Source organism: Mus musculus, chromosome 2 (genome assembly GCF_000001635.26).
Source record: "Mus musculus strain C57BL/6J chromosome 2, GRCm38.p6 C57BL/6J".
NCBI classification, from domain to species: domain Eukaryota; kingdom Metazoa; phylum Chordata; class Mammalia; order Rodentia; family Muridae; genus Mus; species Mus musculus.
Genome location: NC_000068.7, coordinates 172,082,280 through 172,154,368, shown reverse-complemented (window position 1 = coordinate 172,154,368; position 72,089 = coordinate 172,082,280). Strand labels below are relative to the sequence as shown.

Here is a 72,089-nt window from a genome sequence, read left to right as displayed (position 1 = left end):
AAGTCCTCCATAAAACTTAACGAACAAATGAAGAGCTAAGAGAATAGATTACCGTTGTCACTTGAGACATTATACCTCATAATTAGCCACGTTGATTTAGAAACAGAAAATTGGTTTAATATTTAGAGACGATGAGAGGCCTGAAGGCCAATTCCTACTTTCTCCTGGAGAAGAAATTAAGAGTCAGGAGGGGAATTTGCAACCCCCTCTATCAATAGATGGCAAAAAAATCAGCTGCATAACCTTAAAACCTTGGCAATTAACTTGGTTTGAAAAGGTCAGCCGTAGTTATGTTCCAATCCTTTGACAAGCGGAGCTGTCCAGCAGAACTCCACTGAAATTAGAAACACCCATGGCAAAGTCGATCAGAGCCGTGTTTATGATGTCACATTGCGGGGAGGAGTAGGTCACACTTTCAAACTTCTCTGCAATGCAGGTAAGGCTTCCTTTGCTATTCAGCACAGGCAATTGAAGCCTTACCTGTGAAGCATATCTGGAATGACCAGAGCATTCAGGAAGTAGAGGCAGGAGGAGTGGCTGTTCAAGGCCACTCTCTACCATATCAGTTTGGGACAAGCCTGGGCTCCATCCACAACACACTGCCTCAAAGCAAAAGCAAAGCCAACACCAAATGAATGTAGCCCGTGAGTTTTGCTACTGTTGTCTGGGAGCCTAACTGGCAAATTAGCTGCTAGCTGTCTGAACACCTGCTCTGTCGACGCCGTCAACACCTTTGCACACATGAACATCCGACTTTCTGTCACCTGTCAAGGTCATGAGCTTGTCAGTGTTTCTTACTCCAGGCAGAGGAACCCGAGGCCCAGGGAGTGTAAACAGTTGTCTGAAGTCAGCTGCAGGTTCTAGAAGAATCAAACCCATGCCCTGCTCTCTGGTGCCTCTCCTGCTTCCTTGTGAGGTGGCAGAGCTTCCTGGAACTAGCTCTGTAGACCATGCTGGCTTCAGACTTAGAGATTTACATGTCTTTGCCTCCCAAGGGCTGGGACTAAAGGGTCCGCCACTACCTACCACCCAGCTTGCAAGTGCAGTTTTTAATCTCAGAGACTGTGAGTGTGGAAGGCTTGCCCCAGGCTGTGCATGTGGATAAAGGGGCTGGGAGAGAAGGCGCATGTGTCCATGAAGACAACAAGCAGATCATATGATTAGCTGCCGCTTCTCGGCTCCCAGCACCAGTCTCCTCAGTACCTGCTCAGGGAGTCTCCTGTGAGTTTAGGGTTTGTGGATGAGGTGGCCCCTGTACACCCAGTCTTGGCAAAGAAGGCATTTGGAAGGAGCCCTGAAGAGGTGAGTGGTAGGAATAAAAGCCAGTCTCAATTGTCTTCATCTTCCCATGTTGCTCCAACAAAAGTACTCTGTGTGTGTGTGTGTGTATGTGTGTGTGTGTTTGTGTGTGTGTTTGTGTGTGTGTATGTGTGCGTGTGTATGTGTGTGTGTGTGTGTTTGTGTGTGTGTATGTGTGTGTTTGTGTGTATGTGTATGTGTGCGTGTGCGTGTGTGTGTATGTATGTGTGTGTGTATGTGTGTGTGCGTGTGTGTGTATGTGTTTGTGTGTGTGTGCATGCACACATGTATGACTTAACAGAACTTTATCATTTAGCATTCTGAAGCCTGGGAAGTCCAAGTCCAAAGCTATGAGACTCAGTGACTGGTGAGGACTTGTGGTTCTCATTCGAAGATGGTGCCTTAAAGCTGTCCTGCTGTGGTCAGATGGAGTGAGGGATATCCACAGGCTCCAACTCCTTTTGTGAGGGTCCATCCTCACTGACCTTAGGTCAGTGACACCCGCCCTTTCTGTGGAAATCTTGTTCTATGGGATCCTACCTGCTGTTTGGCCTCTGGCTCTCCCCAGCATGGGTGATGTTCCTTCAACATAAGGCATTAACAGGAATCCTCTGTCCAAACTGAGGGCTTTATCATTGCCTCTTGGGTCAGGGCCATCTTCCGACTCTTGCTTTCCTTGCTGATCTGGTGAATACCTCCCCATGCCCGCCCTCCGGCTGATCTCCCCAAGACACACTGGCTTCCCCTCCATTTCCCAAAGGCACTGACCAGGTTCCTGCTGTAGCCTGGCCTCATTGATCATGCTATTAGGTATATTTATCTTTCCAGATAGTCCAATGGGCTCACTCGGTCATTTTATGTAGGTCTTTCTCAAATGCCTGCTCTACCTAAAAGCCCATTTGGACTTCTTGCACAGGAAGGACCCTGTGTGCCTGTACAGTCTTCTTCCTTGTGACATCTTCGAGCACCTGCCGTAGCACGTCTTTGCCCGTTGTGTGTCTCTTCCAGTATACTCTCCAGGTTATAGGAAAGAGACTTACCTACATCATTCTCGCCTGGATCAGTAGAACCGAATAGGACTCTTGGCCTGGAGTAGGGACTTTACGGGGCAGGGGTGCAATGTACCTGTGAATGAGTTGTGTTACACAGATTACTTCAACTGATTGTGGGTCAGCGATGTTTTCCCCGGGATCAGTAGGATGGTTACCCTCATGTGCCAGCTCTTTGGATTCATCTGAGCCACCCCTGAGCCATGGCTGTCTCCCACAAGGCTGCTGAGTTTGAGTGGAGGTGATGCTCACCTGTTGAGTGCAGTGTACCGTGGGTGTGGTTTCCATCTGCAGCTTTTAGGAAAGATGAGGTTCCAGCTTCTTTTGCCAGAATTCTTGGAGGATGATTCTCCACCATTGTCCCTGCCATGGGGTTTCCCTGCTTCCAGCAACAGAGAGAATGGAACCCTGTCACCAGGATAAGACAGAGACTTCCAGGTGTCCCCCGCAGGAGGGAAGTCTGGCCCATCCTTGCAGCCCACAGCTACCTTCCCCAAGGACAGAATCCATGACCTGGGGAGCAAGGGGGTGGCTTATAAAAGACTCATTACAATATTTACTTATCTTACCGAGCCTCGGCTCCATAAGCCATGATTTATGGCTGTTCTCACCGAGTTAGGATAATAGTGCTGATGCCTGTGGTGTAGCTTTTTGGTAACCTGGGGAGAGCTGCAGACAGAGACCGTTACAGGGGCATTGCCTGATGATTTTAGCTTATGATAAAAATGGATACCACCATCAGGAGGTGGAAAGCTATTTTCCCTTAGTGTTTCTGATTCTAAGAGAAAGAAAGTCATTTGTGGTTTAAAAACCACAAAAATCGTTTTAAAAAACAGATTTATTTATTTTATTTTCCTTTTATGAGGGTTTATTTACATGCATGCAGTAGTGTACCATGTGCCTGCAGTACTTGCTAAGGCCAGAAGAGGGCACTAGATCCTCAGGCTCTGGAGTTAACAGATGGTTGTGAGCAACTTTGTTGGTGCTGGGACCTGAACCTGGGTCCTCTGTAAGAGCATCCAGTGCTATTAGCAGCTTAGCTATCTCTTCAGACCCAATTGCTAATTAAAAAAATTATTTCTCTGTTCCCAGGGACACAGCTTTAATAGTGAATTATATTAAGATGCAGTGCTTGCTAAATTGTAAAAACTGGTTAAAATAAGCTGATGCAATTATCTGCCACCACCCTCTGACCTACACCATCCACCCGCCTTTTAGAAAGCCAAAGGGATGATGAGACACAGGTCAGATTGTTCCCTGGACAATGGCTCTGGCAGTACTTCCCACTGTTGTCGAAGTTATTCAGTTGCTACTTTGTGTCATGGGTGAGCGATCCTGGTCTGCTACATAAAATCTCCACCCAGATCCATGCATTTATGCAAGACATTGAGTTGTCTAACAGTGAGCAGGTTAAATACATAGTAGAGAAGGGGCTGTTGATGGTGAGAACATCACGGTACTGGAACATGAGGGACGAGCACTAGAGAATTGCCCCGAGCTGATCAATTGCAGAGAGGGTAGGGACCCACCAGGGTAGCTGTGCTCTTGGTTGCCCTGTGCCTCCGGGTTAGTTCTGGCTCCTGGTTTCATTTGCAGCTCACCCTCAGCTTCCGGTGACTTTGAATTAGGTATGCTGGCCACTTGGATGTCAGCGACTTAGATACTTCAGCCCACCCACGACCCTGTGAGGTCATGGTGATCCACTCAGTCATGTCTAAATGGCCTTCCTCTCAGTACTCAGGTACTCATTAAAACAGCTGGAACGGTCATGAATGTGGCATACAGCGCTGCCCTTTCCAAGAACCAGGAATACAGTCAAAACACGTTCCCGGTAATGCCACAAAGCACACGTTTCTCCCCTCCCCTCCCGAGCGCTTTTGTGCATTCAAAAATCTGTCTGGGCAAAGGGAGGAAAAAAAAACCCAACATGACAGGAACCCGTGACCAGCCCCACTGTCTGACCCCACTGAGGTGCTGGACAACAGCTGTCCTTGACTGAGCCAAGTGGTTCTCTGGAACCACATGAATGCACACGGTGTGGGACTCAGGCCACTGGTTCTGCATAAAGACCAAGCTGTATGACATCTTTGGGGAGGCTTCCAGCATCCTACTGTGCTGATGGTGGCTGCTGTCACCCCTGGGGCTGCTGCTGACAGTACAAAGAAGCCTCTTTTTGGCTTAGTGCAAGGAGTTGTGTTGCTGCTACAGCAGAGGTGGTGAGTGCTGGCTGGGCTCTGAGTGGGCACTGTGTGTTCGCAGATGCCCCTGCGCTGAATTCTCAGGGCAGGCCGATGGAAAGGCTGATGGGCTCTCTCTCCATTTGCTGATGGATGAGGACTCAAAGGTCTTGATTCCTTTTCACTGTTTGTGAGTAGCAGGACTGGCTCTGATTGCAGTCTCCTCCCTCTCCCTCTCCCTCTCCCTCTCCCTCTCCCTCTCCCTCTCCCTCTCCCTCTCCCTCTCCCTCTCCCTCTCCCTCTCCCTCTCCCTCTCCCTCTCCCTCTCCCTCTCCCTCTCCCTCTCCCTCTCCCTCTCCCTCTCCCTCTCCCTCTCCCTCTCCCTCTCCCCCTGTGTGTGTGTGTTTCTTTGTATGTTATGCAGGTATGTGTCCATTCATCTGGATGTCATTCCTCAGGTGCTGACCACCACTTTATCTTTAGTTCATTTTTTCATTTATTTCTTCTCTGTCTTGTCTCTGTCTGTCTGTCTGTCTGTCTCCCTACCTCCTGCCTCTCTCTGTCTCTGTCTTTCTCTTCTCTGTCCATGTGCATAGGCCATGGCCTGCATATGGAGGTCAGGAGATGATTCATGGGAGTCCATTTTCTCCTTCTATCATGTAGGTCCCAGGGATTGAACTCAGATCTTCAGCTTGGAGGCAAGCACCTTTACCCACGGAGCCATCTTACCATTTCCACGGCTTTTTACATTTTGAGACAGGATCTGTAACTGGCCTGGAATTCCCACAGTAGCTTAGGCTAGTGGGATAGATAGGAAGCCCCAGGAGTCCACCTGTCTCTGCCTTATCGAGGAGGCTACAAGTTTGCCAGTTTTTTGTTAAGCAAGGGGTCTGGAGCTTCTATTTTGGTGTTACCATATGTTCTGGGGAGCTATGTTCTTTACTGACTAAGCTGTGTTTCCAGACCCAGATTTCTTTTCTTTTAACAGCAACATTTTTTCTTTGTTTGAAGATTTTGAAACTTAATGTCCAAGCGTCTCTACCCTCTGGGGAAGGATTCACTTTGTCTGCACATTGGGTGGAGTTTGGTGGATCTTGAAAGGTGTTGTTTTTCTGGAAGACAGAGAGACCTAAAGCTACTCAACAGGGCTGCTCCCAGGCAGCTGAAGATGGGTAGAGGCACAGAGCAGCGTCAGCCTGCATCTCAGGGGATAGCCGGGAACAGCCAACCACCGTGACCTGGACCTTCTCCTACTCTCTGACTTTTTCAAGAAGCTGCCCTTTGGCCACACCCAGAGAGCCAGAGAGTGAGGAGAGCTTAGTTGAGGAAGGGAACCCACAGAATTCACTTTCGAGGTAAAAACCATGGAAGACAGGGCTGGGGTCGGCCTGATGGGTCTGAGGGAATAACAACTGCTGACCCTTGGCCTTTCTGAAGCTCAGTGGCCCATCTTCCATTACAGCATCACAGATGACCACCTCTCTAGGGTTTCAAAACAATGGGACCATTAGCTTATCGTGTGGTTTACTTGGGCCAGGTATGGCATAGCCGAGTCCACAGCTTCACTGTGTCTTCCAGGCTGCCGTGAGAGAGGGGCTGAGTCACACCTAACCTCTGCATCAGCAAGGGAAGGGTGGGTGTCTATGCTCACACAGATGCTCACGGCATCCACTATCTCCTGATTGTTGGCCAGGGGCAGTGCTGGGCTTGCAGGCTCTTGCTGCGACTCCCTGCAGTCTTAGGGAGCATGCTTGACTTTGTCTCTAAGGTTTTCTCTCTTCTTGGCCTCCTTTGTAGTGTATCTTCTCTAGTTTTACAGTGGATGCTGTAGGGACCGAGCCGGATACCCTATGGCCCTGATGTATAGAGTTTGCAAGTGTCTACCTGGTAAGTATTTCTAGTTCCTCAAACTTGGCTCTTCTACTCAACTGCCATTTCAGTGGTCCCCTTTAGATCTTGCAAAGTCATTTCAGTCTCCACTTGTTCCCAGCTCACCTCTGACATTTCTCTGGAAAAGAGACTCCAGTGTCCCAGTTCTCTGGGCTTGTCCTTTCTCTTCGTTATGTAAGACAGAAACCTGTGGAGGAATCTTCCACGTTCCATCTCTCCCTCTGCTTATGTTTATCCGCCCCCTGGGCCTGTTGATTCCATTCCTAAGATGACTCAAATGCCTTCACTTTCCCCGAGTGCTTCACTTTGTACTTTGAGGTAATAGTAACTAAGTAGAAATCGTGGCAAGAGCAATGGCCTCACCTTGCTTTCCCACAGACCTAGCCCAGGCTACCAGGGGACCCAGGCAGCCCACACTGAAGGGGCAGTGGCAGCTAGCTCCTCTCTGGGTTCTGCTCAGAGTTGGACCATTCTCCACTGACATCCTCCTCCTGTTTAGGGTTCAATGTTGGTGCCACGTCTCCTTAATGTACTCAATCTGTGACATTTGTGGCAATGACCATCTGCAAAAGTGCCAAGAATATTGGGTAGCAAGTTTATGTGCTATCCCTTCATTTAAGATCTCTTCTTCTCCCCTTGCCTGCCTTCCTCCTTTCTCCTTACATCTTCTTTCTTTCTTTCTTTCCTTCCTTCCTTCCTTCCTTCCTTCCTTCCTTCCTTCCTTCCTCCCTCCCTCCCTCCCTCCCTTCCTCCCTTCCTTCCTTCTCCTTACACATTCTTTCTTTCCTTCCTTCCTTCCTTCCTTTCTTCCTCCCTCCCTCCCTCCCTCCCTCCCTCCCTCCCTCCCTCCCTCCCTCCCTCCCTTCCTTCCTTCTCCTTACACATTCTTTCCTTCCTTCCTTCCTTCCTTCTCCTTACATCTTCCTTCCTTCCTTCCTTCCTTCCTTCCTTCCTTCCTCCCTTCCTCCCTTCCTCCCTTCCTTCCTTCTCCTTACACCTTCCTTCCTTCCTTCCTTCCTTCCTTCCTTCCTTCCTTCCTTCCTTCCTTCTCCTTACATTTTCCTTCCTTCCTTCCTTCCTTCCTTCCTTCCTTCCTCCCTCCCTCCCTCCCTCCCTCCCTCCCTCCCTCCCTCCTCTTTCTCTCTCTCTTTTTCTTTGTTTTTTGACTTTTTAAGATTGGTTCTTGATCTACTGCCCAGGCTGACCTGGCATTATTCACCCACTCTCTTTCAGCCTCCCGAGCACTGGGCCGATAGTCATGAGCCAGCACACAGGGCTCAGTTTGGGGCCGTTTGATGTTTTCTCATGACTAGATCAAGGCAGTGCATTTTCAGCAGGAATTTGGGTTAGCACTGAGGTGGTGTCAGCCCCATGCCCAGCGCATCATGTCAGGGAACCACACGATGTCAGTGTGTCCCGTTACTGGGTTTGCTGCTGGTCTTTCATCACTGCAACAGTGATGCCTGCCAGGCGTCTCTGCTGTCAAGTCACAGCTTTGCTCTCTGTAAGGGCGTCTTGTGGATCATCCTTCTGAGAGGTCTCTGATATGTCACCACACCTTCACCCATTCATTTTAGCCCCTAAGTCCACGGAGGCTTCTGCCTGGTCACAAGCTCTACTTAGATGTTCAACTAATGACATTTTCCAACCTCCACCCTCTGTCTTAAGTTACTAACAGAAATGTGTTAGCGCATGGGTGTTTATTCTTTGGGTTACAGTCCATAGCTGTCACTATTTATTTTGCTACACTTGTCCTGGGTTTGGCTATGGCAGCTCAGCTGCCCTTGGCTGCTCTCCCTTCTCCCACAAGCCCTCATGTTGTGTTCTCAGCCTATCTTTCTTCTCTGCTACAAAACCAAGCATGTCATCATGTTGTGAGTTGAGTTGTGTTTCCTCAGACAAACGAGTTATGATTCCTGGCACTTGGGGATATAGCCTTATTAGGAGAGAGACTCTGGATGGTTGTGGGGCTAAGGTGGAGGTATTTGGATTAGAGATGCTCTTATACAGTGAAAGATATTTTGAGACATACAGGAGAAGAATGTCACAGGAAGATGGATGGATAGAAGAGGCATGATGAAGAAGGCCATGATAATGCAGGGATGAAAGCAGTGGGAAGCACAAACCAAGGACAGTCGGCAGTTCCCAGAAACTGACAGGATCATGGATGTTTCTATCATCTTCAGGGAGAGCAAGGCCCTGGTACACCGTGGCTTCTGGCTTTCTCAACTGTGAGAGGATATCTTTCTATTTGGTTTTAAGTCATCTCTCTTGTAGCATTTTTACAACATGAATTCAGAATCGTGTGTGTGTGTATGTGTGTATGTGTGTGTGTATGTGTGTGTGTGTTTAGCCTGGAGGCATCCTTGGAAGTCATCCCTCAGGAGTCATCCCTCAGGTGCTATTTTTATTTTTATTTTTATTTATTTTTATTTTTTATTTATTTATTTTTTTAGTGTTTTTGAGACCAGGCTTCTAATTGGCCTGGAATTCACCAAGCAGGCTAGACCAGCCAGCCAGTGAGTCTCAAAGATTCCACATCTCCAGCACTGGGGCTATCAGCCTGTGTCCCTATGCCTGATATATTTTATGCAGACCCTGGGCATCAGATTCAGATTCTAATGCTTACAAGATAAGCACTTTACTGACTGAGTCAACTTCCAAACCCAAACCCCACTCTTTCTTTTTAAATTGGAGAATAGTCTTTTGATAATGAGACCTGAGAGCCTGCATCGTCTCCATCTTTGTGCAGGCTCTAGATACCATCTGTATCCTTGCAAACTGCCATCTTGTCTCAGTGAGGGTTTCATTGCTGTCAGGGGACACCATGACCAAGGTAACTCTTATAAAGGAAAACATTTCATTGCGGCTGGCTTACACGTTCAGAGGTTTAGTCTGTCACCATCATGGTGGGACGTGGGCGTGGCAATATCCGGGAGACATGATTCTGGCAGAGCTGAGAGCTCTACATCTTGATCTCAAGGCAGACAGGTGGAGACTGTCTTCTACAGGCAGCCAAGAAGAGGCGCTGGATCTTACTGGGCAGACTTGGGCATATATATGAAACCTCAAAGCCCTGCCTCCACAGCGACACACTTCCTCTGACAAGGCTATAACCTCCTCCAATAAGGCCACACCTCCTCATAGTGCCACTTCCCACAGGCCAAGCAAATGCAGATCAGCACACATGTCCAGCTCCTGGACTGGGTACTCTTTTACCTTTACTTTAATATCCTTCTGCAGGATGCCGTCCTCTCCTTTCCCTTCAAGTTAGTTCAGAGTACTCAGAAACGCCATGTTTTCTTGCCTCGTCCTCTTTGGGTTTGTCATCCTAACCTTTTTAATATGCTAGAATGATCCTGTTTAAGGTAAGTTTTCTAAGGGCTAGAGAGATGGCTTAGTGATTAAGAGAACTTACTGCTCTTGCAGAGGACCCGGATTTGGCTCTCAGCACCCATATTGAATGATTAACAACCCCCTGTAACTGTAAGAGATCCAGTACCCTCTTCCGGAGCCTCTGAGTACCTGCACTCACACATGTATCTGTATCCATGCATGCATGCATGCATGCGTGCGTGCATACATTCACACACATAAAAAAAGCACCTGCTGCTCTTCCAGAGGATCTGAGCTCAGTTTCCAGCACCGACGCCAGGCGTCTCATGACTTTCTGTATCGAAAGTTCCATAGGATCTGATACCCTCGTCCAAGGCCCTACTTCGAAGGACGCTAAACTCATGTGCACATACACATAAACAATATATGCATGATTGAAAAATCATAAAAAATAAATCTTAGAAAGTAGAATAAGAGGCTGGATAAGCTCAGGGGTTAAGAGCACTTGTTTTTGCAGAGGTAGGCTCGATTCCCACCACTCATGCGGTGACTCGCAACCATCTGCAACTTCAGTTTTAGGGAATCTGATGCCCTCCTTTGAGCTTTTTGAGCACCAGGCATACATGTGGCACACAGATGCATATTTGAGGAAAACACTCATACACATAAAATAATGTAAATAAATCCTAAAAATCATATATATCAGGAGAATTATTAAAATGGTACAAACATTCCCCACATAGCATAGACTTGGTTTTCTGTGTCATCGACATTTAGATGAGAGTAGTGTATTGTTTGTGCAGACAGTTCTCCAGCACCGAGACGAATACCATGAAGTACCCTCCAGTCTTTATTCAGGGGTCTTCAGTTGTTGCCTGATGTGTGTTTTCAGTTCCTAGACCATGGGCCATTCAGCTGCATGTCACCTCTGGCTCCTCCTGGTTGGGGCAATGTCTCTAATTTTCCCTTTTTTGATGACCTTGACATTGTTGAGAATTACTGGTCAGGTATTTTGGGAATGTCCCTGAGAGGCGGGTGGCAGGGTGTCTCCTCAGGGCTGGAGTTATGAGTTTTTGTGAGATCCCAGAGGCAGAGGACTGCTCTCATTATGTGGTACTCTTGATGCTTGACATGATTAATGGCTGTCGAGCTGACCTTGGCCACCCGGCTGAGGTCGCGTGGGTCAGGGTTCCCCTCCCCCGCCCATGTTGGGTTTCTCTTTTCCTTCTCATTCTGTCCTTGTGAGAGGGAAGCCATTGTGAGCATCGCTCACGTAAAGAACAGGGCCTGTGCTTCAGCTGTTTGAGAACAAACATCTGCATTAACATCTGGGATCTGTTCTATCGTCCTTTATTTTTAAAGGGTTATTTACTTTATGTGTGTAAGTGTTTTTCCTGCATGAATGCATGTGCACCGTGTGTGTGTGTGTGTGTGTGTGTGTGTGTGTATTGGTAGCAGAACCCAGAAGAGGGTGCCCAGATACCTTGGAGTTAGAGTTATGAACAGTTGTAAGCCAGCGGGTACTAGGAATCGAACCCAGGTTTTCTGCAAGAACAGCCAGGGTGCTTAACCACTGAGCCATCTCTCTAGCCCACTTTCTCTAATTCTTTAGATAATCGTTTGCTTGCATTAGTCTTTATCTGCAGATATTTTTTTTTCTATTTCTAAAAGTAAGCTCTTATCTGTTTGACACGGGATTTCATTCTATGGCTCTATGGCCCAGGCTAGCCTCTACTCGCAGCCTCTACTCACAGCCTCCCAGGTACTAAACTCACAGTCACGAGTCAATCATGCCAAGGTGAGAGGCAGTCTTTGAGGGATGTTTTAGTTGGCTCCTGTGTATGTTTATCAATATGCTTGCCAGTTTACTAGTAGCATATAGGTATGCGTGTGTTTGTGTGCATTAGTGTGTGTGTGTACACATATGCACATGCACATCAATAAATATGTAAAACATTCCATGGCTATCTAGTCAAATTTTTAAACTACATTATCATATATCAGAGGCAAACGCCCTAGCACGGAGCCATAGCTCCAAGCCTTCTCGCCCACTGGGCACTGCAAAATGTTGCTCCCTAATCTTGGTCCAGTCTTAGAATCTCTTCTATCTTTCCAAACTGGCAAGGTGTGGCATATATATAATTCCAACAAGCTAAACATGAGTTACATGGTGAGTCTGAGGCCAACCTGGGACATGTGAGACCATGTCTTAAATAACTAAAAACCAAATCAAATCAAAGGCCATCCAGATATCTGGTAGAACATTATGTCCAGGTGTGTCTGTGAGTATGTTTCCAGAAGGGATTGGTCTTTGAATCATTGAAGAGAGACAGGAAGATACCTTCTTCCTTATCCAGTAATGACAGGCCCCATTCAATTTACTAAGAGCTCAGAGAAAACCAAACCAAATTAAACCAAACCATACCATGAGTGTTTTGTCTGTTCTTTTGAGCTTGGATATATTCTCCTGTTAGTAGACTTCAGAACCCTGTTTCTCTGGCTTTTGGACTCTAAGGCTTACACCAGCAACATCTCCGAGGTCCTTAGCTATCAGCCTTGGACCAAGAGTTGCAAGATTTGCTTCCAAGATTCTGGTGACTAAGCACTGGACTGTGTAGAGAAATTTTAATCCAGCAACATGGCTGTTCTGATCACATCCAAAGACCTAGGTCTGTGTGATCCTGTGGGGATGCAGACATACCCTTAGTGCACATCTTTTATCCCTCTGGTTGGAATCCTTTAGCACATACCTTTAATTCCAAACAATGACTTCTAATTGAGGGGCAGACAAAGAGAAAGATTTGACACGCTGAGCCAGAGATAGAATACGCCCATCACTCGGGAGAAAATCTATCTAAGAGCAGCACAGGGCGAGAGGATGCAGTCAGCGAGCTGGGGGTTGAGTCAGTTGGGAGTCAGTGCGGTGAGTGGTGAGCACAGCAGAGGGGCTGATGAGTTCCTCCTGAGTCCATGCAGTGCACTGCAGGTCAGCAGAGGCGGCTGAAGCCAGAGAAGGAGAAGGAGCCAGGGGATTAGAACAAATTGCCAGTTGTTTGAGGCAAAGCAGAGCAGTTCACTGAGAGAAGCCAGACCGAATCAGTCAGCTTGGAGAGGAGCTTTGCAAAATTCAAAACAGCTGAGTTGAACCAGCCAGCCAGGGTTCAGAAAGAACTAGAAAGGGTGAGCTTATTCAGCAGTAAATCTCTGAGACAGCAATTGCATCTGGAGATAAAAGTTACTTTTATAGGACTGAGCCATGCTTCTGGCTCTCTATCTTGTAGACTGCCTGTCGTAGATTATTCCATATACTGTCTATATATTAATCTATTTATCAATGTATCTATGTATGTATGTATGAATGTATGTATGTATGTATGTATGTATGTATGTATCTATCTATCTATCTATCTATCTATCTATCTATCTATCTATCTATCATCTATGCAATCATCTATGTATCTATCATAATATATCATCTATGTATGTATGTATATATGTATGTATGTATGTATCTATTATCTATGCAATCATCTATGTATCTATCATAGTATATCATCTATGTATGTATGTATGTATGTATGTATGCATGTATGTATGTATGTATGTATCTATCTATCATCTATCTATCTATCTATCATCTGTTCAGTGGTCTATCTATCATCTATCTGTTTATTATCTATCCAATTATCTATCTATCTATCTATCTATCTATCTATCTATCTATCTATCATCTATCTATAGTCATCATCTATCTATAATCTATAATCATCATTTATCTATAATCTATCAATCTACTATCTATCTATCATCTCTATATCTATGCATCTGTTTATTCAAGTATCTTATTCACCATAATCACCATGATCATTATCATTGATCTGTTCCCACAGAGGTTCTCACACATACTTCTATCCTTTAATAAGCTTCATTATTCATAGGGATTCCTAGATGTTTCCAGAAGTTTTGGAGAGGCTGACTTGACTGAGAGCAACTTGTCTGCAAAAGCATAACCTCCTACTCTGAGACCCGGGTTCCACTCAAGTGTCAGGATTTCGGAAGCAGGGCAGGGTTGCACTGAACCAAGTTTCTCTGGGTAATAGAGGCCTAGGGAAAAGCACCAGCTACCACATAGCAGGGCAAGTCGATTTGCATCAAAATCAGACCTTCCTAAAACTTTCCAGCCCTTCAGCTGCAGGAGCGAGTCTGAATTTTTACTGTCTAACTCAGAGCTAGTTCATTGCTAAATGGGTCCACTTGGACACATCCAGAGGAACACTGTGTGTAGAGGAGGCAGAGAGTGCTTTGTGCTCACATCTGTGCGGTGGCGAGTGATTCATCTGCCAGCCCCATGCTGGCCTCCTCCACATCCCCGGAAACCATTCATGAAGTTCTCAGAACAGCAGTACCTTAAAGGGCCTGCCTGTGTTTCTGTAGGACTGGTAAGTGGTTCTCCACTCAGAGGAGGCCTGAAGGGAACACTCGGGCACCCCTTTGAAAGGGGTCAGGACTGGGTGATTAACTGCTCACAGCCAATGTGGATGCCAGGGTGACAGTGGGATACAGGATGGGTCAGGTCCCTCTCCCTGCTGGTGGAAGGGAAATTGTTGTATTCTAGAATCCCTACACCATGAAATGTGAACACAGGCTGAGTGACCCTTGCTAAATTGAATGGTGCAACCGTGCCCTGACAACTCTGTGAAGAAGCAGCAACCTCCTGTTATTCTGAGAGAGGCTGCCCTGAGGATTAGGGAACATTTACATTCACAGCTGGCTCTAATTCCTCTGAAACAGACGATTTTCCAAAGAGCCTTTTGACTGTTTAAAACTGCTACCCGGCAAGACATTTGGGTAATTGGGCTATGTTGGTCTCCTGTCACCTTTATATATATTGATGGTCATGTAGCCTTAAAAGACCTTGTTCCCCTTTAATTGGGATTTCCATGTGGGAGGGGCCTATGTGAACCTTAAAGGGCCAGTGTGGAGAAAGAAGGATACCTTTGGTTCTCTCTTCCCCTGTTTTAGTGCGGGCATTTGGACTGTAAAGAAGAGAAACAGACTTGTGATGTATTTAGAAAAAAATAAAAGAGAGACACTAAATGGTGCCTTCTGGTAAAAATCAGGAAACTGAGAGTGGTATTTAATGGAGAGTTCCTACTGAAGAGTCCTGTCCAGAGAACACCGGCTGGAGGTGGCAAAGCCCCGGGAACTCCGGAAGTTATGCCGGAAGTTATGCAGTTTCCTCAGGCTCCCTCCGCTCCCTGCTCCTCCTCCTCATTCTTTCTCTCGTCCAGTTTTCAAGGTATTCTATGCACCTGCCACAGAACGCTGTTCCTGTGTTTGCAGTTTTTTTCCACCTCATTTTGAGTCACCACATGCTCTGACTGGTAATGTCTGGATGACAATTCCAGACTCCTGAGACAATCTGGTCTAGATTGACATTCACCGTCTTGGGAAGAGGAAGGTGGGTGGGCTCTTCTCAGAGAAAAGCAATGTTCTCTGGGAAGCAAAACTGTCTGTGGTAACAAAGGGAACTAACTGGGAGGGGAGGGTAGAGAGGGGAAAGACGATCAATGTACAATAAATATACTTGTATAAAAATGTCGGGTGCCATGTAGGTGCTGCCTACATGGACGGACTATGTTATTCCTAGAAATCATCGGTTTTTAAATAAAAGTTTTGTGCTAGCTGTGGAATACCCCCTTGTGAGTTGTTGGCCAGAGAGGTCCAAGAGGTTCCAAAACAATACAGGGTACTGCCATTGCTCTTGGCTGCTCGTCAGAACTAGATGGTAAAACCCTCTTGTTGAAGATCCCACACCCAGAGAAATCTGACCTTAACTCAGCTGCCTAGCATGCTGGTGTCTAAGGGTACTGTGTAGCCTGCTGGAGGAGATGATTTACTTAGCTGTGGACACTCATGGCTACAGCTGTGACCTCACTGGCAGGATACGCCCACTAGTACAATAATGGCATGGTTGTTTAGGGTGTATCCAACTACTTTCTGATTGGATATGAGGACCCGATATATAATTGTTTCTGTAAGCCCACTCAGACTCGATATGGTTCAGAGGCCACAGTGGGGAACCTGCTACTCTTGGTTTGCAAAAATGGACACACTATCAAACTGCCTTCTAAATGTTTATATCTGTACCCATAGATAGTCCTGCTTCCAGCCTTGGAAGAGATGCTTCCTTCTGCAGTGGGTGGAAGTCAATGCAGAGGTTTCTATTTGGCAAATGTGCCAAGAATAAGTGGCTGTTGAGTGCTCACCAGTGTCACCCGTTGAAGGTTCAGGGACCGGTGTAGGAGAGAGGACAGAAAGAAAGCAAGGGTCGGGGGATGGGAGCATTGCTGTAGAACACTGCCATCCAGACAGGACGTGGTCACTTAGGTCACGCACACTAGCAACGATGCATTTTTTATACAAGTTTTGCACAAGACTGGGCCTGTCAACATCCCATCATGGATAGCCGAGGGACCCAGGAGGCCTCTGCCCTCCCTGGGGAGCTCTTCACAGTTCCTGGTTGCTGGAGGAGGGGGTGACATTTTCTTCAGTGATGTAGCCACTGGTGAGTTGCCCACGCTCCGGCAAACAGTTCTATACTCATGCTCCCGCAGGCAACCCTAATTAAACTCAATGGATTTAAAAATAAATCAGAAAACAAAGAGTAAATAATGTAGCCTGACATCCTGGTTTACAGAGAATTAAAGCATGCTACTTGCAGAGTTTCACAATGCTAAGAAAAGAGAAGAAAATGTCAGGTTGGTGAGACGGGTCACTCAGTAGGTAAAGGTGTTGTCAAGCCTGAGTACCTAAATTTAATCCCCAGAACCCACGTGATAGACACAGAGACCTCCTGATAATTGTCTTATGGCTTCTACACAAATGCTGCAGAGTGTAAACATAGAGTCATACAATAAAGAAATAAGCAAATAAATAAACAGGCCGCATTATATAACAGTACTATGTACAATGAATACCACAATGAAAATTTTAAAAAGAAACATTTTAATCTAAAAAAAAAGCAAAACAAACAAATAAAACGACAAAAGCCATAGGGATTTGCTCTTTAAACATAGGGACCGTCACACCCATCTCCCTGTGCAGATGGGGAAACTGAGGCTTACCAGTCTTTTCTAGTTGAATGGAGATTGTTAAGAGGGAATGATTTTATTTTGCATGAAAACTAGTGATATTTTTCAAGTTACAGCCTCTTAAGAAGAAATAGAGTTATCATTCATTAACTGGAACATGTTGCTTAACCGAAATCTTTTTTACTATGTAATCTGGTCTAAAGGAAACACCCTCAAAATAAAAAAGGCGAGTAAGTGAGAGTGAAATTTTGGTACCAGAAGAGAGTGATTTCCTAAAACAATCCAGGACAGTTATGTAAAGTTCTTTGGATATTTTTGCATCTTAAAAAAATTGAATTCAAGAAATGAACAAGAAGGAAATAAAAAGCCACAGGAAAGTAAAAAATGCCCCAGTGGCCAGAGGTTCTGGGCGTCCTCAGATTTTCATGAGCAGCCTGGTCCTTAGCATGTAGAATAGGCATGGATGCCCTGAGCCACTGGCAGGGTTCAGAGTCAGGGGGTGGGGGGAAGGAGCTGTGCATTCCAGTGGTCTCAGACTGTTGGCATTATTGGATCTGAAGACCAGGGTTGAGACTGTCAAAACTAAAATCAGACAAAGTCTTCAAAAAATCATAACTATATACCTACTGTGTGTGTGGCCCTAGGTTTATTAATCAGGATCAGAAAAACAATCAAAAGCTTGTGGCACAGAGGCTCGGAGATGGCTCAGTTGGGAGAGGGCTTGCCTTGCAAGCCTAAGGGCATGGATTCGATCCCTAGAACTTACTAACAACAACCACAGGAAGTCCCCGAAGCTGGGTAGGGTAGTCTATATACTGGGGAGACTGAGATTCTGAGATCCCTGTGTCCAGTCAGTCTAGCCTATTTGGTGAGTTCCAGGCCAGTGAGAGACTGCCTCAGGACAGGTGAGATGGGATGTTGGCTTAGATAGAGTTGGAGCAGTTCCACCTGTGTGGGGAAGAGGTTGATGATGAAAGTAAAAAAGATCTTCCATTTGTTTTCCAGCAAAAGTATATTGGTAATGTTTATTAAAATGGCGGCAACACCTCTGAGCATGGTGCTATATGCCTATTGGGTGGCTGAGGCAGGAAGGTGGAGAGTTTGACGCTAGACTGGACTACATCAAAAGATCCGGTCTCAACAAAAACAAGTGCTGGGTTCAGCAACCCAAGTTAATTAATAATTAATCAACCAATATTTACTGCATGTATCCTGTGGTGGACAAACCCATCTAGAAAGATTGCCAGATACACCAGACCTTAGTCACTGAATTTGAGCACTGACTTTCTTGTTAGGAGTGATGGACTGCGGTTACAAGCCCAGTTCAGAAGACCAAGCCAGGAGGCCCAAGAGTTTTAAATCAGCCAGAGCTATAGATTCAAACACTGTTCCAAAACAGAAAGGAAACAAATGTTTCTTTTTTCTTTTTTCTTTCTTTCCCTTTTTCTTTTTTGGTGGGAATGAAGTTACAGTCTCTCCAATTCAGACGGATATGTTGTTTCCAAAGTTTAAACGTTTTTGATGCTGTCTTCCTTTTCCGTTAATCTCTGCTCTCAACCAGCAGGCTCCGGGAAATATGATGGCTTGATTAGTTAAGATTTTAATCTCTAAGTAGTTAAGAAACTACTGAGCTTAAAAAACAAAACAAAACAAAACAAAACAAAACAAAACAACCAACCCTAGAATTAACTGAGGGGTGGGTACCTACCAGTGGCCATCCTACAGAGAATAGTGACTCTTGTCTCCCTTAGCAGCCATGACCTGCCATTAGCTCCTTAGCTAGGGGTGGGGTACTGGGAGCCCACTCCTTCCCCACTGGAATGAATTGGCTTGATCTTGTGTAGGTGACCACACCTGCTGTGAGTTCATGTATGTAACAGCTGTGTCCTGTCCAGAGACCAGTCTCTTACAGTACTCCTCCATTCCTCCTGGTCCTGTTCCCCAAACTTGTGTGTGTGTGTGTGTGCCTGAGAGATACATTTGTTTATTTAATCTATGAGTGACCCTGCATGTGTGTGAATATGGACAACACTAATTGGCTTTAGTGGGTTCAAATTGGAGCTATGTTGAGGGGAGTTAGGGTAGGTGGGGCCTGGGAAGGAGCGGAGATGGAGATGACCAAGAGACAATGTATATATATATATAAAAAAATTCAAAAAATACACACACTTACTAAAACACCACCACCAACAAAAACCCTGTATACAACAACAACAAACTTACATTATAAAATGCAAGCCAAGTATTGATTCAAACAGAGGACGGGAAGGTGTCAGCCCGGTGGGGAATGCCTGGCCACTCTTGTCTCCCTATAATCCTTTTCTCAGGAATGGTTGTGATCAGGTAAGTTGCTGTTCTCCGCTCCTTCTTCCTAAGTCTCACCTACCCTATGGAGTTCATTATTAATGAGTACACGCTGTCAGCACGTTTGCCGAGGCAGCCTGTCTCCATTTACCATACACTGGAAACCCTGCTTAAAATAACCTCTTTTTGTGTACGTGCGTGCCTGTTAAGGCTTCGGAGTTGATTAAAAATGCACAACTCCGAAGTGTAGAAGAAAGGACAGTTTCCTAACCTCGTCAGATTTCAGGAAGTTGGCTTGTGAACATTTTGTTGCTGTTGTTGTTTCTTTGCTTCTCTTGTGTGGTTAGTGGACAGAATGGTCTGGAAAATGTTGAACGGTCAGCACATTGTGTGCACTTATTAGCAGGTAGGTGTAAGAAAGCTTATTTTCATCAATATCCAAAAAGCAATGAAACTTCCACTCCACATAAATAGTATGTTTCTCCTTGCTCCCTTGTGGACACCGCTCCCCAACAAAGGGTCAGAGGGGAAGCTCTGGTCTATAGCGCAGATGATCCACCTGCAGGTCTGATCGTGTGGCACACTTTTCTCTTGCACACTTGGTTGTGGGGCGGGGGTGGGGGTCACTGCTGCTTTTTCTTTTGTGCTTCAATCTTTGAAGAAATAATTACCTTTGCTTTTAATACCTGAAGTTACATATGTGGGGATTATTTAGATAGACTTGATGGTATTGCTTTATTATCTATATCTTTCTGTGGTGTGTAGATATTCGTATATGTGTACACGTGTGTGTACATGTGTGTGTGTGTTCACATGCTCGTATGTGCCAGAGGCATTGGGTTCCCCCCCCGCCCCCCGTACTGGCTAGTTTTGTGTCAACTTGACACAGCTGGAGTTATCACAGAGAAAGGAGCTTCAGTTGAGGAAATGCCTCCATGAGATCCAACTGTAAGGCATTTTCTCAATTAGTGATCAAGGGGGAAAGGCCCCTTGTGGGTGGGACCATCTCTGGGCTGGTAGTCTTGGGTTCTATAAGAGAGCAAGCTGAGCAAGCCAGGGGAGGCAAGCCAGTAAAGAACATCCCTCCATGGCCTCTGCATCAGCTCCTGCTTCCTGACCTGCTTGAGTTCCAGTCCTGACTTCCTTGGTGATGAACAGCAGTATGGAAGTGTAAGCTAAATAAACCCTTTCCTCCCCAACTTGCTTCTTGGTCATGATGTTTGTGCAGGAATAGAAACCCTGACTAAGACACCCCCCAGTCCTCCCCCCCCCCCCAGCTCGAGTTACAAGTGGCTGTGATCAGTCTGAAGCAGGTGCTGGAAGAGACGTACGTAAGCTCTTGAGTGCGGAGACCTCTCTCCAGCCCCACAACCTTACTTTTTGTGATGATGTCTCCACACAGAACCTAGCGCTTACCGATTTAGCTAGACTGGCTCGCTAGCTAGTGAACTCCAGGCGTCCACCTGCCTTGGCCCCCTAAGCACTGCAATGCAGGCATGTTTCTCCACCCTCCCCTTTTATATGAGTACTGGGGATTTGAACTCAAGTCCTCATGCTGGCAAAGCAGGTCCTTTACTCACTGATCTGTCTCCCCAGCCTACAGATTTATTCTTTCTTTGTTTTGAGGCACAGCTGTAGCCTAGGCCGGCCTTGCACTTGCAGCCAACCTATTGCTTCAGCCTCATGAGTTTGGGGCTGGATACACCCCAGATTACAGGGGTTACACCACCACATCTGCCTTCAACTTGATTCTTGGTGGCTCTAGGCAAGAACTTATGCGAATGAATTTGCCTTACTCTTGGGTGGTTTTGGTATATCCTCACACTCAATGGAGAGTGATTTTCCGGGTTATTGGCTGTAGGTTGGGGATAGGTAGGAAAATGCCTCTCTGTTCTCCTAGCAGTACTTCTACCCTGGTGACGATGAACAGCTCCGAGACCTATGGCTAGGCTGAGCACAAGTGGATTGTTTTCTTTCGGTCTCACTTAAACTGTCCATCCACAATAGGCTACAGACGATTCAGATGAGCAGAATCGCACAGGGCTCCAGGTTGATGGCTCATTGTGCAGCTGTGGATGTACCTATTGGAACAGGTGACACTTGCTGTTGCCATGGAGACGAGGAAGAAAGGTGCTGGGTAGCTGAGCCCGGGTTTTCCCAGCTTCAGCCTGAAGCAGCATGCCACATTAGTTCACATCCCTTGGCCGCCAGGGTGTGTGGCTAATTTCAGGTGGGATGTATGAAGGGGAAGAAAAGAAGAAAACCATCCAGAAAGGAGTTTTTTTTTGTATACAATCTGGGTTCGGCTTATACACCGTGGCCTCCAGAAAGCTGCTGTGTGATTCATCATGGTATGAATGTGGACCCTCACTTCATAATAAGAGCACCAGAGACTCAGAATAGACGAAGCTAGGCACTTTTGTTTCATGACTTTGCAAAGCTGGACATCGGCCCAGAATGGCAGATGTGCTGATGGAGGCCAGAGAACAAGCTTTGTAACCCACGTAGCACCCCAACCCTTTTAGCTCCAGCTGAGACACCAGGAGGGTTCGGTCCTACACGCCAGTTAGGTCTTCTCTTTCCCTCTGTCACTTACACCTGACTTTTTCTCAACCCAGACCACGTATTCATCTCTACTGTTTTTACATTCTGTTTAAGCTCACCAGGTCTGTGGGTTTTTAGATCACCTCTGTAGGTAAGCTCAGCTCTTAATGGCTCTCTACTCTAAATGTTCAGTTTGAGGGTAGACTAGCAGAGTTTGAGTAAGGGTGTAGTTAGGCTGCCTGAATGGGTCTAATGGTCTCTACTTTTCTGTCTTTGGACCTGAGCTGATTCAAGTTACTTTTATTTTGAAAGAGAACCACAAGCATTTGCTTCTTACAGACTCTTATTCAGGTGTTCATGGCAGGTGATCAGAAGCCAGATGTGGATCCCGGAGGCTGACTCTCCAGTCTCCAGGTCTCTCCATACCGACAGACGATGGTTAGAAAAGTCTTGGGGTGTTTTTGACATTCCTAGTGAAGTGTACTTTCCCAGATAGACTTCTGAACGGAAGAGTTGTCACTTTCCAGGAAGGAAGAGTCTGGGGAAGGCTTTTTCCTCAGCTCAAGCCCGCACAGTGCTTTTCCCAGTTTGTGGGCTTCATGGTGATGGATGGTCTTGGGCCTTCAGGTTCATTCCCAGGTGGCTTCAGGTCCAGTGGAAAGGACCTGATCACAATTCCTCAGATGCATCTTCATTCAGATTTAAGTTGTGCTCACACCAGACACTGACCAGGGAAGTATGCTGTGCCAATTGGTGGCTTGGGCCAGGGTCACATGCTTCCCTTGGCCTAATATATAAGAGGACACATGGGTGTGTGAGTGTGCTTGCCTGTGCACTCATATGCAGAGGTCTGAAGACATTAGTGTCTTCCTCTACCAATTCTCTCCTTATTGCCTGGAGACAGGGTCTCTCACAGAACCCAAAGCTCATTATTTTGGTTGGATGGGTAGTGAGCTCTTGGGATCCGCCTGTGTCTTCACTCAATGCTGGAGTTATAGACATACACAGCTTTATGAAGATTTCAGACTTCTAACCTGGAGAAACTTCTGAGCCTGTATGCTCCAGAGAATCCTCCACACTCAGAAGCCTGTGGCTTACAGTCCTGTAGCTGATCTAGCTTTCCTTCATACAGTCTAAGAACTTGGCATCTTTTTAGCACATGTATTTCTGTCTTGCATGAGCCAGGCACTGCACCATTTTGTCAGATGGCAGAGGCTGGTGAGATTCCACTCTGCCTTCAGACCGTTTCTTATCTAGTTATGGGGAGATGGGAGATGACTTTATGGTGAGCTGGCAGGGGGGAAGGGGTGGTGGTTGTCATGGGAACAGTCTAGCACAGCAGTGAGTTCCAAATAGATTCATGTCTACTTGAGTGAGTTTTCAAGGCCCAAGATTAAAGAAGAGGAGGAAAACTCTCCCTTCTGTTGCCCCCTGCCCTCCCTGTGAAGACATCCCCAAAACCTGTATCATTGCTGGGTTAAATCTAAAATGCTGAACACTTTACCCCTAGACCCTATTGTCTTGTGAAAAAACTTCTCTTCCTTGGTTTATAGTGATTAACTACTGGGTTGCATACCTAAGGATATTTATCTATTCATTAAATATATACAATATGAATATGTTTTAAGTGAAAAATATCAACGTGTGTAATAATGCAGTTTTGATTTTTATTCATTCCATCTAATGACTGATTATCTTGAGAATAATTAGTTCTCATATACATGTGTATAGCTGAGGTCCAAAGTTCTGGGCTCAGTTCAATCTGTCTTTCCTCCTCTTCCTGAGCATATGGGGGAAACTTACCTCCCTAACTACAGTTTGGCAGGGTCATGTGACTGTTCCTACCCAATGAAATGCAAGCAGAGTTGTACCTGGCTCACATCCATTCTGACCAGGACGGATTTCCATATATGTCTAAACCACTCATCTACATTCATTTAAATGCTTTGTAAGGGCTGGTGGGATAGCTCAGTGGGTAAGGCTGCTTGTCCCCAAGTCTGACGACCCAGGGTTGAGCCCAGGTTATACATGATGGAAGGAGAGACTGAGCCCCACAGTTTACCGTCTGACCTCCACACATTGCGGCACTTGTACCTACACACATGTACTCACATAGACGCACAAGTGAATACATGTAAAAATATTTAAACAACATATGGGATCATGATTCTTTGGAAAGAAAAACAGAATTGTTTTAAGTATATATTTGCATGGATATTTTTTCTTAGTTTCTTTATACATGTGTAGAGACAAAATATTTCTCTTTCTTACAGTGATACAAGGCCCAACAGTTTTTGGTTTTTTTGTTTGTTTGTTTTTGTTTGTTTTTTGTTTTGTAATATGCAGTGCTCTTGGAATAGTTCACTTTTTCTTTTCTCCTCTTCTTCCTCTTCCTTCTTTTCCTTTTCCTCCTCCTTCTCTTCTCCCTCCTTTTCCTCTTCCTTTTTGCCAGATAAACCAGCCACAGGTAGCATTTATTCTTTAAGTGAAGTGGGCATTGTGTGACACATTCCTCTGCTTAATTACCCCTGAGTCACTTGTCATGGTGCTAAGAAAAATGTGCACCCAGAGCCCTGAAAAGCAGTCACATTAACTTGGTGGAGAAGGATGCTGTCAAGAGAGTTGAGCAAGAGGACATGTGATCTCTTGTCTCATGGTGGTGGCAGACTGGACACGTTAGAGCCATGTTGGCTATGTCTGTAGAATATCTGTCTGGACATGTATGAGGCAAGGGTCAGAGGCTACAAGTGATGGGAAGTTCTACAAACTATCCTTCTTCTTATAAATAGTTAGTTCTGTCTGAATTCTCTTCATGAATTTCAACAAGTTGTTATTATATTAAGTCCTACAAAACTCCAGGTTCATTCTTGGCACTGCAATCAAGTGCTGATCCAGGCAAGAGAAGGATCTGCCTCCTGGGAGCTCACCTGCTGGTGGTAGGAGACAAGAACACACCACAGCAAGTAAGGGTGGAGCATCAGTAATATCAAGAAGTGTTATGGGTAGAAGTGAGGGGCAGAGAAGTTTCTGAGAAAGCACCCCTCAGAGGGGTGTTGTGATGTTTAACTTTAATATTCAATTTGACATAACCTGGCACCACATGGGAGGAGAGTCTCAATGAGGGATTGTCTTCATTGGGTTAGCCTGTGGACATGTTTGGAGGGGATCATCTTAACTAACTTAAATGATCTGGGAAGACCCAACCCACTGTGGGTGGTACCATTCCCTATGCTTGGGGTCCTGGCTGTATAAAAATAGAGAAACTGAGCAGAGTACAAACAAGCAAGAAGCATGCATGCATTCATTTCCTCATGCTCCTGACTGTGGATGTGATATGACTAGCAGCTTCAAGTTCATGTCCTGAGTTCCCTGCTATGATGGGCTATGACCTAGAATTGTGAGACAGTCTTATTCTCCCTTAAGTTGCTCTTCTTCAGATCATATTATCCCAGCCTCATAAATAAAACCCAATGTGCACTGAGGAGAAATTAGATGAGTGGGGGAGCAACTGAGTAGCTTGGGGCAGAGCATCAGGGTTGAGATGCAAACAGCCACTTCTCCTGGTAAGTGGCCCTGCATACTCCACCTCTGGAATGTCTTCCCATTATAGGGCAGGCTGATATCTGCGAATTTTCCCAATGAGTGATTCTTATTATTAGAGCTTTGCTATGCAGCACAACCAGTACCCACATCTATACCCTGTGAGATGGCAAAGACATGGAATCCTACCACTATGAAAAAAGTCTGTTGTGCAATGCTGTTCTGGGAGATTTCAAATGGTGGGACACTCTGCTACCCCAAGCAATACTGACGGTCATGATGCTCTTGATGATGGTATTAATGGTCCTGGTGATGGTGGTGATACCACTGACCATTTCCTGGGCATGTAGTAGATGCAAGGCACTTTATATTTTATGCTAACTGTGTTAGTCAGGGTTTCTATTCCTGCACAAACATCATGACCAAGAAGCACGTTGGGGAGGAAAGGGTTTATTCAGCTTACACATTCCACATCGCTGTTCATCACTAAAGGAAACCAGGAATGAAACTCAAGCAGGTCAGGAAGCAGGAGCTGATGCAGAGGCCATGGAGGGATGTTTCTTACTGGCTTGCTTCCCCTGGCTTGCTCAGCTTGCTCCCTTATAGAACCCAAGACTACCAGCCCAGAGATGATCCCACCCACAATGAGCCCTTTCCCCTTGATCCCCAACTGAGAAAATGCCCTACAGCTGGATCTCATGGAGGCACTTCCCCAACTGAAGCTCCTTTCTCTGTGATAACCCCAGCCTGTGTCAAGTTGATACACAAAGCCAGCCAGTACACTACTCTTAACTAGATCTCATATAAGCAGGCCAAGCCTCTTAGTCCTCGGTGGGTCAAGTAACTCACTCAAAGTAGTGATACCTTTAATGAGGACCTGGTGTTGGGCCACCATTTTGGCGGAAATATATATGTTTTAGTTCCATTAGTTTATTGTTTCTAGATCCAAGAGTAGTAGTTCTTTCTGGGAATGAAACAATATTTTTAGAAGGTCTGTCCCAGAGAGCCTTTGATGGGGAGGTGATTCTCAGTCCCATTATGGAACTATTGGATCTTGAAGCTAATGTTTTCTCAGCCACATTGGTTGTATTTGTAGCCAAAGGCTTCCCTTTTCCAGGCTTCTGTGCTATCTGTTGGGGACCTGTTACATCTTTATAAATGTGTAGTGTTTACAGAGTGGCAGATGTTCCTTAAATATGTACAAAGACCAACAAGAGCAATCTGAGGTGACAGCCCAGGTCTGCTTGACCTCTTAAGTGTAGGAAGCTGTAAGTCTCCTTAAAAAGTAAGTGGCAGAGGCTTGTCTGGAAAAAAGCAAACTATTTAACAGGTACTTGTCAACAATGACTGTGGAAACCACCCACACACTCTGAAATTCCAGGGCAGGGATTCATTTCCAGCACACAGGCTCTTGCTGGAGTGACTCAGCTGTCTTGGGGCCCAAGACTTAGAGCATAATCTGCCACTGTAGTGCAGTCAAGAAATATCAAGGCTGAGTAGATCCTGCATAAGGGGTGTGGAGGCTGGGAGGAGGAAGAACACGCTAGAATAGGAAGTCTAGTCAGAGACCTGTCACTCACCATTTATGGCCACTCTGTTATTTATGTCACTGGAGGCGTTACCTTACCTGTGACAGCATCTCATCTCTACAAAAACCACATGAGGTAGGCTTAAAGACTTCAATTTATAGATGGGAAAGTAGACTAATAGAATTAGTCAGTGTGGCATCCAGCATTCATGATCCATAATAGAGAGAGAGAGAGACCACAGTAATAATAACCAGGCTACAGTATTTCTATGAGTTAATATGGACTAATAGAAAGTGCTAGAAAGCGAGTAGCCAAACATATCTTTCAACTGCTGGGCAAATAGTATAAGTGTCCATTATTAACAACCAAAGTAGGGCAGAAAGAAATTGAGCCAGGGAACCTCACTTCTAGCTGGGATGCAAGTTTCACGCTACTCCCTGTCTGAAAGAACCCAAAGGGAAAATGTAATCTCACAGCCATGAAGCAGCAGAGAGCAAGGAAGTGCCTGAGTCCCATTGCCTTGTATGAGAGGGCTTTCTCCTTGTGTCTACAGAACCTGTGGAAGGTCCACCTCTCAAAGGCTCTGACATCTCAACATAGTACCACCTAGAGGACCCAACCTTTGATGCTCAGACCTTGAGGGACCATTCAGGGGAACAGAGGAAGAAGCACAGAGATTTTCAGAGGAATCCCTGAGGGTTCTGTTGGGTACTGATGGGTACCCGGGATGCTAATATTACCCAAGGCCTGAGAAAGAAACACCCAAATAAATGATAGGTTGCAGTGTCCACACAGGACAAGGGTATTGTTTGTTTTCATCTTGGTATTCAGAGGATACAGCAGAGCCCACATAAGGGTTGTGACCAAGTAGTGGAATGGCTATCCTAAAGTTTCCTACTGCTCTAGGCTTCTCTAGTGAATCCCAAAAGACTTTTTTAGTGTAACTAGCTGCATTCTAGAAAAAAAATAACTTGAGAATATCAGGAGAAATGAAAGAATATGGAACAGTCAATGATGTGAAATTCAGAATATTTACATTTAATTAAAAAAATCACAAGAGAGACAAAGAAGTCAGATATCGCAACCAGGACTAAAACTGAATCAATCAAATGTCACCCAGAGCTGAGCTGGAAGACATTAGAATTAGCTGAAAATGACATATTAAGATAGTTACTGTAACTATAATGTGCTCTTTTGAAAAGTTGAATAGTGGATATATATGTGTGTGTATATATATATATATATATATATATATATATATACATATATGTGTATATATATATATATATATATATATGACTCAAATATAACTTCAAAGAGTATAATTTGCTGTTATATAGAATTAGTGAACTTGAACACATAAAAATTACATACAGTGTCTTAGGGTGTCTATTGCTGTTATAAGCACCATGACCAAAAATCTTTGGGAGGAAAGGGTTTATTTATTTGGATTCTACTTCCACATCAGTGTTTACCATTAAAGGAAGTCAGGACAGGAAACCAAACATGTCAGGACCTTGGAGGCAGGAGCTGATGCAGATACCATGGAGGAATGCTGCTTACTGGCTTGCGCCTCATGGCTCAACTTGCTTTCTTATAGAACCCAGGACGACCAGCCCAGGGATGATGGCATCGCCCACAATGGGCAGGGCCATCCCCCAGCAAAAGCTATGCCTTATGGGCTTGCCTACAGTCTGATATTATGTAGTAATTTTCTTAATGGAGGTTCCCTCTTCTCAGATGACTTTAGTTTGTACCAAGTTGACACAGAACCATCCAGCACTCGAGTTGTAACATAAAGAGAAGACAGGAGGCAGAGATTGAATGGAGCATTGGCAAACCATGGGCACCTTCATTGGCAAACAGTGGGCACCTTTGTGTGGCCGGATGCACATGGAATCAGAGTCTCCAACGGTAGTAGGAGTGGACAGGAAAGTATTGACATGCACAACGGCTTCACACTGGTAAGAACTCTGAATGCACCAATCCAAGAATTTCTGTAACCCTTCTACCACAGAACCATGAGGAAAACTACAGTAGATGTCAGTCAAAGTGCCAAGAACTGGTGTTTAACAAAACCTTGAAAGCATTCAGAGGAAACAAACAGATACAGGACCACACACAAAGATGACAGCGATTTCTTGTTGAGTGAGACAAGGGCGGAAGCTATATTAAAGTTCTGAAGAGAGAATCTGTCAGTCTAAGAATTCTAGATCTAGAAAAAATACTTTTCAAACATAGCAAGGAAAATAACAGGCATTTTCAGACACACCAAGGTTGAGAGGATTTGTTTCCAGTGGATTCTAAGAAATGAAAAAGGACTAGGGCCTGGGAGGCGTCCCAGGAGCAAGAGCATTGACTGCTCTAGAGAGAGCCAGGGTTCGGTCATCAGCAACCAATGACCTTATCTGGTCTTCCTGAGCAATAGGCAATCACACAGTAACACAGCCATACATGTAGAGAAATCACTTTATGGATAAAATAAAGTATGTAAAAAATGTAAAAGGAAGAGTTCAGAGGATGGCTCAGTGGGAAAAAGACTTGTGGTATAAACATAAGGACCTGAGTTTTAGATTCCCAGCACATAGGTAGAAGTCAGGTGGATCTGGGGATATAGAGAGCCAGTCTCACTGGCTCCTAATGTTCGTTTCTGGCCTCCACACAAGCACATGTACACACCCCTAGATGTAAGAGGAGTTTCTTTACATAGAAGATAGAAATATAGATGTATACAAGACAAATGCTCATCCCAGGAAAGAAAATGCTGTGAATGAAAACTTACTAAAATTTGATTTGAAAAGAGAATTGGCTATTTAAACAACAACAGTAGCGGTATAAGGCAGGTTTTAGTGTATATTCATAACTAGGTGTAAAATGACATGAAGGTGATAAGGAGACATGGAGCTGTATCCTGCTGAAGTTGTTATACTGTCTAGAACATTGAACATGGTCCTTAACATGTAGACTGTGATAAAGTTGTAACTAAAATAGCAGCACAAGGAGTGTGGCGAATAAACAACAAAGGGTATAAGAAATATGATATATTTATTTACCTAAAGAGAAGACAGAAAAAGATGAAAGAAACAAAGAATAGATGGGACCATTGGACACCAAAGAACAATATGATGAAATTGAATATAATGGTATCATTAATCACACTAAATGTAAGTGGTTTAAAGATTTGGAAGACAAAGACTACATGATTGTTTAAAAAAGCAATATCTAGACTAGGGAGATGGCTCTGTCAGTACAGTTCTTGCTTTATAATATGAAGACATGAGTTCTAACTCCTCTTTAATAAAAGAAAATACAGACATGTAACAATGATATCAAATGAATTTGATTCAAAGCATTTATTTATTTAATTTAAAAATTTCCAACTTTTCTTTTCAGAAAATAGATACATAATAATATTAAATGAGATTGAATCAAATTATTTATTTATTTAAATAAAATAACTTTCCATGAGATATATTCCCACTCATGAACACATGTGGGTTTTTTTTTTTAAGCCATAGCTGGTGCAGGTTTGTAATCTCAAAGCTGGAGAGATGGAAACAGGATGGTGAGAGATGCTGTCTCTAAAAACCAAGGTTGACAGCATCCTGAGGAAGAGTAGAGGTTATCCTGTATCCTCCACGTGGACATGGGCACACTTGCACACACATTCCCTTCAAGTGCTTCTGCACACATGTAAACATGCACTGTGCACCTTCCCCACCCCCAAGTAATCACAAACTACTATTCATAGAAAGACATATCCTAAATAAAAGCATGAAAACATGAGGTGGAGGAGAAGGTACACTTTCACTAGTCGACATTCTTTATTTTCAAATTAACCTTCTCAATAAGATGAATTTAGAACACTAGACTCGTCATTGGTGTGTTTGGGTCACCCACAGTTAAGCACTGAGTGGCAGAAGATTGAGTGTCCTGGCGCTTACCCACGTCAGTATCTGGGGACAAATAGTAGGCAGTGGTGGCCTATTTTACATTTCCTGCAGAGATGACCGAAGAAACACTTTAGGACAGATGGATTTGATTTAAAGACCATCCCCTGCCAGTAGACAGCCCCAGGTAAGTCCTGTAACACTTTGGGAGCTTGTTTTTTTTTTTTTTTTTATAATAGAAATGATGAAGATTACAGAAAGGATTGATTTTTAACATGAAACACTGTAACTTTAATTTTTTCAAAGTCTACTTTTAATGATGGTTCTTAAACACTTTAACCTCCCTGTTAGCCCACCATCCACCAGAAGTAGTGGAAAAGAAAGGAGCCGAGGGAAGTGGACCTGCTTAGAAAGATTCTTTGGAGCATTGCATTGTCCCATCTGCATTGTCAGGAAATCTGCCGCTCAGTTCACAGGGCGGCAGTAGCAGCTCCAGCCACTAGCAAACACTTCCTGGATATACCAGCAGTCAGTCTAGTTCAGTAGAGTCACGACCTGGCAGAGACAGCCAGGCCTCAGCCTTGGCACAAGTCAGCAGGAGGGACCCAGAGGGATGCCAGGAGAAGTTCTCAGCTGTGCCTCTCTCAGGGAAGCGAAGATCAGCAAAGACGAGAAACCAACAAGCATTGCACAGCTAGCTCTACCAGCAAGCCCCATGCTCCTCTTACAGTCTGTGGAGTCCTGTTTATACTCCCTGCAAACACCATGTCCTCCATGGGTCTTGCCTCAGCATGCATGTCTGTCTCAGCTGACATCACTCTGCCCATCAGCCTGAGTCTAATGAAGCGGCAAGAAACTGCAGCACACCACCAGACGTTTTTTTGGTGCATTTCTCTCTATGGAGTCCTGACAAATGGAGCTCAACTATGCAATGTAAGGTGGACATGTGTGTTGTTAGCAAGGAATCCTTCATCACACGTCCTTTCACGTGATCGCTTGGCAGAACATCCTTTTCACCTGTGTCTGCTTCAGCCAAACATTCCTTCACGAGTTTGCCACAGCAAGACACCATCCAACACAACTGACTTTCCAAAGAACCCTTAAGTTTCTGCTTTAAACACACACACACACACACACACACACACACACACACACACAGAGAGAGAGGGAGAGAGACAGAGAGACAGAGAGAGACAGAGAGACAGAGAGAAACAGAGAGAGACAGAGAGAGACAGAGAGAGACAGAGAGACAGAGAGACAGAGAGAAGAGAGATAGAGATAGAGAGTCAGAGACAGAGACAGAGAGACAGAGAGAGAAGAGAGAGAGACGGATATGGAGAGAGAGAGAGAGAGGGAGAGAGAGAGAAAGAGAGAGAGCAAACGTATATATTAATTCAGTGGTCACAGTGAATTTGCAGGGCATGGCCACAAACGATGAGACTCCATTACTTTATCAGTGTCAGTCCAATGAAAACTGGAGGAACCACATTTATGTCAAGAAACAGATCTCAGCTAATGATCTTCCTAGGGAGAGAGTAATCTCTTAGATCATAGACCATATGACAATCCTGAATGCTTACATAGTAACAACTTATACATTGATCAAAAATGTCTAATATACCAAGTACGTTTCCAAGAACTACCAGAATGAGTAGATAAAAAAAAATCAGTAAAGTCATGAATACTGGAGTAACAGTGCCACCAACCTGACCTAACTAAATTTTATAAAGTCTTCCATTGAGTGAAGACCATTAACCAAGGAGACTATTTTCTGGACCACAAAACAAGTCTTAATACATTTGAAAAGATTTACATCATTGCAAGTGTGAAGCTAATTTAGAAATCAGTAAATGAAAGTATTTTGGACATCTTCCAAACCTAAATCCACACTTTTCAACAACCCAAGGGTCAAGAAAGATATTAAGTGGAGAACAGAAAGTGTTCTGAGCTGGAAGGTGAAAACACACCAGAATTTCACAACATGCCAGTAAGCAACATTTGAGATGACGTTTTCATGCTAAATGGGTTTATTAGAAGACAATAAAGGTCGTCGAGTTTAAAAGAAACAATAACTTAACCAGTTTCTACCCATAAGGAACTGAAAAAGAAATTAACCCCCAAAACAAGTAGAAAAAGGAAACAATAGAGATTAGTATAGAAATCAACAAGCCAGCTTTGAGACGGAACCGGCTGTAAAGACAGACACGAGCGACCACATCAAGCATGCCATGTGATACTTCAAAGGCTGATATAGGAGTGAAAGGAGAATAAAGAAGGGAGACCTGGAGAGATGGCTCAGTGATTAAGAACATACATCGCTCTTCCAGAGGAGCAGAGTTTGATTCCCAGGACCATATATCAGGTCAAGCTTCTGTAACTTCAGATCCATAAGGATCAGACTCTGCCAGCTCTTATGGGCATCGGCATTCAGGTGCATCTCTCTCTCACACACATAGACACACGTACACACACACATACACATGGACACGCAGACACATACACATAGACAGACACAGACACACACATAGAGACTCACACACATAGACCTGTACAGACATACACACTAGACACATACATACAGAGATGCACAGATATACAGGCATACACACACACACACACAGAGGCGCACACAGAATAATAATAAAAACAAATATTTATAGAAGAAGAATAAGGGGTATCATGAAAATGTCAAGCAAATAGCAATTTAGATGAAACCAGATTTTACCCAAAAGGAAATGTAAGAATTGGATTGTTCTGTATCTGCCAACGGGATTGACTCTCTAGATAGAAATCTTCCCTAAAAGGAAGCTGCAGGCCCAGGAGACTTCACTGAACGGGGTCATGAAGGCTCAGCAGGGAAAGGCACTTGCCTGGGTCGTTTACTGAAACTGTAGAACCTGTACTGGGAGAGAGGAGAATGGATGGCTGTGAGCTTTCCTCCGACCGCCACAGACATGATCAGTGAGCATGTGGACCTCCTCACAATAAAATGGTCATGGAAAGAAGCAGGTAATGGCACTGCAGTGAAGCTGCAAGGGAGTCCCAGCGCTCTGTAGTGAGATTTTGGAGAACTCTGGAATTTGGGTTTCTTTCAAAAAGAACTCAAGAAGGTGGACTCCAGAAAATCAAATAACCCCATTAAGAAATGGGGCTCAGAGCTAAACAAAGAATTCTCACCTGAGGAATACTGAATGGCTGAGAAGCACCTGAAAAAATGTTCAGCATCCTTAATCATCAGAGAAATGCAAATCAAAACAACTCTGAGATTCCAGCTCACACCAGTCAGAATGGCTAAGATCAAAAATTCAGGTGACAGCAGATGCTGGTGAGGATGTGGAGAAAGAGGAACACTCCTCCATTGTTGGTGGGATTGCAAGCTTGTACAACCACTCTGGAAATCAGTCTGGCGGTTCCTCAGAAAATTGGACATAGTACTACCAGAGGATTCCGCAATACCTCTCCTGGGCATATATCCAGAAGATGTTCTAACTGGTAAGAAGGACACATGCTCCACTATGTTCATAGCAGCCTTATTTATAATAGCCAGAAGCTGGAAAGAACCCAGATGCCCCTCAACAGAGGAATGGATACAAAAAATGTGGTACATTTTCACAATGGAGTACTACTCAGCTATTAAAAAGAATGAATTTATGAAATTCGTAGGCAAATGGATGGACCTGGAGGGCATCATCCTGAGTGAGGCAACACAATCACAAAAGAACTCAAATGCTATGTACTCACTGATAAGTGGATATTAACCCAGAAACTTAGTATACCCAAGATATAAGATACAATTTGCAAAACACAGGAAACTGAAGAAGAACAAAGACCAAAGTGTGGACACTTTGCCCCTTCTTAGAATTGGGAACCCATGGAAGGAGTTACAGAGACAAAGTTTGGAGCTGAGACAAAAGGATGGACCATCTAGAGACTGCCATATCCAGGAATCCATCCCATAATCAGTCTCTAAACGATGACACCATTGCATTCACTAGCAAGATTTTGCTGAAAGGATCCTGATATAGCTGTCTCTTGTGAGACTATGCCGGGGCCTAGCAAACACATAAGTGGATGTTCACAGTCAGCTATTGGATGGATCACAGGGCCCCCAATGGAGGAGTTTGAGAAAGTATCCAAGGAGCTAAAGAGATCTGCAACCCTATAGGTGGAACAACATTATGAACTAACCAGTACCCCAGAGCTCTTGACTCTAGCTGCATATGTATCAAAAGATGGCCTAGTCGGCTATCACTGGGAAGAGAGGCCAATTGGACATGCAAACTTTATATGCCCCAGTACAGGGGAACGCCAGGGCCAAAAAGTGGGAGTGGGTGGGTAGGGGAGTGGGTGGGAGAGTATGGGGGACTTTTGGGATAGCATTGGAAATGTAATTGAGGAAAATACCTAAAAAAGAAAATTAAAAAAATTTAAAAAACCACAAATATTATCCAGTTTCTTTGGGTCTGTGGATTATAGCATGGTTGTCCTTATGGCTAACGACACTTATAAGTGAGTACATACCATGTGTGTCTTTCTGGCTCTGGGTTATCTCACACAGGATGATATTCTCAAGTTCCATCCATTTGCCTGAAAAATTCATGGCGTCTTTGTTTTTAATAGCTGAATAGTATCCCATTGTGTAGAGGTACCACACTTTCTGTATCCATTCTTCAGTGGAGAGGATGTTTGCTTCTGGCTATTACAAATAAAGCTGTTATGAGCATAGTTGAGCAAGTGTCTTTGTGGGATGGCGGAGCATCTTTTGGGTATACGCCCAGGAGAAGTATCTTTTCGGTATATGCCCAGGAGTGGTATAGCTGGGTCTTGAGGTAGAACTATTCTTAGATTTCTGAGAAACCACCACATTAATTTCCAAAGTGGTTTTACAAGTTTTCATTTCCACCAGCAATGGAGGAATGTTCCCCCCTTGCTCCACATCCTCACCAGCATGTGCTATCACTTGAGTTTTTAATCTCAGCCATTCTGACAGGTGTAAGACAGAATCTCAGGATTGTTTTGACTTAGATTTTCCTCATGACTGAGGACTTTGAACATTTCATTAAGTTCTCCGTCACTGGTGGTTCCTCTGTTGAGAATCCTCCACTTAGCTCTGTGCTCCATCTTTTAATTGGGCTACTTGGGTTGTTGGTGTCTAATCTATTGAGTTCTTTATATATTTTGGATATTAGCCCTCTGTTGGATAGCGGGTTGGTAAAGATCCTTTCACAATCCGTAGGCTTCTTTTGTCCTACTGATGGTGTCCTTTGCCTTAGAGAAGCTTTTCATTTCATGAGGTCCCATTTATCAATTGCTGATCTTAGAGCCTGAGCCATTGAAGTGATGTTCAGGAAGTTGTCTCCTGTACCAGTGCGCCCAAGGGAGAATGTGAGAATCTCACTCAGAACGGGAAAATTAAATATTCACCAAAGGTGGCTGGAAAGAGGGAACTGGGTAGGAGAGGGTGGAGGGGGAGGGGAAGGGGAAGAGTGTGGCAATCAGGTGTGGGAAGAGAGGGATGGGAGAGGCCTGGGAGTGAAAACAGAAATCTGGGGGGGGGGGCATCTCTCGTGACTAGCTGGAGGCCTGGAATGAGAGGGGGAGTATAGGGGGTGTATGGGGAGGTGACCCTGGCTGAGATTCCTACTAGAGGGGGATATAGAGACTGAAGTGCCACCCCCTGTACCCAAGCAGGACTTCCAGATAAGGGAGGGGAACACCAATCCACCCACAAAACCTTCAACCCCAAATTTGTCTTGCCTACAAGATGTGCAGGAATACAGATGGAGCAGAGATTGAGGGAACAGCCAAACAATGACTGGTCCAACTTGAGTCCCATCCCATGTCAGAAGCAGAAGCCTGTCTTTTCCTAGCTGCAGATAGTTCCTGCAATTGTGTGATGTTTGGAACTCTGGAAACTTTTCCGTGGGTACACAAATATGAGAGCCCTGGGAGGTATGGCAGGTAGTTGTTGATGGTCCGGAGGGTTGGTTGTGGTTTGTTAGTAGTCTGTGCTCAAAGAAAAAAATAAAAGGAAATAAATTAGATTCAGGGATTTCCCTAATTCCTCTTGCTCCTCTATCCTCGCTTCTCTCCTGCCTAGTGTTAGAGGGAGAAAAGCAGAGGATGGGGAGACATAAAGGGTGGGAAAAAGAAGACCCCACAAAGGAGCAAAGACAGCTACAGAACCCCAACTTACTTTATGAGGCTAACATCAGCTTGATATCAAAACCTATCCAAGATAAAATAAATATATAAAAGGATGGACCAAAAAACTTCATAAACATTAAATTTTAGTGGAAGCTGTAGTTAAGTGGCACAGACCTTGTGTATCAAAGACAAGTTACAGGCAGATAGATAGATGATAGATAGATAGATAGATGATAGATAGATAGATAGATAGATAGATAGATAGATAGATAGATAGATAGATCGACGTACAGTCCCTCTAATAAGCATCATATTTGGTGGTGAAAGAGTGAACATTTTTTTCTTCTTATCAGAAAAATGATAAAATATTAAAATGATGTCCCATCACACCTTTATTTAACGTGGGTGTGGGTGAGTGCCTAGGCCAGAGAAAAAGAAATGAGAAAGACGTGAGTTGGAGAAGTGATGGTCTTCACAGATGATGTGAATGCTTATGTAGAAGCTCACGGACTGCGCTGGAAGGGTGCCAACCTGCTACAATTGCAGTTCTGAGTTCAGCAGAGGAAACAATTCACCGCACATCATTAGAAATGCACAGAACACAGTATGGCTGGCAAAGCATGGTGGAAATCAGTAGCTTTCCAAGGTTGGGGTGGTCTTTCCAGCCTTCTTCCTGGATGTGAAACTTGTTAGAGAGACAACAGCGATGTTAGAGAGACAACAGGGATGTTAACCCCTGGCAGCACGGACCTCAGCTCACCCCCACCATTCCACTTTCCATTGATTAGCCCTCACCCGTTTGGCCAGCTCTAGGATTCGCGACATTGTTTCTGTGCATCTTTCACTAACGATCCCTACCGTGTGACTGTGGAGTTGGGTCCCCAGCAATTGCACGGAGCTGTGTCTTCCTCGGTGACACCCGGTGCTCCACACATGATTATAGTTAAACTCGATCACCATTCCTGTGGACCCATCAGGTTTTGTTGGCATCTAGACACCCAGTGCCGTTCAACGGAACAGAGCACAGGATGTGGAAATGGAAAGATGAGAGAGACCAGGAAGTGAACCAGGGACGGATGATCACACAGAGGCACCGAGAGAATGATGGATCTTAGGCAGCTGTATTTAATTCTTCTTTTGCCTTTTGGCTCTCTGTCCTCTGAATAGGGTCTCTATAGTTGAGAATAATTCATGCTTTATTTAAAACCACTCCGGGCCAGCTAGTGTTGGCAGAAATTCCCTTATTACCTCTGGGTTTCTTTTTAATCATCTAGGTGGATGAGCGAAATTCTTCACTGGGGCCAAAGGTTGGACCCCAGTTTAGTGATAAGGAGCGCTTCCATTCACAAAAAGGCTTCTCAGATCCTAGGTAGCAGCTCCTCCTTCTATTGGGTTCCTTGATGATTGAAATCCATCAATTAGACGAATTAAAGAGCCCGATACAAATTGTGAAACTTCTCTAGGACACAAGCCCTTCTCTGGGAAAAAAGAAAAGCCTCTAGCTTTAACACTACGGCCTCTCGCTGTAATGATCTGGGCTTAGCTCCCATGTGCCATCGCTGCATTATTCAGAGGCAGTTTACAAAAGGATTTTGATGTCTGGCTTACAGCGGTTAAAGCCCGGGGAATCCTAAGAAGCGTGAAACTAAGAGATGGCGGGGACTGAAACACAGCCCCTCATTCTTCCTGGGTTTTTATGTGCAATGGGGTGGGACTCATTCTTATTTCACAGGATCTCGGATGTGTCTCTAGGTTCCTGCCCCTTCTGTTACTATCAAGCAGAACCCCCTAGCTCCATCTCACTTTGAGGCTCCTGTTTAATGCAGATCCCTAATAAAGTAAGTCAGAGAGGAGGAGGGAGAGGAGGAGGGGGAGGAAGAGGAAGAGGAAGAGGAAGAGGAAGAGGAAGGAGAAGGGGAAGGGGAGAGGGAGGGGAGGGGAGGGGAAGGGGGGTAGGACAGGGAGGGAAAGGAGGACGGGGAGGGAGAGGAGGACGGGGAGGAAGAAGAGGAGGAGGAGGGGAGGGAGGCAGGGAGGGAGGGAAGGAGGGAGAGAGGAGAAGTTCAACATATAGATGGGGCAACTGCCCAACCCAAACACAAGAAAGAAGAAATAATGGAAGGGCTTGAACGGAGCCAAACCGGCCCTACTGTTGGTTTCCCACAATGCAGTGTAACAGCCCCAGCCATGCTGGTTTTCGACTCCACCCACATGGAAGCCATCGATTATGCAGGTGCGCTAATGCCACTAAGCCTCATTTATTTTTTTGTCCTTCGCTTCCACTCAGTCAGACTTGAGGCCTTTTAAGCTAAAACAAAACAAAACAAAAACAAAAACAAAAAAATCAAAAACAAAAACAAAACCAACCAAACAGCCCATGGGATCATTTTAGATATTTATAATTTCTGTTCACATCTCCTTGGAGAGCATCGTGAAACCTTAGGTATATAGAACTGCTTAAAAGCTGCTTGTTTACTCTAGCTGGGGAATTTTCTTCATAATTAAGTGATCCGTTTTGTGCAGGGCTTAGGTCTGAACGTAGCTAAGGTTTCTGTGTTTCGGTTAAAGTGGAAAGCTAGAGCATGCAAGAGGCGAAATCCCAGCCCGGCAGGCCGGGATGGAATATCTGGTAGCCATCAGGAACTGTCGAAATGAGAAGCTGGGGAGAGGAAGCCGGAGAACTCAGGTTATTTTCTCCGTGCAGAGGAAGGTGAGATTTCCTGTCTCCGTACCAGAGGCTTGTGCGGTCTCCCAGAATGCACCGCTCTGACACGCCACTTTTCTTTGTCTCTGCCTCTGATTTAATAGCAACCAGAGAAAAGGTGTGCTTTTGGAACTGAGAGACTAACATCCTGTTACAAGCAAAACGCAGACAGCCCCTTAGAGTTCTCTGGGATTCTCCGAGCTCAGAGGCAGCAGCAGTGATGAGCCATGAGGTTTGGGATTGGAAAGGTGTGGCCACGCTCTTTGACGTTGTGTGAGAAACCTTTGAAGATTGCCATCAACATTTAAAGAGAGACGTTACGTCCGTTTTCTTGCAAGGATAAATACAGTTGTTTAGATCCACTTACCTGAGGATGGACATCTAGGCTGATTCCATTTCCTGCCTACCATGAAGAGGACATCCAAACACGGGTGTGTTAAGAATCTCAGATGGAGGATAGAGGGATAGTCTGACTGTGTGCTCCAGAGTGGTACAGCTGAGCCACAGTCATAAGGAGAACCAGTTCTTCCTATGCCAGTTAAAGAGAGGATCATTGAACCTGCTCTCTGACTTGTCCCACATTTAGGATTAAGATCCATGGGCTGATGGGAAATTGTTGATGGGGTTGTGACTTAAATGGTATATGGGGAATTCATACTGGAGCTGGCTAGTCTGGCTAGATAGTATATCAGTAACCTTTAAATAAACACAGCATTTGGGGTAAATTCTCTCTCTCTCTCACACACACACATGCACACACACACACATGCACACATGCAGGCACATACACAGATACCCCACTTCACTTACCATCCATCCCACACAGAACCTCCATGGTACCCAGCATATTTTCCCATGTTGGGCCTCGATGCTCACAGTCAGCGCCCACACATGCACATTTGGGTGCTTTGATTCAGGCGTAGTCCCGTGTTAATGGAGATTTGCTCACTAATCAGCCCCTTCGGAAAACGAAGCTGTGCTTGGATCTCACCAAATTTGTATTTCAAAACAGAAGCCCCGTCTGCCACCACGTTTACACGCCAGCTCCTCCAGCTGAGAGGGGCTGAGGCACAGGAACAGTCTATCATGTGGTCTTTCATGGTGCCACAAAGCAAACTCAAAATACAGTTTACACTGGATCAAAAACTCCAGCTCTTTCATTTCCTAGAAGTGGGACTGAGGACGACGTATCGAAGGGGCATCTCGTCTCATGTTTTCCCTACTGCAAGTTATACAAGATAGCGTTCAGCTTCAGAGCTGTGTGAGGCAGCTGGGCCAGAGGCTTCTATGCGCCTTCTGTCCCTTGCTTTCCCTCAGCTTTCCTTATGGAAGGTTCCTGAAACACCAATGGACAGGCTGGGCCACGCCCCGGGTCCATTGGGATGCTCCCCTTCCCTGAGAGTGGAAGATGCTCGCTTCTTCCACAACTCTTAAGTAAAGCCAGTGCAGTTCCTTGTAGGGTCTGCTGACTCCACGGGATGCCCTAACCCTGTAGGATAGCTCAACTCTGTGGGGTATCTGAAGTTCTTCATTGAGGGAAATGAAGAGTGCCTACCTTCTTCTACTTAGACTTATTTTTGTTTGAAGATAGGAAGGTTTTAAAATGTCTCTGCAAATAATTGTGTCTTAAGAAATGAACTGGAGGTTGGGCTCAGAATTCATCTTGGGTCATAAAGATTCCTTTAACAAGGCCAATAAAGGGAGGTCTTGGGTGGAAGTTCTGCCCAGTTAATTGAAGACCAGGTTCTCTGTGCTGTGGATATGGGAGAAAGGGCTTGTTTTGTGTGTGTGTGTGTGTTTGTATGTTTGTGTGTATATGAATTTGTATGTATTTATGTATGTATGTATGTATTTGTATGTTTGTGTGCTTGTGTGTGTATGTATGTGTGTATGTATGTATGTGTGTGTGTGTGTGATTCAGTGCTATTATGTGTTTGTCAGCATGTGTAGCCTGCCCATCAGATGACACTGATTCCTTGACTAGGCCTGATGACCATGGTCTTCTTCAGACATTTTATTTCCTATTTCTTGAGAGACGAAGCCCCTTCAAGACACTGCTGCAGATGGCAGTGAGCCTTCAGCTCTCACCCCTTTGCCTTCACCAATGAGAACTCAGATGCCAGAATCTTTTCATCCTAAACCTTGAGAGATGGTGGGGTGTGGTAGACACATCATATCAGAGTCTGATAAATTAGAGAGAGTAGGCTTGCGATCTGCCATTCCTCTTCTTTTTTCTATTGCATTTAAATTATTCAAACATCAATATGGTCAAAAGAGACAGAGGTTATCCCTAGCCTTGGAACAGCATCAGCTTAGGCTGGTCTGAACCCACTTGAAGCTATAGAACATGGCCACATAGTCATGCTGCCTACAAATGCAGAATTGAGCTTCATCAACATACACCTGTGTGTATAAAATAAAACCAGTTTCCTCAGTGGCACCCACTACCTCCCGGTGTATCTAACCTATTAAGTCTTAATTAATTCTCCTCCTGGCTTATTTTGCAAATGGCAGTGGACCTCGCTGTCCTTCACTGACTTGACTCAGCTCAGCCTTTCTTTCTTCATTTCCGAATTTATGGCTGAGAATGTTAACTCAGTGCGTGGACGCTTCCTCTCTGTCTCAGCAGTAATAGAATGTGATCCGCTGATCCTCACATAAGCACTGAATACAGATTCTCTAAGCTGCCTTGAACCTTTAAGAATAATGCCAAATTATACCTAGTCTGTAAATAGGAGTTGAGCTTTTTTCCCTTCTCTCCAGTTGCTTTCCAGACTTTAATATACGAGTGAGTGATTTATAATACTTGTGACAAAGCCTCAACACAGCTTGAAATTTTTTTATAACGGCTGTAATGCCACATCTATCATAATGAAAAATGTCTACAAAATCGTTTTCTGCCAAAGAACATCTTCCCAGATTCTATTAAGAACTTGCTATCTACATGAACACCACATCTTACTGAAATACATTGCTTTCAAATGGTTTTTGTGGGTGGAGCCAATCTTAGCCTTTGCAGTGACTGAAATCCCAATCCTTGGTAATCAACTAAATTGTTGGTGAGGAACCTCCTGAGAAGAAATCTAGGAGGTAGAGGACCCGGTAGCAAAATATATTCTTTTGTTAAAGACAAAATACAAGGAAAACTAATTTCACTGGGACATTACAGAGTCTGTTATTTGGGTCAATCTACTCCAGTGTTCTTATACTTTCTGTCAGGTTTACCTAGAAGTCACCAACTTCTTGCTGTTCCTTAGTTTTACAAGGATGTCATAGTCCTGCCTGCTCATTACCACTTTATTCTCTGTGTATTTTTCTCCTGTTGGAGGAATGTCAAAGAACTCTACTTTGGTTCAAAAATCTTTGCACTGGTCAGATTAACCTAAATTCCACCAGGAGCTATTGGCTGTCCGGATGCAGTGCTGACAAGTTCCTTCCATTTATGGAAGCTCCCATACTGTTGTATAGAAAACTCAGGTTGTTGTTCTTATTGCTCCTTGCCAGGGATCAAAGCTGGTGAGATGTAGATTCGGGTTCTAAACAACACAACACAGCAAGAGAGCGCAGGGGTTGGCCAGCATTTGAAACAATGTTTTTTCTCTCTTGTTGTATGAGGCCAAGCAGCGTAAAGAGACCAATATCCTTCCTAATTTTTACTCTGACACATTTTAAATAGCAAGCTTCGAAACGACACCATCAATATTGCTTATCTTGAAAGAATAGTGTCTCTGAAGTACACAGGAAGTCGTGAAAACCTTGCTTGGGTAGCTGATTTCATCTCAAGTGTTCCCTTGCAATCCTAGGAAGTACGAAGGTCTGGTCTGGGTTTAGATTACTTACTGTGCAACCATTTTGCCCAGCTCCTGTGTTTACAATGCAGCCTTCTCATCTGTTAAACGAGAAGCAGCTTCACTTCCCCAAGGAAGACAAGGGAAGGCTGTTTGGCCACTTGCTACAACAGTCATGCTGTCCATGGTGCTGACTAGCTTGGCCCTAAAGACAACACAGTTCCTGGAAATTCCTTTGCTAAGACCCACACAGCTTATCCCTACAGAAAGCTAGGACAGGATCTCTTGTCTTCATCTCCTCATTTGAATTTATTAAATAGAGCTTTGCAGTAAACAGAGCCACGGCAGAGTTTACTCTTATGTCTTACTTTTTGGAAGCTCCTGTGTGTTCTAATAGATTCGTTTATTTCTTTGGGAGCAATTTGGACATTGTGAGGCGTATGCTCCCCCCCCCCCATTCATCCCTAGTTAGGTACTACTTCCCATGTGTGTCAAGCTTGACACTGAGTGATGTGAGTTAGGGAAATTCATGAGAACCCAAGCCAACAGGAAGAGTGAACATGCATTAGGTGCTTGCCACGAGCCTCAGACTGTTAAGGACTTGAGACCTTTTATTCCGTTTATATGTCATGACAATCTTTGGGGGAGGCATTATCATCTGTATTCCATACTGGATAAAACCCAAGCCCTGTGAAATTAAATAATGCATCATTTGTCACATAACTGATAATTAAACTTGAGTCTGTACGGCTTCAGCCTGAGCTTCCTAGCATGTCAGACCCAGAAGGTAATATTTTAGGGTAGGGGCCCTGGAATCAGTCCATCTGCTTTTGTGGGTGGCTATCAGTTCTCCTGGACATTGCCTATGAATACTTAGTGGTATGAATGGACGGTAGTTTGCCCTTTGAGACTCAAAGGTTTCCTATTTTCATGCTCTGAAAGCATTTATCACCGTAGATCAGAAATATTAATAAGTTGCTGCTGACTGTTAATGGCCTCAGTCCCATAATAGAATGGCTTCATTTTGAGCCTGTGATTATTGAATCGAAAATTGATTTTACATGTGTTCCATCATTTGCTTTTTTTTCCCATAATTTGGTGAGCCAGGGAGGAGAGAGGGTGAAATGGTTAGGGTTGATTGTCAGCCTGACACAACTTAGGACCACTTGAATAGAGAGCCTCAGTTAGGCATTGGCTAAGCCAGATCTTTCCTTCTTCCCCCTCTCTCTATGGGTGTGTATATGTGTGTGTGTGGGGGGGGCATATGTGTGCATGTATGTGCATGTGTGCATGTATGTGCATGTGTGTATATGCATGTGTATATGTGTGTGTGTGTCATTGTATGTGTGCATCTATGTGTGTGTATGTTTCTCTTGAAGATGCTAATTGAAGTGGGAAAGCCTGCTCATGGTGAATGGCACCGTTCTCCGGAGCTGGGTCATGGACTGTATAAGAAAAAGAACACATGCACTGCTCACGAGCATGCAGCATGAGTTCACCTCTCTGCGGTTGAGTGTGGGTATGATGTGCCCAGCTGTCCCATGTTCCTACAGCCCCCACTTCTCTGCTGGGACAGAGAGTTGACTGGACCTATGAGCTACAATAACCCCCTTCCATTAAATTGCTTGTTCCAGGGTATTGTGTGATGGCAACAGGAAACAAAACCAGGATAAGGACAAGCACACACCATTTTATAGATGAGGAGGCTGAGAGCAGGCTAGCCAGCACTGGTGTGTGTGTGTGTGTGTGTGAGAGAGAGAGTGTGTGTGTGTATGTGTGTGAGTGTGTGTGTATATGTGTGTGTACCTATGTTGTCCAACTTCTTCAAGCTATCTCTTTACACAAAACCTGCTGGTGTCCTTAAGTTTCCAAATCCCGACAATATCCCTTCATGCTTGTTTATGTTTTCTTTAGTGCCAAGTTACTTTTAGTGCATATTTTGTTGTGTTGTACACAATTTGGGAATACACTGAATAATGTGGATGCAACTGCTTCTGAAACTGACAACTGGAATTGAACAAGCAGGGGAGACTGGCAACTCCCCGAGGAGATGGATAATCACATTAATTTCACGTGGCCTTGCTGCAGACACTGGCTTCCTTTCAAATGCAAGTTCTAGAAAATTCTTTAACAGTTTGACATTATTTGGGGGACATTGCCCTGCTTTAACTCTAAAACAATCCCATAATCCTGTGCCTATCCTCATACATATATTTCATACGCAAAGGGAGCTTATATGAATATAGAGTGTTCTCCACAGGCTGTATCTTTTATATGCGGTCATGAATGTTTCTCTGTATGTAAATAGGACTTTTATTGGATCTATTCATAATGTCTCCATAAAGGGATGCACCATCATTAAATTTGTCTGTCTTGATAAGCTGATTGTTCCTGTTTTGTTTTTTTAATTTAATTCTTTAACTTTAGTATTTGGTGAAAATCTACTTGTTTCTTTAAATTCCTCAAAATTTAAGAAAAAGGGGATCAAAAGAAAAGACATTAAGTTGTCGATAGTGGATGAGACAATGAACAAACTACACTGGGTATCCTCACCTCAGACTGTGTTTCTATCACTCCTGTGTTCCCTGGCTGAGGTAGTGTGTGTGTGCATGCACGTGCATGTTTGTGAGTGTGCACATGTGGATGTGTGCATGTGTGTAAGTGCACCTGTGTTTGGGGGTGCATGTGCACATGCTTGTGTGAAAATGCCTTCGTAAGTTTTGGCATTTTCTTAATTAGTGATGGATGGGTCCAGCCCACTGTGGGTGGGGCCATCTCTGGGCTGGTAGTCCTGGGTTCTATAAGAAAGCAGGCTGAGCAAGCCATGGAGAGCAAGCCAGTGAGGAGCACCCTTCCATGGCCTCTGCTTCAGCTCCTGCCTCCAGGTTCCTGCAGTGCTTGAGTTCCTGTCCTGACTTCCAGTGGAAGTGTCAGTCAAATAAACCCTTTCCTCCCCAACTTGCTCTTCGGTTATGGTGTTTCATTGCAGCAGTAGAAACCTTGACTCAGACAAAGCCGGAGGAAGAGCCACTTAAAGATGGAGAGGGAACAATTTCTACAAGATGACGCAGGGCAAGGAAGATTTGCGTTCCCAACGAATGAGAGAGAAAGACTTCACAACACAGGTCACACTGCACAGAATCCTCAGAAGAGTCACACACAGACAGTGAAACTAAATTAACTCCACACTAGTGCATTGTCTGACTTAAAGATCCAAGTGAGTCTCAGAAGGACTCTACTGACTCCAAATAAGCTAATAGCATTCCGGAATAAAACACAACACTATTTAAAAGGATATAATTACATCGGCTCCAGCAACAATGACATAAAATTCACAGTGTCCAGCATCTAATCAATAATTACAAGGCAAGAAAAAAAGAAAGGCCCCAAATGGTTTTAAGTGCTAGTCAATAGAAATAGAATCAGAAGCAGCAGAGATGATAGGTCCAGTGAAGAATGAAACTAAAGCAGTGGCTATTAAATATGTCTCGCATGTTCAGCTGAGTGGAGGAAAACATGGCCCGTGTGGATAGATGGAAAGTGTGAACAAGATGCAGTAGAGCCACCATGAAGTCAGAGAAATCGCAGAGTGGCTGAGATAAGAGCCAAGACAATGCAGAGCTGAGCATGTGGCTACGGAGATAGTTCAGAATGGTATATTCATTCCTCAAGTTCTGGGAAACAAGGGAAGACACGACACAGAAACTCCAGAAATCTGCAGAAGGGTCTCCTCCAGCCCAACTCCATACGATATGCACATGTGTATGGCTACATCAGACCAAAGAGGGACCCTCCCATAGACACAGATCAAGGACTGACAGGGAGTCAGTGGTTCATAGTGCGAGTCTCCGACATGGATTTTGGGGGGAAATAGGTGTATGACAGATCCTTTCAGATAACTCTAGCTTGTATCAAGTTGACATAAAACTAGCCAGGACAGGCCTTAAGTATTGATAAACGTGTGCATATCAGTGCTCTGTTGGACTGGAGATGACCCTTCTGTAGATTTCTGGGAATCTCCATAGTAGTCATCCAGTGCCCACATTCTAATTCCTTTATGTTCCCTAAGCTTTGACTTAACACTTCCCATTGTCAGGAGATGATTGTGTTCCATTCGAGTTGTCTGCATGCACGGCATCCTCTGGGACACACACTTCTTCAGCCACTGCAACCATGGCAGACCTCCCTTGCTCCCTATTTTACGGCTTAATGACCAACCATCCTCTCACACATTTTGCCTGGTTTCTTATACATTTGATGCTGGAGCAAAATCTATCCCCCTTTACTCTGTCTTAGCTGGGGAGTCCCTGAAGTCCTTACTATTCTTACTTGTAAACAAGAGGTGCACCATTATGTCATGTGCTCTGTGGGCTTCTGTGTTACCAACTCCCTTGCCAATAGTCAGAGGTGGCACACAGACCCCAAGCCCTGGAACTTCGGTTCTCGGAAGCTTCAACCTGGAGTCAACATTCTGCTATATCTGAAGCTGAGTCCCATTTAGAAACAATGCAATGTGGCTTTCTGAGCATTTTCATTGTTCACTTTGCTGAAACCCCACGATTCCCTGTCCTGTGACCATGTTTGTTAGGTGAGCTCTGCATTGCTGTATCACCAGAGCAGACAGACACAACTCACAGGATGAAGGGTTTATTTTGGCTTCTGGTGTTTGAAGCTATAGTGATGGGGAGTCTCACATCCAAAGCAATCCAAGATTCCAGGGAAGGAGCAGGGGTGGGAGGGTGCTTATGGAGGTGGGGGTGGTGGAAGTGATGGGGGCAGTAGAGGTGGCGAGGGTGGTAGGAGTGGGTGGGGATGGTGGGGGTGGTGGGGGTGATGAGGGTGGTTGTTTGTGGAGCATGTGGTAGGGGTGATGAGAGTGGGGGGGCCAGGGGGTGGGGGGTGATGGGGGCAGTGGAGGTGGGTGAGGGTGATGGTGGGGCATGTGGTGGGCTTGTTCACAGGGTGACAGACGAGTAAGCAGTAGCTGCAGGATCAGAACATGGGGTGAGGATAACTTTCAGAGTCTTGGTCCTAGTGGCTTATTTCTGCTAGGCAAGTGCCACTTCCTAAAGGCACAGCACACTTCAAAATACTGCCATAAGCTGGGGAACCATCCAGACAGGAGCCCGTGGGGGGACACCTCTCAGATGCAAACCGCAAGCCATTACCCACACTGTTTTTCTCTGAAGTGTCTCTCTACACCCTGCAGACACCAGGCCTCTGCTTACACTTCAGCAGCTGAGGGAGGTCTCCATGTCCTGTCCCTGTCTGACCTCCGTGCCTCCAACTTCCCCATGCCTTACTTCAAACAGCCCCCACCCCCGCCGCCAGTTAGATGTTTTGAAGGTTTTCATACTCCATATATGACCAAATCAGTTTTATGGCCCCCTGCTACATTCTCAGGAACGTGAAACACTCCAGACACAAATGAAAAATACCAGATCTTTTAAAATGTAAATGTATTCTCTTTTGTGACAGGATCTCATGTCACCCAGCCAGGCTGGTCCTGAGCTCATTATGAAGCCAGAGGTAGCCCTGAGCTCCTGATTCTCTGGGCCTCTAATTCCACAAGCTGGGATTGCAGTCACGTACCACCACACCCAGCCTAATAACGCGCCCAGTGTAGTACTACCAAATCGTAAACATTTACACTCAAACGAGGTCAACACACTGACCAGATGGTCCTGCTGTGCTTCGGACTGACGCAGAATGATGACATAGGCGTATTCTATCTACCATGAGCTGAGGCAGTCAGGAAAGACTTCCAGGAGGGCAAGACACAGCTTTCCTCCAGGGCGATGGGAGTTTGTCAGTTGAGGAAGCGCAATCTCTGACCTGCTGAACTGTCTTACCCTGCTGTAACTCGTGCTACGCACACTTGTAACAATGCTCAGGGTTCTTTTCAGTATCTCTCGTCATCCCTCCATGCTCTTAAAGCTGCAGAGCGAGTTAACAGAAAAGAGCCCACGTTTATTTTGGTGAGTTGGAGGACTAAGCCTGGTGATATTAAGAAGTTATGCAGAGTGAACAAAGCTCTGTAGGAGCCTGCTGGGTGTGAGATGTGGTGGCAGCCCTCTGATAACTGGCAGAGCCTTCTGCCTCAACTCTTTATAAGTCCTTGTGCACTCTCTGCACACGTGTCCGAGTTCACTGTTGATATTACTGCTTAATTGTAAGCTTCCTGCTGGAGCCTTTGGCAGGGTAATAAACCTTTCTCAAGTCAGGTTTGCACATTTATTACCAGTTCTAATTCAGAGGTATGAGGGAGACCTTTCTCAGCTGTCAGGGAGATGTGATGAAATAGAGATGTTCTTCAGCGACATTCTATTAAGGACTGTATCTCAGGAAAAAAATAATAATTCAAATCAATCTCACTTTAAGAAAATCTATACAATTAAACTTTCAAATTTTCGAGACAGTTTCAGTGTGTTGAGCTCACGTTAAAAATGCGACTTGCTTTGGAGAGCTTCAGAGGAGATGAGAGGCTGGACCGCGTTTTTTGTATTAACTGCGCGGAGTGAAATGCCTCCAATTAGCACTTGGATCTGTCTCATAAAGCATTATTTAGAGCAAATGGAGTTCGGAGACCTCTCCAGAGAAGAGAGGCCAAATCCTCCCCTCTGACTCAGGCACGTGAACATGGCTTGCTCTGAGAACCTGGGGCTCTCCACGCTTCGATGGAATCAACTGAGAGTTTGCTGAGGCTGGGCTGACCCCGGGCAACCTCCATGCGAGCAAAGCAGGAGATTAAAAGGGCCTGCAATCAGAGATGTGTGATAATGTTTGGCTAAAAATATTCATGTGGCAGAGGAAAAGGGGCAGAGATCTTCTGATGTCTCAGAATGATTAAACAGGAGGTTTTAATTGAACCGAAGATGGAACAAAGGTAATGACAAGAGATGTTTTGTGGCTTCCTTCCAGGGGTATGAGCCATGGTGTGAGGCATTCATGAGCAGCATCTTTTATCCTTGCAGATCTTTGGGGTAACTGTTACTTTGCAGAGAAAGACACCCACGTTGTGAAGATTCTGGCCCAGCGTCTGCCAGATGACAGGCAGTGGAACTGGGATGTAGACTCAGATTCACGGGATTCCACAGGCCTGTGTGGGACCACTGGGCCCTTTCAGCTCACGTTCCCCTAAAGTGACAGCTCAGGCCACGTGACTGCTCTAGTGTGCTTTCTGTTGCTCTGATTAGCACCACAAGCCGAAAGGATTTACTTCTGCTTGTAGGACATAGTCATCCCCGAGGGAAGTCAGGGCAGAGCTCAGGTAGGAACCTGGAGATGCAACACAAGAAGAGACCTTGGAGGAAGACTGCTTGCTGGATGGCTTGCAGGACTGTGTTCAGCTACCCTTTTTATATAGCTGAGGACCCCTGCTTAGGGAGTGGACTGGACCATCCTTCATCAACTGCATCAAGAAAATGTCTCCCAGATGTGCTCACAGGCCAACCCAATAGAGACACCTCTTCACTCGAGGTTCCCTCTTCCTGGGTGTGTGTATGTGTGTGTGTGTGAGTGTGAGTGTGTGTGTATGTGTGTTTGTGTATATGTGTGTGTGTGAGTGTGTATGTGTGTGTGAGTGTGTATGTGTGTGTATGAGTGAGTGTGTGTGTATGTATGTGTGTGTGTGAGTGTGTGTGTGTGTGTGAGTGTGTGAGTGAGTGAGTGTGTGTGAGTGTGTATGTGTGTGTATGAGTGAGTGTGTGTATGTGTGTGTGTGTGTGAGTGTGTGTGTGAGTGTGTGAGTGTGTGTGAGTGTGTGTGTGTGTGTGAGTGTGTATGCGCGTGTGTGAGCGCACATGCCTGCCATGGGACACGTGTGGAGGACAGATGACTACTTGCAGGTTCCTATGTCTTCCAGGTCATCTCAGGGACGCGAGCGCAGTTGACTCTGTCTGTTTGTGGTGCCTGCAGCTCCGCATTCTTTTGTAATTTATGAGCAGAAGCATGGGTAGCTTTCCTTCCGGAGTCGCTTCTGCCGGATGCTTGCTGTAAGCAGCGCACGAAGGTAGCATCTTTTTTCTCTAGGGTCCCAGAAAGCTGTCTACCTTGTAGCATAGATCAGAAAGCCAGTGTCTCTTTTAAAGGTTGGGCAGAGGTGTTTCCTGTCTACTATGAAAAGCAGACTTTCCTAAGCGTTTGCTGCCGTACCTGAGATGCAGTGCTTCTGTGTGGATGGTCATCTGGGGGATCCTCATGTCCTCTGCAGGACCTGGGAGGCAGGAGATCCCAGCCGAGTCCAAAGCTCCAGCTGCCTGCCGTGCTGTGAGTGATAGACTCCTTGGCTCACGACTTACGAGTCTTGTGGCTTTCGTTAGAATCCTTAAAATTTTGGCAGGTTCTGTTGCTGCCTTTCAAGGTGTGTGAATTATTGGACCCTTCACAGTTCTTGACAGTTGGTTTTTCTTCTCTCTCCTATAAAAGAAGGTTGTAGACAACCAGATTTGGGCTCATGTGGTAGTTTTAAAGAGTCAGCAGGCGTCCAGGCTCCTTCAGCTTTCGGCTCCGCCCAGTTACATATTTCTTATCTGCTGACTGGTACTTGAGCCACCATGTCCCCAATTCCAAGCAGGAAGCTACCAAGAGGGTTTTCAGGATGCCCATATGGTGGCATCTATTTGTATCTCAGGGGCTTCCCAGGCTCCAAGGAGAAAGAGGAGGTGTGATCATTAGGTTGAACACAGTTTCACTCAGACTATAACTGACACTTTGTTGCAGAGAACACAGGAGGACGGATGGGAGGCAAGCAGCAAGCCATCCCCACTGTGCTGATAGAGGGGTTGAACTCTGGGTCAGCGGAATGGGCTTGTCTCATGTGAAGACTTCCAGGATAAATAAATATTTGACTTCAATTCTAAGGCTCTCTCTGGGCGTGGAAAGATGCAAAGTGCAGCGTGTGCAAGCAGATCGTGTGACTGTGAGCACAACCCGCCCGCTGATGGAGACCCTTGTGAGCAGACAGCATTTGGTACCTCAAACTCTGTGCTTACAAGCAGTTGGCAGGAGAGAGTAGCCCCTGGGAGGACCTGCGCACCAGTCATGACCCCTGTGATCCATTAATCTGCCAGAGATGCCCTCTCTCTAGGTCGCTGCTTTGCAAAGTGAATATCAATAAAGGCTGCCAGAGGCATGCTAATGACCTCTATGGATGGAGCCACTGCATGTGTCTCTGTGCAAGACATTGTTGATGAGAAAAAAATCCATGGGTTGGCTGGGTCTATCAAGAAGCACATTCCCTTAAACTGGAGTGGTCAGCACCTCGCTCAGATCCCAGTCAGGAACCCAGGGACATCGACACTGTCACCTGGTCACACTTCCTGGAGCTCTTCTTGGGGAGGAATGGGGCTCTGGTTTGAGACTTGGATCATGATGTACTTTCTATGTTAGCACCTCAGAAGATTTCCTGAGTATAAAACTGTATTAATGGTAATAAGAAATTAAGGAATTGAAGCAGACACTGTTATCAGATGCCAGTATGCATCACACAGAGTACTTTGCACAAATTATCCTTTAATTTTCAAATTGCCCACAAGTTGGTACTGAGATCAGCCCAGTTTTATACCAGCATGAACTAGACTCAAATATTTCCAGATGTCTCCAATTTTTCCAGGTATGACAATGCCGGGGTGGGAGCTGAGACTCAGAAGTTTGTGTGACTCTAGGCTTTTTTCTTCCCTTTCCTTTCCTTTCCTTTCCTTTCCTTTCCTTTCCTTTCCTTTCCTTTCCTTTCCTTCTTTCTTTCTTTCTTTCTTTTTTTTTTCCACAAATTTTCCTAGGCCACTGGGTGACATTTATTGTAAAAGCACATGGGGCAAGGTTGGGACCAGGTGGGGCAGGTTCTAGGAGGCAGAGTCAGAGGCCTCTGAGCTGTCTTTGACATCTGTGCGCTCTGTGGTCGCGCTGACCTCACTGAGGTCCTTGCTGTTCCCACCACTATCCTCAGCAGCCAGGCCCTTCTCCTCACGGCACGCCTCTCCTGAGCTCAGAAGCACGTTGCCTTTGTTCTCCGCTTTGTTCTCCAAGGCCACCAGAACCATGTGTTTGCCCTTTTCCTTCAGCTCCAGGTGCCTCCTCAGTGAAAGTTGAGGGTGTTGGAATAGAGATGCAGGGCGGCCCTGTTACTCTTCCTGACATGCAGGAGACATATTTGGCATTGAAGTTCTCTATCATGGCTCGAGAGGCCTGGTCCATCAGCTTCTGAGCCAGGCCGAGGAGCCGGTGGGAACGCTTCGCAGCCAGTGAGGTCCATGGGGAACATCGTCTGGGTCCTCTTCCATTTTAGCCAAGACGTATCCCACAATCTTCCCATTTTCATCCTCAGCAATTTAAGAAAGCTGGGGCCAAGAGAGGCCATGATAGAAATAGTACTTCATCTGGTAGTTTTCCGGCAGGCAGAGAAGGTTGCAGTGCTGCATGTTCGTCAGGTCTTCGGGCCTAGCATTGCGGATGTTCATCACGGCGGCGGCGGAGCTCGCGGGTCCTTGTGGGTCGTGAACAAGTGCACTCGGCAGCCACTTAGAAGCAGGGTAAGGACCTTTTCTTTTCTTTATTAACATTTTTTCTTCACTTAAATTTATTTAACTGGGGGCTGGAGAGATGGCTCAGTGGTTAAGGGCACTGACTGCTCTTCCAGAGGTCCTGAGTTCAATTCCCAGCAACCACATGGTGGCTCACAACCATCTGTCGTGGTATCTGGCGCCCTCTTCTGGTGTGTCTGAAGATGATGACAGTGTACTAATATCCATAAAATAAATAATTCTTTAAAAAATTTATTTTACCTGAGGCATAAAAATGAAACCATGCCTATTCATCATGCGGTGTTTTGGTATTCAAGTTTAGCTTGGGGTAAGCAGTCCCACCTCCTTTCTTCATGATAACAACAACATAAACTCGTTTTGCATTTTGAATTAAAGAATGCATTATCATTACCTGAACTACCCCTTGTGTGTATAATATTATGATATAGATTATCACCATAATGCCATTGTACACCAGTTCTTGTGTCACTGGACAGAGCTTTCCTTATTCTTTCCTACCCATAATTCTTCACCTCTGCTAATAGCCATTCTTACTCTTGGCGTACTCTTTCGTTATACTTTTATTTTTTAAGATATTTATTTATTTTACGTATGCAAGTACATTGTCGCTCTCTTCAAACACACCAGAAGAGGGCATTGGATCCCATCAATGGGGTTGTGAGTGACCATGTGGTTGCTGGGAATTGAACTCGGGACCTCTGGAAGAGCAGTCAGTGCTCTTAACCCCAGAGCCAGCTCTCCAGCTCCCGATACCTATACCGATGTGTGATTACTTCCTTCCTGCTGGTCATGGCTTACTTGCAGTTAACTCAGTGAGCTTCTGTCCCATCTCTGTTGCCACAAATGATGATTAGAGACATCAAGCATCCTTCCATAGAGCTGGCCGTTCCCTCTTTCCAGAAATATCTGCCTGGTTTTAAGATTGAGATATTAGGCCTTACTCCCCTCATAACTGATCTGCTTGTTGCCTGATGTGTGGTTTGCAGATCCCTCACCGTGATGTGTGGCTGCCTTCACTCTGTCTGCTGTTTCCTCTCTGTGAGGCTTTTGGTTAATGTCGACTTGTCTGTCTGTCCTGGGTTTTGCTTCTGGGGCTTTTGGGACACTGTCCCTGCCCCCGACCCCACACAAAATCTTTTCTTTTCCCAGTACTGAAGTGCTTCCTGTTTTTCTTTTTTCTTTTCCTATCAGGTTTACAGTTTCAAACTCCATGCTTATGTCTCTAGTTTACTTTGAGTTGATTTTGTGGCCAGTGAGGGATGGAGATTAGGTTTCATTCTTCTTCATGTGCCTTGATGTCACATGTCTCAACTTGCATAGGAACCATCCTTGTATTCCTGCAACGAATCACACCTGATTATAGTGAATATATATATATATATAGTAAATATATATAGTGAATGTATATGGTGAATGTATATGGCTAATATATATAGTGAATGTATATGGCAAATGTATATGGTGAATATATGTAGTGAATATGTATAGTGAATATCTATGGTAAATATATATGGTATATGCATATCCACTATATATAATGAATATATATTGTAAATGCATATGACAAATGTATATGGTGAATATATATAGTGAATACACATAGTGAATGTATATAATGAACATATAGTGAATATATATGGTAAGTATATACAATGAATATATATAGTGAACATATATGGTGAATATATAGTGAATATATATGGTGAATGTATATGGTGAATATATATAGTGAATACATACAGTGAATGTATATAGTCAATACATATATAGTGAATATACAGTGAATATATATATAATGTATATATATATATAATGTATATATATGTGTATATGTATGTGTGTGTGCTACTGCATTCTATCTACTAGCATTTGGTTGAGGATTTTTATCTTCTTCATTAATGATATTGCAGCTGGGTCCTCATCTGATTTTGCTATCAGGTGGTGCTGGCCTCACAACTGAATTTGGAAGAATTCTTTTCACTTTGTCTTTTTTTAAAAGAAGAATTCAAGTGGAAATCGTATTCCTTCTTGATTGCTTGGTAGAGTTCAGTAGTGAGGTCACCATGTTCTGGGCATTTCTTTGATGGCAGGGATTTCTTTTATCACACAGGTCTCTGCTCAGGTTTTCTCTTTCTTCATAATTAAATATTGATGTTTGTCCCTGGGAGTTTGTGTCTTACGATCCCTGAGCCCTTGGGCACTTAGTTGTTCATAACAATCTCTAGGGCTTTTGTATTTCTGTTGTGTCTGTTGTAATGTCCCCTTCATTTCTGATTTTACTTATTGTTTGTCTCCTTTTATTTTTTGGTGTATCCAGGGGGTTGCCAATTGGTCTTGTCCAAGGACCAATTGTTGGACAATCTTTGTTGATTTTCGGGGTACATTTCAAAGACTCTATTTCATTTGTTTATGTTCTGATCTGTATTTTTCCTTTTATTACTTTTGGTTCAGTGATAGGTTGTCATCTGTGGATCTTTCTTCTTTTTTGCTGTAGGCATTGTTTGTTGTAAACATCCCTACTGGTGCTGCTTTGGCTGAACACCAAGTTTAGGTATGTTTCTCTCCAACTTCACTTTTGAGACATAAAAAACAAGCCTTTCCTGGTTTCTTCCTTGATCCATTGGTTGCTCAAGAATAAGTTTTAATGGGCTTTCCTACTATTTTTTTTTGCTATTGACGTCTAGTTCTTTTGCATGTTGGTCAGAAGATACATCATATGAATTTAATATTAAAAATTAGTCGAGTTTTTCTCTAACACATTTGGAGGTGTTTCATGTGCTATTGAGAGGCACGTGTGTTCTGCACATGTTGGATTCTGTGTTCTGTAGATGGTTACCAGACTCATTTGGTCGAGGGTACAATTAATTCTACTGTTACCTTGTTGATTTTTCTCTCTGAATTACCTCTCTATTGTTGTACTAAAGTGTTAGCTTCTGTTATTGTGTTTGAGTTTATCTCTATTTTTATCTGTGAAAATTTGCCTTATAAACACCCCAGTCCTTACATTCTTAGAGTTGCTCCGTCTTTCTGGGGGATTGATGTATTTATTATATAATGCTTTATTTTCTGTTGCTGCTTTTGGTAGAAAGCATTTTTATCTGAGATACATATGGATATTTCTGTTTCATTTTGGATTCCAATGGCATGGAATTTTTTTTTAAATATTTTATTATTTTCTGCATATCGGTATTTTGTCTACATGATGGCTGTCACCATGTGCATGCAGTGCCTAGGGAGGCCAGAAGAGGGCGTTGGAGCCCCTAGAACTGGAGCTTCAGGTGATTGTGAGTCACCCTGTAGGTGCTAGGAATCCAAACTGGGTACTGTGCAGGAGCAGTCAGTGTTCTATTGATGAGCCATAACTCCAGGTCCATGCATGAACTCTTGAAAATTTTTTCTTTTTTGTTTTAGTTATGCACATATGTATGTATACATGTAAGGGTGTACACGTGAGTGCAGCTCCCCAAGGACTTCAGAAGATGGTGCCAGCTCTGGAACTGGAGGTACAGGTAACTGTGAGCTGCCTAAGCTGAATGCTAGGAATCAAACACTGGTCTTCTTGCAAGATCAGTATGTATTCTTAACCACTGAGCCACCTCCCCAGCCCCTGAGCCATCCCCTCTAGCCCCTGGTGGCATGGAATCTTAGGTCACATTTTCATTTTGGTCTATTTGTGTCCTTAGAATCTTAATTAATTAATTAATTTTAAAATGTCTATTTAGTCACACTTTTTCAATTGAGTTGAAAATATTTATATTTCAGGGAAGGTAATAATACAGCCACGTGATAGGGCAATGCTTTTATAGCAATACCATAGGGAAGATCTTACTACAGTGATTTTGTAGCTTGTTTTCTAGTTTTTCCTCTTTCCTCTCTCCCTCTCTGCCTCCCTCCTCCCCTCCTTCTTCCCTCCCTTCCTCTTTTGAAGTCCTTCTTTGTGGATAATCGATTCGTTTTAATAGTGTGTTTTGGCTCTTTGTTTATTATTTCAGATTTGCCAGTGATCTATTTTTTTTCTTGTGGTTGTTATAAGGCTTACAAAACCATCTTTGATTACAAAAAGCTGTTTAAAAATTATATCAACTTAACATGACTGTAGCGATAAACAAAAGAGAAAATGCACTAGCAAATTTTTGCGCTCCATTCTGCCCCACAGCTTGAATATTTACATTTTAATTCTTTGACGGTTTATACACATTAATAAATTGAATTTTTGACATCTTTACTTCCCCATACTCATCCCCCTCCTCGCCCCCCTTCTCTGATGAGGCCCCCTCCTTCTAACGCGTCTCCCTGTCCCCTTGACGACTTTTTGAGTTTAATTAGGACTGTTCACCCTCTTTCACCATCTCTTGAAATATTAATGTAATTACCACAATCTCAATGTTTATCCTAAAGATAGGACGGCATAGGCATAGCTCAAAGTATTACAGATTTCCATTCTGTCGCCATAGTTACTCTTACTAGTGGGTTTTATATCTTATCATTTTATTCATTAGCTGCTATCTTGGATTTTCAAGAACTTTTTGTTTATCTCTTTTAAAAATACTTTACTTTATTACTGTGTGTTTATGGTGTGTGTGTGTGTGTGTGTGTGTGTGTGTGTACACATGTGCCACAATGCTCTTGAGTATACAGGTCAGAGGACAACCTTGTGAGTTCTCCCTCCACCATGTGGGTACCAGGGCTCGACCCCAGGTCATCGGGCTCTTGAGCCAAGTGCTTTAACCGCTGGGCAATCTCATCTGCTCTCCTTTTAATGTTTCTTGTAGGACAGTACAGTAGAGATAGATTCTCTCAGCATCTGTTCTTCTGGAATGTCTTCATCTTTTTTTTCTCTTCTAAAAGATGGCTTTCCTGGGCACATCATTCTCAGTTGGCATTTTTCCTTTTAGTAGTGAAATATGGCGGAAGTCTCACGTGTCTCTCCCAGCTTCTGTTCGCTGCTGTCAGGTGAACGGGGACACCACGCACATTATTTGTTTCCACTCTCTCTCCCTGCCATGAGAGTCTTCTCCTGGTGATGATGTTTGTGGTAGACTTGCTTAGGTCTGACCGCCGACCTTAGAGCTTGCGGAACTTACTGTATTATTTCTCCCCCGTTGGCATTCTCAAGTCTTTCTTAAACTCCAGTTCCCAAACATGCCCTTTGCTAACGCTGTCCTAAAATTCCCGTAAGTTTTTTTCTGCTTGTCTTCATGATCCCCCTACCCCGGTTTCCCCACCAGCTGTGGATTTCTACACAGCTGGCCTCAGGTCTTCCTTTGGTCTCATCTGAACATCTTGTCTTGTCTGTGCCTGTGATTCCAGGATTTCTCTTGCTAGATGTCTGTTCGAACATTTCTGCTTATTTTTTGAGATGGTTTATCTCTGTGTTAAGGCTCTCCATTCAGGTTTATAACCATTTCTCTTGTTTCTTAAAACAATTGCTTCAAATTTACCATTATAGAATCTACCTAGACTGGTTGCTATTTAGTTGTTGTCTGAAGCCTAATTGAGCCACTAAATGATGTTAATGTTTGCTGAAAGTGTCCTCTCTTTGTGTCTGTCTGTCTGTCCATCTGTCTCTGTCTCTTTGTGAGTATGTGCACATGTATGTGCTATAAGGTCCATGTGGAGGTCAGGGATCAACATTGGGTGTCTTGCTCTACCACTCTTTCCTTAAAAACAGAGACAGGGCATCACCGTGTAGTTCTGACAGCTTTGGAACTTGTGGAGAACAACTGGCCTGAAACACACAGAGGTCTGGCTGATTCTGGCTCCTGAGTGCCAGAGTTAAAAGCTTCTGTCAAAACATTTGCCCTTCTGCTTTATCTTGGGTTCAGTTGAGGTAGATTCTCCCATTGAAGCCGGAGTTCTCCTGTTCAGCAACAGAGCTGGCCAGCGAGCTCCAGGGAGCCTCCTGTCCCTACCTCCTCAGCACCAGGACTGCAGGGCACACTGGCTGCTGTACGCAGTCTTTTGTGAGGGGACTAGGGATCTGAACTCATGTCCTCACAGTTGCATAGCAAGCACTTTACTGAGTGAGCCCTGAGAACTCTCGACGCTGATTGGTGCGTGCCCTCATCCAGATCTTGGACCGCTCAGTATCTCTTGCTGTTTGTCCTTCCAGATGGGATGGGAAAGCTGATTATTTTCCCCAAGCCACAGTCATTTCTGTTATTTTAGCACTAGATGGTGTCTCAAGCCCAGGTTTGCCACACTTTAGCTACTGGTGTGTTGTACTGGATTAGCATGAGAGAGGGATCAAGGCTCACCATCAAGGCTCATTTCTCCTCACCTTGAGCTGGGTGAACGCAAGAGTGAGTTATCTCTACAAGATTTGCCTCAGGGCGGGGACAGATCCACTGTGCTGTCCACAGAGATCAGCTTACGGTGGGATTCGAATCCCTGGAGATTGCAGGTGCTCACCTGGGTGTCAGGTCCACAGAAGGACCCACAGGCCCCAGGCTTCTGTGCTGTAACTCCACGAATGCCTCCCTTCCCCCACAAGCAGTTACTCTTAAGTTGCACAGCAAGAAGTTGAGGAAAAATTGGGCAGGTAGTTCTGTCAGAGGTGCTGCAATGCTGAGCTATACCCTGACACCACAGACACCAATATTGCACCAGGGAGGTGTTAAGACCAGTGCCACCGAGACTGAGGTAGACTTGGAGCTTAAACCTGTTGCATCTAGCCACTTATGGTAATATTGGTGAGTGGAATAGACACCTGGCAGGCTGGGGCTGCATGTCTTTGCCTGACATCACCAGGTTTGATTTAGCACCTCCATTCACACTCACTAGACTGTCGTGGGGGCTGCTGGGATATGCCAGTGTTAGACTTCATTAGTCTTGCACTAAGTGTTGCTTAAATGTGGTGGAGGCTTGATCTCAACAGGGTGCTGCATAGGAGACAGTGACACTTTTAAGGGACAGAGGCTACAGGGAAGGCAGCACGTCTTTAAAGGGATCTAAGCTCTTTTCCTCTCTCTGTTATTTCTTATTCGTGAGATGGGCAACTTTGCTCTGCCCAGGTTTCCATTTTGATGTGCTACCTCACCACAGACCCAGAGCAGTGGAGGAGTGGTGGAGGGCCCTCCTCAGCTGCCTTCTTGCTCCCAAGGTCTCCCATGGTCTAGGCTTTTCATTATGCTAAAGTAGCTTTCAGAGTCAGAAATGGAGTCTTAAGCCCTTGGTCCCCACTTCTCTTCCTCCTTTCTGCTTTCCCCTCCCCCTTCTCCCCCAAGTCCCTTTTCCCCCTTCCCATTTCTTTGCACCTCCTTGTATCAGCAGAAACAATCTGCCCTTGCTATATTGCTTACTTTCCTTCTTCGTGTGATAGAACACCCCAAGGAACAATTAAAAGGGGGAAAGGTGGGCTCATGGTTTCCTGGGACTTTAGTCTACCATGGTGGGGAAAGCATAGATGACAGGGTTGGGATTAAGGGAGCATGAAGCTGTGGGCCACGTCCACGTCATGGTGATAGACAGGAAGCAGAGGGCAAGCAGGATAGAACCAGCCGTGGCTATAAGCCTCTAAGTTCCACTCCTTGTGAGCTGCTACCTCCAGACAGTCCCTAAGTTCCAGAGACTCTGTAACCCTTCTGAATCAAAACCATCACGTGGGGACCAAATGTTGAACGCATGACCCAGCAGGGGTCCCCTCATCTTCAAACCTTCACAAGCAACGTCATCACAACTTCCATGTTTTTATTATTTTTTCTTACCGGGCAGTCTAAGTCTGTTGTACACACAGATGTTTTTCGTATTTTCCATTTGCCACGCTTTTTCCCTGGGTGCATTCTCCACTCCGCTGAGTAGACAGTTGGGTTGGCGGAGGGGTGGGGTGGGGGCGGGACTTAACAGAGAGGGATTATCAAGTAGTCTACCTGGCAGTTACATTCTACTTCCCCTACATAACACTATGCCTCAAACTATTTCCATGTCACTTACACTGTCCCCATAATTATCATTTTTAATGTCCTCATAATATTCTATCCTGTTGATGTACCATAATTACCCTCAGTATAGCATTGCTACTGAACGATTACGTTGTCTCGGATTATTTACTGTTGTAGACAACAGTCACCCTTAATCGCTTCCCAAAGATAAGTAAGTGCAGATGATTCTGCAGGGCATGTCTTTGTGCTTGTAGATTTTCCTCCTCGTTAATTAGAAAAGATTCCATTCAGGGCGATGTTTGGGCAAGAGGAGAAACACACCCCTCTGAACCTCACAAGTGTTATTAACAGGGCACCAGGTGTGAGCTGGCCCCTTCCCTGCCAAGTCCGTTCTCTCCATATCTTTCCATAATCTCCATGGTAAACTTGAAAGGCAGGGAAGGGACCATCATTTTGCAGATGAAGAAGCTTCAGTCACAGAGAGCCTGATTATCCTTGCACCATGCTCTGGCAAAGGGAAGAAGAACCCAGGTCACACAGCGCCAAGGACTGGCATCCAGAGCTCCACTCAGTCTCCAGCGAGTGCCAGCTCCTTCAAGCTGCTTGCTTTACCTCATGGACCAATGACAGACACCTTTAAACCCACCTTCTAGGAGCAGGGCAGGTTTTTCTGTCTATATGGTGAGAAGTTTATCTTTCCAGTGGGTGAACTGAAGCACAGATCAAAGGGGTTCAGCCTTGAGCGGTCCATACCCACCGTAGACCACGCCCGTTCAAACCACGCCCACCCAAGACCACGCCCATCTGAGATGTGTGGTCCTGTCTTGTCAACAGTTTGTCATACGTTGCCTAATGCAGACTTCAGCTGTTCTCCTCCGTACTCAGCACTCTCACAGAGCAAAGAGCAAACACTTCTTGGGATTAGATGTTGCACACTTCCCAAGCCTCTTCCCTCCTGTCTTTCTTCCTCCTATACCCCTCCCTCCCTCCCTCCCTCCCTCCTTCCCTCTCTTAATTACTGAGAGCTGTTTATGGCGGAACACTATTCGATTATTATTTACAAATATAAAACCTACAGCAACCCCATAGGGATAAGCACAGAGAAGTAAGATCTAGACGCAAGCAGTCTAAGTCTGGTGCCCTGGGCCACTGTGCATGGACAACTGTGAAGTGGGAAGTTTCTGCATTTATTGACTGTTCTAGAGAGAAAGGGAAGCCAGGGTACCTCAACTTTTGATACGTGATTTTTTTTTAAAAGAATAACTTTTGAGAGATCTTAGAATAGAGAGTTGTAACTAGCTGAGCCTCCTGCAACTCATCATAACTTCTTCCCCGATTCAAAGAAAATCATATTTGTTGATAATTTTGTATCCTTTGAAAATATGCACAGGGTCCCAGAATTGTATGGAGTTCAGGTTTGCACAACACTTTATAGTTTCCTATGACAAATGCCACTGTGTCTTCTGCAGTATTTTTCAGGGAGAATGCTTTAGGGTGGAAGTATTCATTGCTGAACAGGGCCGTTCTGCTTTGCAAAATGTCTGGTATTCTTAGACTCTGCTTTCTAGACTAGAGAGTTACAAACGCCTCAGGCATTGAAGAAATTGTGTGTGTGTGTGAATGTGTGCATATATGTGTTCATATGTATGTGTATATGTATGTGTATATGAGCTAGTGTATATATGTGTGTGTTTGTATGATCATGTGATGTGTGTATGTATATATATGTGTGTGTGTGTGTGTGTGTATGCATGCGTGTGAGTGTGTGTATGTGTATATGTGTGTGAGTGTGTATAAGTGTGAGTGTATGTATATGTCTGTATATGAATGTGTGTATGTGTATTTATGCATATTTTTTGGAAAGGATATTACTATGTTACTTGGGCTGCCCTGGGACTTCCAATTTGGGCTCTGTGGACCTAGAGTGGACACAGACAAGGAGGGACCAGGTGGGGGTTCAGCGCATGCTCACTTCCTAGTCTTGAGCCTGTCTTTAGCTTTCCTCCTTCTGTGGCACGGAACATGTCAGTGAAACCCTTCTGGGTCTCTTGGGCTTTGTCTGTAAAATGAGAATTTACCCAGAATCCACTTGCTAAAAAAGCCGCTGTGGGCATGAACTAAGATGGTCCACAGAAAGCACTTGGCAGATGTAGATCTTTCAGAAATAGTAATTTTCATCAATTGTTTAAAAAGTGTAAGACTTTATATGTGGCCAAGCCTGGGCTGTAAGGCCAAAACGGTTTTTCTAGGGGCTTTACACGTTAGCACTTCCACCTAACATAATAAGTAATAAACCAACCAACCAACCAACCAACCAACCAACCAACCAATCAGCCAGCCAGCCAACCAGCCAACCAATCAACCAACCAACCAACCAACCAACCAACCAACCAACCAACCAACCAACCAACCAACCAACTAACCAGTAGACTTTGTATCAAGTGCCTTTCTCATTGATGTTTCCAGACTCTACCTGAGGGAAGAAGAGTTTATTTTGGCTTTCAGGAAAAGCTTGGTGGCAGGCGTGTGTTCTGGGGTTCCTCACCCCTGGGAGGTCCAGGATACAGAGCTAGACTGTAGAGCAGGAGATGGGACATTTTCAAAGCCTTGCCCCTGGTGCTCTGCATTCCAAATCAATGTCACCAGCTGGAGACCAAGTAGTCAAGCACAAGAGCCTGTAGATGACAGTTCACATTCTGACCCCAACAAAACCTTAGTACTCCTTCTTCCCTCTCTCCTTCTTACCCTCTCTCCCTCCCTTCCTCCCTCCCTTCCTCTCTCCCTCCCTTCCCCCCTATTTCCCTTCCTCCCTCCTTCCCTCCCTACTCCCCTCCCTCCCTCCCCCTTCCTCCTTCCCTTCCTCTCTCCTGCCTTTCTTCCCTGCACACCTTCCTCCCTTTCTTCCTTCCATACCTTCCTCCCTTTCTTCATTCCTCCAACCGAATATTCTTACCCTGGACTCTGCTGTTGTGCCCTCTGTCTGGTCGTCCCCCCCCCCCCCAACACACACACACAGTAATTTCTTTTTCATTTGTGCATGTTAGGGGGTGTGCATGTGCGTGTTAGGGTGTGTGTGTGTGCGTGTTAATGCTGGAGGTGGTGGGCATCATGAGAGCTGTCTGCTCCTCTGGAGTCAGTTGTGAGTTGCCATGGGTGCTGGGAGCCAAACTCGAGTCCTCAACAAGAGCAGCAAGTGCTCCTGCCAGCTGAGCCTTCCCCCTGCAGCCCCTGAGGTACTGCTCTGAAGAAGGGTCCTCTCTGTACGGCCTTCCTTTCTGGATCATTTGGATAAACAAATATCGATTGAACCAATGGCCATTGGGTTTAATCTCTCCAGGCAGCCCTGGGTGATTAACCCTGGGGTCAGGCAGAGACCTGGTGCTCAGTACTGAGTGTTCAGAATATCTTGGAATTGTTATGGATGTTTTCTTTGGGTTAGATTAATTAAACACTTCTGCAAGAGGAGAAGCAGGAGCCTCATGTGACTGCAGAACAAAATGTTTTCTGCATTCACCCTGAAAACCGACATCTCTCTGGGGGAACGGAGCACAGCCCTTCCTTCTCTCCCCTGCTGGAGGGAGCACGGAAAGGAGCACTCTTGAGAACCAGACTCAAGCCAGAGGGTACCATGCCTTTGCTTCTGCTACTGTTGGACAGATTTGCCCTGGCTGCTCCTGCTTCTCAGAGGAGAGTTCCCCAAGAGAATATTTTATTCTCTGGGTTGTGCTGAAATGGCAGGGACTTCAGAACTCTAGGAAGAATATGCTTTGCGTCTCAAAAAAACCTAGATGCCAGAAAAATAAATGCCGTAATAAAAAGAGCAAAATGGTTTTTCCTGTCTGCTTTTCTCTGGAACAGTCTGGAACACAGCTCCACGAGGAGTCCCACGGGCTGAATTTTTGGATTGTGGCTTTTATCTTAGCGGACAGAGAAGCCCAAGCAGGCATGGCCATGAGCAAGGAAACGAAGCTTCACTCTCACCCTGCTACCTCATGTCTGGGACTTCAGTGTGGCTTAGCATTCTCTGAACATGTGTGGAATCCTCTGTTATCATAAGTGAGCTTTTGAAAGGGCTGTCACATTGTTTTGATATTCCTTGGATCGTGGATGTAGCCACACAGACATCATGGGTCCTCCTGTTTGCAAGCTAAGCACTTTACTATGACTCCATCTCCTCTGCCTCTTCTAGGAACTCGTGTGTGTGTGTGTGTGTGTGTGTGTGTGTGTGTGTGTGTGTGTTACCATGCATGCATGATACACGTGAGTACACATGCATACAGAAGCCAGAATAGGATGTTGGATTGTGTTGGATGCCTTCTTCTGTAACTCTCCTCCTAACTGCCCTGAGATGGGATCTCTCACTGACCCAGCGGAAGCTCGCCATGTTACGTAGGCTGGCTGGGTCTTGAGGTCTTGGGATCCACCCCATTGCTTGGGTTATAGACATCTATGGCCACACTTGGCTTGTTATATGGGGGCTAAAAATTTGAACTTGAACCCTTATGCTTACAGGGCGAGAACTCCTACCCACTAAGCACTTTTCTTAGCCCTCCCTACCGTGACTCTGAATTCTTTTTACCTTCTTTTAATTTTATATGCATATTAATTTTTACATTAATTTTATTACTTTTATTATATATTAATTCATTTTACATACATACATATATTTTAATTTTTTTACGCTTTATTTTATTTTGTTCTGGGAATAGTGTCCAGTAGTTTGCTTACTAAGTAGTATATTATCTGCCTGGTAAAGGAGAAAACAGCAGCTTGTGGTTATCCAAGGAGCAGAATGCTTAACATAAATATATCTTCCATATATGTACAACCTCTGAAGTAGGAGAGTGAAGGCTATCTAATGGCAAGAGGTTAGGTTGAGACAGCCAATAGCTTCGTTCTTCCAGTGATCATCATCCCAGGGTGAGTTAGGTCAACTCAAGAGAACAAAGGCGTTCGAGATCCTTTTCTTCCAACAGCCTGATCTGTTGAGATATTTCAACTCTTAGGCGTGTGCTCATGAGGCCAAGGCTATGGGTTCAATCCATACCCAGGGCAATTAGTTCACCTCAAAAGGACACCCCAAGACTCCACTTTCTACTGTAGACATCTAGTTCACAGTTCCCATTTTTGTTCAGAAACAATCCCTTCCCTACCACCCGGAAGTCTGCTTACTCTAGGGGTGCCCAGTAAGAGACCCAGACACCATGTGGCCACCACGACTGGCCAATCAGAAACTCAAACCCTCTAGCCATGCTGGCTGGTGTAAGTTCGTCTATTTGGAGTGAATCTTAGAACCTCTGTGGGAGGGACAAGCAGAAAGCTGTCTGAATTACTTCTGCATTTTTATGCCCAAAATACCTGACACGGGTAAGGTAAGAAAGGAGGGTTTATAGCAGGGAAAGCATGCTGACAGCGGTGTGAGGTGACTGCTTAGTCACGTGATGGCCCACAAGGAAAAGAATGAGCAGGTCACCTGTAAAGCTCCAATTCCACCAAATAGCCTCTGCTTCTGACTTCAAAACAGCTTTATAATCTGGGGTCCAAGTGCTCAAACCATAAACCCAATGGTGGGTGCATCCCAGATTCAAAACATAAGAAGAGTCCATTTATTATCCTGGTACCTTGGGTTATTATCTCTCTGTTGCCACAGTAACTCAATATGAGATGCAAGGCTGAGTCAGTGCAATGGCCGCCAGGTCTGGGAAAGAGGGAAACCAAGTCCTGATGACATCATTGAGGCCTTGATATGGCTATGCCTGAAGCCCACCCTATCTTGCAGGAACTATCATTTGTGCTTAATCCAGCTGGAACAATCAATAGGAATTCTACACTCTCTAGGCAAGGAAGATGACTATGTAACGTCATAGGAGAACAGGATCTTGGGAAATGTTTCCAGCACCATCCATCGAAGGCTTGCCTTCTCTGCTGAGTTCCCGGAGTACTTTTATAAGGCTCATCAGTCCTGTGGTGTCCCCAGTGAAGAGATCAAACTGAAAAAGATGTGGAAAGCCAATACACTCATCAACACTCTACAGTTTTTTAACTTGCTGGCAATTTTCTGTGGATCATTAAATCCCCGAATATGAGACTCCCTCATTGATATGTGGGTCATGTAAAACAGGCTCGCACACAATCACTATTTCCATGGTCTCTCCATCCCTGAGTCCCTGAACAGCATTTGTGCTGGTCATGATAATTTTTCTCATTCTACCTTTGGCTCAACTCTCTAACACTGAGTGGTCTGCTGCATGCAACAAAATGATTTCTGTAAAACCTTGCATATGCATGCAAGGACGAAAATGTTTTCCTTCATTTCCAGCCTGGCTTTCTTGAATACATCCCACGGCAGTAGACTCTCCTGTGCTCTTCAGGATCCGGTCACTTCTGAGGTGCCAGGGTGCAGACCACATTCACAGGAGTCATGGCTGGGTGTGGTCATAAGGAGATCCAGGGCATGGATAACAAGGTCGATTACTTTTGTAGCACCTTGAAACATTGTACTGTGTTCCAGCACTTAAAGAGTCAGCGGGAAAACATGTCTGTCTGTCTTTTTTTTTTTTTTTTTTTTTTTTTTTTTTTTTTTTTTGCGAGATAGGGTTTTTCTGTGTAGTCTTAGCTGTCCTGGAACTCACTCTGTAGACCAGGCTGGCCTCGAACTCAGAAATCCACCTGCCTCTGCCTCACAAGTGCTGGGATTAAAGGTGTGTGCCACCACGCCCAGCCCTGTCTGTCTTTCTTAAAGGGATCAAGGGGTAGGAAGTTGAAGTGTGAGCACATTTGTCTGAATCATGCTGACTTTCCCTTCGATTTAGTCCAGACTCCTGGAGTTTTTGCTTGGAGCTATCACAGCAAAAACAGGATGCTGTTTTAATGGTCCTTGCATTAAAACTCATCAAACAATGCACGGCAACTTTCACAAAATGAGAGCTAACTGTTATTATTAAATCAGATCCAGGAATAATGAGTCTATGGTCTGAAGAAGAAGCAACAGATATCTGAGAAACAACAGAGAATGTACTTTTGAATTCTGAGATCTATCTATCTATCTATCTATCTATCTATCTATCTATCTATCCATCCATCCATCCATCCATCCATCCATCCATCCATCTATCTATCTATCATCTATCTATCTATCTATCTATCTATCTATCTATCTATCTATCTATCTATCCATCCATCCATCTATCTACTTATCTATCTATCTATCTATCTATCTATCTATCTATCTATCTATCTATTTATCTATCTATCCATCCATCTATCTACTTATCTATCTATCTATCTATCTATCTATCTATCTATCTATCTATCTATCTATCCATCCATCCATCCATCCATCCATCCATCTATCTACTTATCTATCTATCTATCTATCTATCTATCTATCTATCTATCTATCTATCTATCTATCCATCCATCCATCTATCTACTTATCTATCTACTTATCTATCTATCTATCTATCTATCTATCTATCTATCTATCTATCTACCCATCCATCCATCTATCTACTTATCTATCTATCTATCTATCTATCTATCTATCTATCTATCTATCTATCTATCATCTATCTATCTATTATCTGTCTATCATCTATCTATCTATTGATTGATCAATCTATCATCTATCTATCGATCTATTATCTATCTATCTATCTATCTATCTATCATCTATTCATCATCTACCTGCTTACCTATCATCCCTCCCTTCCTCCCTCCCCCTCCCTCCCTCTCTCCCTCTCCCCTCCCTCCTTCCCTCCCTCTCTGACTGTTCCTTGATATGTGCTTTAGTTAGTGTGTACTTGCTTAGTGTCATCACCATGACAAAACACCTGACAAAAGCAAATTAAGGAGGACAGGGTTGTTTCCATGGATGGTCCGAGGGTGCAGAGCATGATGGTAGGAAAGGCAAGGTGATAGCAGTGAGACAGGGATCCATGGAGCCCACGGGAAGCAGAGAGAGGTGAATACTCATGGGGACCATGTCTTCATGCTCTCTTGAGGTCGGTCCCACGTTGGACCAAGAACCTCAAGCATCCTAAGAAACCTTTCCCCACTCATCCCCTCAGTCTCTTCAGGGTTTCTTGAAGATGTATCACAATGCCCCATGGGTGCCATGCTGGCCTTTTGATGGCTTTGTTCCTAACAGTATGTGAAAACAGCATTTCTGCAGGCCTCTTCCTATATCTCATCTGCTTGGCCATTGGGTCGTGATGAACTACCAAGATTTAGGGGTGGTCATATGATCAACTCTTAGCCAATCAGCACATTTTATTATTTTGGTCATGATTCAAAGCATCTCCTGAAACACTGGGAAGGAAGATGGAGATGAAGGAGTCAGCTGTATCAGCAGCATCAGAAATTCCTGCGAATCGAGTCAACCCAAAGGAATGCAGAACCAAGAGGTATAGAGATGCGGTCCTGATGACAGATTTGAAGCCCTGGTCTAGCTGTTCCTGAAGCCACACCTGGCACCCTAGACTGCTTAGGTAGGTAAACCAATAAGTAACTGTGTTCCTTATAAGCTGGTCTGAATCGGATTTCTGTCACTTGTGGCAAAGAGAGCGCTGAGTTACACAAGCAATCAGAGCTCCGAGCTTTATTTGCCCAGGTCTTTCACCTGTACCCAGCATCAATAAGTCAGCAAATGAAATACTCAGGAGTCCGCAGGCGGGAACCAGAGGAAATGTGAAAAGCAATTTAATGCAGAAGGAGTGGAAGGACCCCTCAGAGGTGGCGACATCCAGATGGACGATCAAGGAGGAAGAGATGGCCTTGCTTACTCCCAGAGCAGCTGGGATTCTAACAAAAAACTGCCATGTTTGGCATATATGCAAATTCTTTCCTAGGCGCCCAAATGCTCAGGGTTTCATGGGAAAAAAAAATCTATGTTCAATGATACCTCATTGATAGGCTTCTCCAATTCTCTTAGAGTAATCGAAATAGATTTGCTTGCTGGGGGTAGCTCAAGCCATCCTCAGCCAGTCTCCAGAGGGAAGCTGGAGGCTTTCCTAAGACAGGACTCCTGCCTTATTCAGCACTGTTTCCAGACAGCTACGTCAGCTCGTTGTTTGAGACAGCATGGAATCCAGGGAGATCAAGTTCACATTCTTGTTTTGTTCCTCCTGGACTGCATTCTGTCTAGCATGTCTACTGTCTTTCCCATTTTGACTTCATTCCTTTTAGATACTAGACAATAATGAGTTATTGTCATGGCCGCTTTACTTACTGAATGCCTGCTCTTTGGCAGACACTACACAGTGACCATATTCCATTCTTACCAGATACCAACAGACATATGAGGACACTAAGCTACAAAGAGGGTAGATCGAGGTCAGATTTACCAAAAAGTGGCAGGGCTGGTGTTCAGTTCCAGGCTTGTTTGATTTGAGAGCCTGAGACTTTATCTCTACAAAGGGGTTCTTGGGCCAGTGCACTGATATGCTGACATCATCTGGAACCTCATCAGGAGATCTGGGCCTCTCGACAGGACCAACTGCAGTGGAATATTTGCTGTAGTATCAGCAGTCCAGTCCACCTCCAGGTAATTTTTTGTTGTTTGTTTATTTTTGTGCATATGGATATGAGAAGATAGCATTAGGCAACAATCCTCAAGAGCTGTTCACCTTGTGTTTTCTCAGTTCACCCAGTAGGCCAGGCTGGCTGGCTAGTGAGCCTCAGAGAGGCACCTGTCACTCTGTCCGCAACATAGAAATGACAAGTTTGAGCTATCATGCAGACTTTAAAGAATGTGTGTCTTGTGGGAAGTGGGACTCAGGTCTCCAAGCTTACATAGCAAGCTTACGGACAGGCATGTTTTCAGACTTTTGTGTGATTCTTGTGTGTGTGGGAAGCTCTTTGCCTCTCAACCTTCCTGTAACACACAGACTCACTTCAGGATGCTTTTTTTACCATGACTTGGGACTTGGCTGTCAAGTTCCGGTCATTGTATAATTGGGTCTATGTCTGAAACAAGCTTAAGGACATGGTCTGCAGCCAGCACTTCATGGTCTGCAACCAGCATTCCTTGTTCCTCCATGGCTCCTTCTCTAATTGCTTTACCAATGAGTCGAGTGGCTCTGGAGGCGCCTGTCAATGGCTGTCCAGTTGATGATGATGCATTTTGAAAAATGAGATTTGGGGCCATTCTGGGGCTGATCCAGCTCCAATGTATAAACGTGGCTTAGGGGTCAGAACTTTCGACAGGTTCAGAATTACTTTAATAATGTGAAATTGGAAGCTATTGATTGAATCCAAGTCTCCCACAAATACAAACACTTGTTGGGAAAATTCTGCACCAATTGGAAATGCTTGTCTGAGGAAGGGGAAGGAGAAAAGCCACGTTGATTTATGGACGCCTGTGCTCTTGCCTGCTAA

The 72,089-nt window shown here is 44.7% G+C and overlaps 1 long non-coding RNA gene and 1 pseudogene across 1 annotated transcript; both read right to left on the bottom strand.

The window, feature by feature from the left end:
* Positions 1-37,173: 37,173 nt before the first annotated feature.
* Gm40006 lies at positions 37,174-37,860 on the bottom strand. The gene is made up of 2 exons (XR_867056.3): positions 37,658-37,860; positions 37,174-37,484 (listed from the first exon to the last, which is right to left on the bottom strand). It is a non-coding gene; the product is annotated as a predicted gene, 40006 (long non-coding RNA).
* Positions 53,056-53,828, bottom strand: Gm14274 (predicted gene 14274; annotated as a pseudogene).